The sequence below is a fragment of the Triticum aestivum genome, chromosome 7A (assembly GCF_018294505.1).
Source record: "Triticum aestivum cultivar Chinese Spring chromosome 7A, IWGSC CS RefSeq v2.1, whole genome shotgun sequence".
NCBI lineage: Eukaryota > Viridiplantae > Streptophyta > Magnoliopsida > Poales > Poaceae > Triticum > Triticum aestivum.
In genome coordinates this window covers 678667471-678739559 of record NC_057812.1, presented here as the reverse complement: position 1 = coordinate 678739559, position 72089 = coordinate 678667471, and the positions used below count along the sequence as shown (strand labels likewise).

The window sequence follows — 72089 nt, the reverse complement described above, 5'->3', positions numbered from 1 at the left end:
TTAATAGGTTAGTACCAAAAATAATATAAAAGTGGAAAATAAAGCCCAATATTGCCCAAAACAGTAGATAATATAGCACGGAGCAATCAAAAATTATAGATACGTTGGAGACATATCAAGCACTGGCCCGGGGGGTTTAATAAAGATGACCCTTGGGCTCCGGAAACCCAAGGGAAAAAGAGGCTAGGTGGCAAATGGTAAAACCAATGTTGGGCATTGCTGGAGGAGTTTTATTCAAGGCGAACTGTCAAGGGGTTCCCATTATAACCCAACCATGTAAGGAACGCAAAATCCGGGAACATAACACCGATATGACGGAAACTAGGGCGGCAAGAGTGGAACAAAACACCAGGCATAAGGCCGAGCCTTCCATCCTTTACCAATATATAGATGCATTAAGATAAACAAGATAATATGGTGATATCCCAACAAAGAACACGTTCCAACAAGGAACAACTCCAATCTTCACCTGCAACTAGCAACGCTATAAGAGGGGCTGAGCAAAGCAGTAACATAGCCAAACAACGGTTTGCTAGGACAAGGTGGGTTAGAGGTTTGACATGGCAATATGGGAGGCATGATAAGCAAGTGGTAGGTATCGCAGCATAGGCATAGCAAAAGAGCGAGCATCTAGTAAGTGATTTCGAGGGTATGGTCATCTTGCCTGCAAAGTTCTCAGAGTTGACTTGATCCTCGTAAGCGTACTCAACGGGATCCTTGATCACGTACTCGTCTCCCGACTCTACCCAAGCAAGAACAACAAGCAAATGGAGACACAATCAACCACGTGCAATGCTCAAGCAACATGATGCAAAACATGGTACGATGTGCGGGATGCGGTATGTGATGCATATGCATGATTTGGAAAGGAATGATTGAACCTGGACTCAACTTGGAAAACCAAGAGTGCCACTGGAAAGAGGAGTTGATTTCCGTCGAAATCGATATAAAGATCACCGGAATCGGATGCGCGGTTTGGAAATGACAAGCAAAACAAATATGGCACCGGCCTGCGATTAACAGCACGAGACCATCTAAATGCATCAAGAACAACATGCTATAGCACTCCAACATGGAAATAAAATACATGGCAGGGATCCACTCAATATGCTTGACAAAAGATGAACACTGAGCTACGGCTAATTCACTCAATATCAGACTCAAACAAGCATGGCAAAGGTGCAAAAGATTACAGGTTACAGACTTAGTGAAAATAACATCAAGTCAGGAATTTAACATCAGGAAGAAATGTTTAGATCAAGGTAACAACATGCTACAGGAACATAACATGGCAAAGCAAGGCATGGCATGAACCTACTCAAAGCATACAACAAAAGTCCCTTACTGACCATAAGTTACAGGAACTTACAGGAACATAACACGGCTAATTCGCTCTTTCTGAACCTTCTCTACAACGCCGATGACGACGACCACGAAGTGCCCATGGAGGTCAGGTTCAGTTTCAGCCTTGTCGACCAGGTGGAGAAGCAGATGCCCATGTACATTCGTGCCACCGGTGAAACCCGCAGCTTTTCCAGCACCACTTCAATCTGGGGCAACGACAGGTTTATGAGAAGAGACGCCCTTGAACACTCGGCGGATCTCAAGTGCGATTGTCTCACCATCTGCTGCGACGTCGTGGTCGTCCGCAACAGCAGGGTTGATGATGATGATGCCGGTGGCCGTGGCCATGGAAGCACCAAGGCGCTCCTGCCGGACATACACCAGCATTTCAACAGTCTCCTTCAAAATAAGGTGGGTGCCGATGTGGCATTCCAGGTTGGCGGCGAGACCTTTGCCGCACACCGGTGTGTGCTTGCTGCCCGATCCACGGTGTTCATGGCACAACTCTTTGGCCCCATGAAGGAGGCGTCCAACGGTGTCATACAGATCAAAGACATGGAACCAAAGGTGTTCACGGCTTAGCTTAGCTTTGTCTACACAGACTCGTTCCCTGGCATGTATGAGGACAACATTAAGTTGAGTGAACTATGCAAAGATACGGAACAAGCACAAGAAGATGAAATGTCCGAAGTTGTGGTCCAAGGACAAGATGGGGAAGCGGCAGAGGATGAAATGGGGCTGCTGCAATGGTTGCAAGGCTTGTTTGTAGTGGCAGACCGGTACCATCTCCAGCGGCTCAAGTTCATCTGTGTACAACAGCTGTCTCAGCGCATAGATGTGAGCTCTGTGGCGTCCACTCTTGCTCTAGCCGAGTAGCACCACTGTCGTGGATTGAAGGAGGCGCACTTGAAGTTTACCCAAGTCCAATCTCCCACGTGTTTGAAGACACTAATGGCGAGTAATGGCTGGGGGCATATTGTCACGACCTATCCCTTTGTTTTGAATGAGCTCATTGCCATGCTTGCTTCGAACCAGAGGAAGTAACACTCTGGATATGGTACGCATCTTCCTTAATTAGACCTTAAGTGACATTCTTTTGCATATATAAGTACCTCTACAGAGATTGTAGCATGTATGTCTAGTTTTTAATTGTCTCGTCATGTAGTTTGCATGTATGATGAATCATAAAGATACAACATATGTGTAAATTGTCTCTTCATGCAATGGATGGTCTGTAATTTCAGGTCTGAGAGTCAACATTAATTGATATGTGTTGCAGCAATGAGCAGTTCTCTCAACTAGATTATCATCATATAATTATCTGCGCATTGTGTCGTACATTGTACTTTCATGCCTTCCGTGTCATCTAAAACCCTTTTCTAATGATTATCAAGAAGGCCAATGTAGATATTTTTTGGAAGGCATTTTATGAACCAGGATTTATGGATGAAAATTGGATGACAGGACAGAGGTCACCATGATTTCTGGTAACAGCGGTAGTGATCCAGTACGCAGGAATTAGTCTTCATCTAGGTGCTTGCTGTTCTCCTCGGCTGGCGCCCCGCAACCCCTAGGGAGACGAAGGTCGGAGCTCGAAGATCCTGCAAGTACAATGTTGTAGCTTTGCTTTGTACTTAAAAAAATGACTTCCATTCTGGTGTATTTTGAAGCACATTTGATGAATGATGTCAATTGTTGGAAACATATCAGCATCCTCAAGCTTAATTCCTGCTCGTTCTCGAGAAGGTAATGATAAAAACAGAATATGGAATGCTGCCTATCATGTTCATCACATATTATTTTCTTTGGTAGCATGGACATTTGGACCTTTATATGATTCAAAGCAATAATTTAGTTTTGACATGAAGATTTCAATACTCAAGCATATCAACAAGCAACCATGTCTTTTAAAATATCAACACTAAACTAAGTTATCTCTAGCCTATTATGCTCAATCATTGACCCATTCATGAAATACACTCGTATATTAGCTACTCTTGGGGAACACAATATTTCAAAATTTTATCTACGGTCACGCAATATCTATCTAGTAGCTGCATAGCAACGAGCGGGGAGTGTGTCCATGTACCCTCGTAGACCGAAAGCGGAAGCGTTTAGTAACGCGGTTGATATAGTTGAACTTCTTCGCGATCCAACCGATCCAAGCACCGAACGTACGGCACCTCCGCGATCAGCACACGTTCAGCTCGATGACGTCCCTCGAACTCTTGATCCAGTTGAGACCGGGGGAGAGTTTCGTCAGCACGACGGCGTGGCGGCGGTGATGATGAAGTTACTGGCGCAGGGCTTCGCCTAAGCACTACGACGATATGACCGAGGTGTGTAACTGTGGAGGGGGCACCGCACACGGCTAAGAGAAGACTTGGTGTGCCTTTGGGGTGCCCCCCCTCCCATGTATATAAAGGGGGGAGGAGAGGAGGCCGGCCCTAGAGGGGGCGCGCCAAGGGGGGGAGTCCTACTTGGACTCCCAGTCCAAGTAGGATTCGCCCCCTCACCCTTTCCTTTCCGAAGAAGGGGGAAGGGGGAAAGAGAAGGAGGAGAAGAAGGAAAGCCCCCCAACCCTAGTAAAATTCGGATTGGGCTTGGGGGGCGCGCGCCTCCACCTGGCCGCTGCCTCCTCTCTTCCACTAGGGCCCATGAAGGCCCATTAACCCCCCGGAGGGTTCCGGTAACCCCCAGTACTCCGGAAAATGTCCGAACCTTTCTGAAACCATCCTGGTGTCCAAACATAACCTTCCAATATATCAATATTTATGTCCCGACCATTTCAAGATTCCTTGTCATGTTCGTGATCTCATCCGGGACTCCAAACAAACTTTGGTTCATCAAATCACATAACTCATAATACAAATTGTCATCAAACGTTAAGCGTGCGGACCCTACGGGTTCGAGAACTATGTAGACATGACCGAGACACATCTCCGGTCAATAACCAATAGCGGAACCTGGATGCTCATATTGGTTCCTACATATTCTATGCAGATCTTTATCAGTCAAACCGCATAACAACATATGTTGTTCCCTTTATCATCGGTATGTTACTTGTCCGAGATTTGATCGTCGGTATCTCCATACCTAGTTCAATCACGTTACCGAGAGGTCTCTTTACTCGTTTCGTAATGCATCATCCCACAACTAACTCATTAGTCACATTGCTTGCAAGGCTTATTATAATGTGCATTACCGAGAAGGCCCAGAGATTCCTCTCTGATACTCGGAATGACAAATCCTAATCTCGATCTATGCCAACCCAACAAACACCTTCGGAGACACCTGTAGAGCATCTTTATAATCACCTAGTTACGTTGTGACGTTTCATATAGCACAAGGTATTCCTCCGATATTCGGGAGTTGCATAATCTCATAGTCAAAGGAATATGTATAAGTCATGAAGAAAGTAATAGCAATAAAACTTAACTATCAATATGTAACGCCCCAAGACCGTTGTGCCAGGTGTCTTCCAGTTATTCGCTGTTGTTGCCTTGCCATTGCTTGCGTGTCATGCTTTCCGTATCATGTCATCATGTGCATTTCATTTGCATACATGTTCATCTCATGCATCCGAGCATTTTCCCCGTTGTCCGTTTTGCAATCCGGCGCTCCTATGTCCTCCGGTGTCCTTTTCTACCTCTTTTCATGTGCGGGTGTTAAACGTTTTCGGATTGGACCGATATTTGTCATGCGGCCTTGGTTTACTACCGGTAGACCGCCTGTCAAGTTTCGTGCCATTTGGGCTTCGTTTGATACTCCAACGGTTAACCGAGGGACCGAAAAGGCCTCGTGTGTGTTGCAGCCCAACACCCCTCCGAAGTGTCCCAAAACCCACCTAAACCTCCTCCATCACCTAGGCCGTTCGATCACGATCGCGTGGCCGAAAACCGCACCTCATTTGGACTCTCCTAGCTCCCTCTACCTATAAATATGTGTGCCTCCCCGCATTTTTCGCGGTTGAAACCCTAGCCATCTTCTCCACCGCGCCGCCGGACATGTCCGTCTCGCCGGCGGACGCGTCTATCCCGCCGCCACGTCGCTCCGGCCAATCCGAAGGCGACACGTCATCTCCGCCGCCGCTCCAGGCCAACCGCCGCGTGCCACTTGTCCTTCCCGCGCCTCCCAGCCGTGCGGCCCGCCCAGGCCCGGGGCGAGCTCGCGAAGCCCATCTCCGCCGCCGCCAGATCCCGCGCGTGCGCCGCCACCTCATGCCTCGGATCGCTCTGCGCCGCTGCCTCTTCGCGCCGCACCGCCGCCGCCGCGCCATTGCGCTCCGCCGCCGCCAAGCTCGCCTTGCTCCACTGCCCCGCCTTCCGTACCGGTCCCCGCCGCAGCCAGGCGCTTCCCCGACCTCCACCGCGGTCGCCCCCGGCACCTCACGGCCGGATCTGCCATTCCGGTGATCGCCGGAGTTCGAGCTCGCCTCGCCGGAGTTCGGTCCGGCTGGATCCGTCCGAGGTGGATCAGATCCACCCGGTCCGCCCACCAAACGCGTCGTCCGCAACCGTACCGCGCTGTCCCGCTTCATCCGGTCCCACGTTGACTTCCTCCGAAGGTTGAAATATCTCCAAGTCCCCAGATCCCAGTATTTTCATGCCACTTTCATCGCATCATAACTTCATCACCGTTGCTCCGGTTCGTACGTGTAGCATATCAAAATGTTCGTCTCGTCGAGTACTTCATTTCATCTCATTGCATCATTTTCATTTGAGCTCATCTTGATGCCCGAAATGATCTTCTACTTCACTCTGAAATTACTTGAACCATTCAATAATTCAGACTTGTGTTTCATCAAGTAAATATTCTTAACATCTACTCGAATCATCTGTGAAGTAAGAACATAACGATATTCACTGCATGCCTCAGCACTTATTGGACTGCACACATCAAAATGTGTTACTTCCAACAAGTTGCTATCTTGTTCCATCTTACTGAAACTGAGGCTTTTCAGTCATCTTGCCCATGTGGTATGATTTGCATATCTCAAGTAATTCAAAATCAAGTGAGTTCAAACGGTCCATTTGCATGGAGTTTCTTCATGCATATATACCAATAGACATGGTTCGCATGTCTCAAACTTTTCAAAAACGAGTGAGTCCAAAGATCCATCAACATGGAGCTTCTTCATGCGTTTTATACCATTATGACTTATATGGCAGTGCCACAAGTAAGTGGTACTATCATTACTATCTTATATCTTTTGGCCTGAAAATGTGTATCACTACGATCGAGATTCAATAAACCATTCAGGTTTAATACTAATCTTGATGGTAGAGGGAGCGTGCGATGTTTGATTATACCAAACTTGGAAACACTTCCAACACATACCATCAGCTCTCCTTTAGCTAGTCTCCGTTTATTCCGTAGCTTTTATTTCGAGTTACTAACACTTAGCAACCGAACCGGTATCTAATACCCTGGTGCTACTAGGAGTACTAGTAAAGTACACATTAACATAATGTATATCCAATATACTTCTATCGACCTTGCCAGCCTTCTCATCTACCAAGTATCTAGGGTAATCCTGCTCCAGTGGTTGTTCCCCTTATTACAGAAGCACTTAGTCTCGGGTTTGGGTTCAACCTCGGGTTTCTTCATTGGTGCAGCAGCTGATTTGCCGTTTTCATGAAGTATCCCTTCTTGCCCTTGCCCTTCTTGAAACCAGTGGTTTCACCAACCATCAACAATTGATGCTCCTTCTTGATTTCTACTTTCGCGGTGTCAAACAACGCGAATATTTCAAGGATCATCATATCTATCCCTGATATGTTATAGTTCATCACGAAGCTCTAGCAGCTTGGTGGCAATGACTTTGGGGAAACATCACTATCTCATCTGGAAGATCAACTCCCACTCGATTCAAGTGATTGTTGCACTCAGACAATCTGAGCACAAGCTCAACGATTGAGCTTTTCTCCCTTAGTTTGCAGGCTAAGAAAATTGTCGGAGGTCTTATACCTCTTGACGTGGGCACGAGCCTGAAATCCCAATTTCAGCCCTCGAAACATCTCATATGTTCCGCGATGTTTCGAAAACGTCTTTGGTGCCTCTACTTAAACCATTTAACTGAACTATCACGTAGTTATCAAAACGTGTATGTTCGATGTTCGAAACATCCACAAACGACGTTTGGGGTTCAGCACACTGAGCAGTGCATTAAGGACATAAGCTTTCTACTGTCCGCATAATCTCTACTATCAACTTTCAACTATATTTTCTCTAGGAACATATCTAAAACAGTAGAACTAAAGCGCGAGCTACGACATAATTTGCAAAAGGTCTTTTGACTATGTTCAAGATAATTAAGTTCATCTTATGAACTCCCACTCAGATAGACATCCCTCTGGTCATCTAAGTGATCACATGATCCGAGTCAAACTAGGCCGTGTCCGATCATCACGTGAGACGGACTAGTCAACGTCGGTGAACATCTTCATGTTGATCGTATCTACTATACGACTCATGCTCGACCTTTCGGTCTCCGTGTTCCGAGGCCATGTCTGTACATGCTAGGCTCGTTAAGTTAACCCTAAGTGTTTTCGCTGTGTAAAACTGTCTTACACCCGTTGTATGTGAACGTAAGAATCCATCACACCCGATCATCACGTGGTGCTTAGAAGCGACGAACTGTAGCAACGGTGCACAATTAGGGGAGAACACTTCTTGAAATTTTGTAAGGGATCATCTTATTTACTACCGTCGTCCTAAGCAAACAAGATGCATAAACATGATAAACATCACATGCAATCAAATAGTGACATGATATGGCCAATATCATTTTGCTCCTTTTGATCTTCATCTTCGGGGCTCCATGATCATCATCGTCACCGGCACGACACCATGATCTCCATCATCATGATCTCCATCATCGTGTCTTCATGAAGTTGTCACGCCAACGACTACTTCTACTTCTATGACTAACGCGTTTAGCAATAAAGTAAAGTAGTTTACATGGCGTTCTTCAATGACACGCAGGTCATACAAAAAATAAAGACAACTCCTATGGCTCCTGCCGGTTGTCATACTCATCGACATGCAAGTCGTGAATCCTATTACAAGAACATGATCAATCTCATACATCACATATCATTCATCACATTCTTCTGGCCATATCACATCACATAGCATACCCTGCAAAAACAAGTTAGACGTCCTCTAATTGTTGTTTGCATGTTTTACGTGGCTGCTATGGGTTTCTAGCAAGAACGTTTCTTACCTACGCAAAGACCACAACGTGATATGCCAATTGCTATTTACCCTTCATAAGGACCCTTTTCATCGAATCCGATCCGACTAAAGTAGGAGAGACAGACACCCGCTAGCCACCTTATGCATCTAGTGCATGTCAGTCGGTGGAACCAGTCTCACGTAAGAGTACGTGTAAGGTCGGTCCGGGCCGCTTCATCCCACAATACCGTCGAAACAAGATTGGACTAGTAACGGTAAGCATATTGAACAACATCAACGCCCACAACTACTTTGTGTTCTACTCGTGCAAAGAATCTACGCAATAGACCTAGCTCATGATGCCACTGTTGGGGAACGTAGCAGAAATTCAAAAAATTTCCTACGTAACACCAAGATCTATCTATGGAGAGACCAGCAACGAGTAGAAAGGGGAGTGCATCTACATACCCTTGTAGATCGCTAAGCGGAAGCGTTCAAGTGAACGGGGTTGATGGAGTCGTACTCGTCGTGATTCAAATCACCGATGATCAAGTGCCGAACGGACGGCACCTCCGCGTTCAACACACGTACAACCCGGTGACGTCTCCCACGCCTTGATCCAGCAAGGAGAGAGGGAGAGGTTGAGGAAGACTCCATCCAGCAGCAGCACAACGGCGTGGTGGTGATGGAGGAGCGTGGCAATCCTGCAGGGCTTCGCCAAGCACCTACGGGAGAGGAGGAGGAGGGAGAGGGGCAGGGCTGCACCAACGAGAGATCAAATCGCGTGTTATGGGCAGCCCCTAGGCCTCATATATATAGGGGAAGGGGAGGGCTGCGCCCCCTTTAGGGTTTCCCACCCCCTAGGGGCGGCGGCCAGCCTCCAGATGGCATCTGGTGCGGCGGCCAAGAGGGGGGGAGGAGTCCATCCTCCCCAAGGCACCTCGGAGGTGCCTTCCCCCTTGAGGACTCTTCCCTCTAGGGTTCCCTAGGCGCATGGGCCTCTTGGGGCTGGTGCCCTTGGCCCATGTAGGCCAAGGCGCACCCCCCACAGCCCATGTGGCCCCCGGGGCAGGTGGCCCCACCCGGTGGGCCCCCGGGACCCTTCCGGTGGTCCCGGTACAATACCGATGACCCCGAAACTTGTCCCGATGGCCGAAACAGGACTTCCTATATATAAATCTTTACCTCCGGACCATTCCGGAACTCCTCGTGACGTCCGGGATCTCATCCGGGACTCCGAACAACATTCGGTAACCACATACAAGCTTCCTTTATAACCCTAGCGTCATCGAACCTTAAGTGTGTAGACCCTACGGGTTCGGGAGACATGCAGACATGACCGAGACGTTCTCCGGTCAATAACCAACAGCGGGATCTGGATACCCATGTTGGCTCCCACATGTTCCACGATGATCTCATCGGATGAACCATGATGTCAAGGACTCAATCGATCCCGTATTCAATTCCCTTTGTCTATCGGTATGTTACTTGCCCGAGATTCGATCGTCGGTATACCGATACCTTGTTCAATCTCGTTACCGGCAAGTCACTTTACTCGTTCCGTAACACATCATCCCGTGATCAACTCCTTGGTCACATTGCGCATATGATGATGTCCTACCGAGTGGGCCCAGAGATACCTCTCCGTTTACACGGAGTGACAAATCCCAGTCTCGATCCGCATAAAACAATAGATACTTTCGGAGATACCCGTAGTGCACCTTTATAGTCACCCAGTTACGTTGTGACGTTTGATACACCCAAAGCACTCCTACGGTATCCAGGAGTTATACGATCTCATGGTCAAAGGAAGAGATACTTGACATTCGCAAAGCTCTAGCAAATGAACTACTCGATCTTTTGTGCTAGTCTTAGGATTGGGTCTTGTCCATCACATCATTCTCCCAATGATGTGATCCCGTTATCAACGACATCCAATGTCCATAGCCAGGAAACCATGACTATCTGTTGATCACAACGAGCTAGTCAACTAGAGGCTCACTAGGGACATATTGTGGTCTATATATTCACACGTGTATTACGATTTCCGGATAATACAGTTATAGCATGAATAAAAGAAAATTATCATGAACAAGGAAATATAATAATAATACTTTTATTATTGCCTCTAGGGCATATTTCCAACAGTCTCCCACTTGCACTAGAGTCAATAATCTAGTTCACATCGCCATGTGATTAACACTCACAGGTCACATCGCCATGTGACTAATACCCAAGAGTTTACTAGAGTCAGTAGTCTAGTTCACATCACTATGTGATTAACACTCAATGAGTTTTATGTTTGATCATGTTGCTTGTGAGAGAGGTTTTAGTCAACGGGTCTGAACCTTTCAGATCCGTGTGTGCTTTACAAATCTCTATGTCATCTCCTAGATGCAGCTACCCCGCTCTATTTGGAGCTATTCCAAATAACTGTTCCACTTGGAGCTATTCTAAATTGTTGCCCCATAATACGTATCCGGTATCTCTACTTAGAGCTATCCGGATAGGTGTTAAGCTTGCATCGACGTAACCTTTACGACGAACTCTTTTACCACCTCCATAATCGAGAAAATTCCTTAGTCCACTAGTTACTAAGGATAACTTTGGCCGCTGTCCTGTGAGCCATTCTTGGATCACTCTTGTACCCCTTGACTGACTCATGGCAAGGCACATTTCAGGTGCGGTACACAGCATAGCATACTGAAGAGCCTACGTTTTAAGCATAGGGGACGACCTTCGTCCTTTCTCTCTATTCTGCCGTGGTCGAGCTTTAAGTCTTAACTTCGTACCTTACAACTCAGGCAAGAACTCCTTCTTTGACTGGTCCATCTTGAACACCTTCAAGATCATGTCAAGGTTTGTGCTCATTTGAAAGTATTATTAAGCTTTTGATCTATCCTTATAGATCTTGATGCTCAATGTTCAAGTAGCTTAATCCAGGTTTTCTATTGAAAAACACCTTTCAAATAACCCTATATGCTTTCTAGAAATTCTACATCATTTCTGATCAACAATATGTCAATAACATATACTCATCAGAAATTCTATAGTGCTCCCACTCACTTCTTTGGAAATACAAGTTTCTCATAAACTTTGTACAAACCCAAAATCTTTGATCGTCATCAAAGCATACATTCCAACTCCGAGATGCTCACTCCAGTGCTTAGAAGGATTGCTGGAGCTTTGCATACTTATTAGCATCCTTCGGGATTGACAAAACCTTCCGGTTGTATCACATACAACCTTTCCTCAAGAAAATCGTCGAGGAAACAATGTTTTGATATCCTATCTGCAAGATTTCATAAATAATGCAGTAATCGCTAATATAATTCCAACAGACTCTTAGCATCGCTACGAGTGAGAAAATCTCATCGTAGTCAACTCCTTGAACTTGTCGCAAAACATCTTAACGACAAGTCGAGCTTTCTTAATGGTGACATTTACCATCATTGTCCGTCTTCCTTTTGAAATCCATCTGTACTCATTAGCCTTACGACCATCGAGCCGTTCTGCCAAAGTCTACACTTTGTTTTCATACATGGATCCTCTCTCGGATTTTATGGCCTCAAGCCATTTATCGGAATCCGGGCCCACCATCGCTTCTCCATAGCTCGTAGGTTCATTGTTGTCTAGCAACATGACTTCCAAGACAGAATTACCGTACCACTCTGAAGTAGTACGTATCCTTGTCACCCTACGAGGTACGGCAGTGATTTGATCCGAAACTTCATGATCAATATCATAAGCTTCCACTTCAATTGGTGTAGGTGCCATGGGAACAACTTCCTGTGCCCTGCTACACACTAGTTGAAGTGATGGTTCAATAACCATATCAAGTCTCCACCATCCTCCCACTCAACTCTTTCGAGAGAAACTTTTCCTCGAGAAAGGACCCGATTTAAGAAACAATCCATATTGCTTTCGGATCTGAATTAGGAGGTATACCCAACTATTTTGGGTCTCCTATGAAGATGCATTTTATCCGCTTTGGGTTCGAGCTTATCAACCTGAAACTTTTTCATATAAGCGTCGCAGCCCCAAACTTTTAAGAAACGACAACTTAGGTTTCTCTAAACCATAATTCATATGGTGTCATCTCATCGGAATTACGTGGTGCCCTATTTCAAGTGAATGTGGTTGTCTCTAATGCCTAACCCATGAACTATAGTGGTAATTCGATAAGAGACATCATGGTACGCACCATATCCAATAGGGTGCAACTATGATGTTCGGATACACCATCACACTATGGTGTTCCAGGCGGTATTAATTGTGAAACAATTTCCACAATGTCTTAATTGTGTGCCAAAACTCGTAACTCAGACATTCATCTCTATGATCATATCATAGACATTTTATCCTCTTGTCACAATGATCTTCTACTTCACTCTGAAATTACTTGAACCATTCAATAATTCAGACTTGTGTTTCATCAAGTAAATATTATTAACATCTACTCGAATCATCTGTGAAGTAAGAACATAACGATATTCACTGCATGCCTCAGCACTTATTGGACTGCACACATCAAAATGTGTTACTTCCAACAAGTTGCTATCTTGTTCCATCTTACTGAAACTGAGGCTTTTCAGTCATCTTGCCCATGTGGTATGATTTGCATATCTCAAGTAATTCAAAATCAAGTGAGTTCAAACGGTCCATTTGCATGGAGTTTCTTCATGCATATATACCAATAGACATGGTTCGCATGTCTCAAACTTTTCAAAAACGAGTGAGTCCAAAGATCCATCAACATGGAGCTTCTTCATGCGTTTTATACCATTATGACTTATATGGCAGTGCCACAAGTAAGTGGTACTATCATTACTATCTTATATCTTTTGGCCTGAAAATGTGTATCACTACGATCGAGATTCAATAAACCATTCAGGTTTAATACTAATCTTGATGGTAGAGGGAGCGTGCGATGTTTGATTATATCAAACTTGGAAACACTTCCAACACATACCATCAGCTCTCCTTTAGCTAGTCTCCGTTTATTCCGTAGCTTTTATTTCGAGTTACTAACACTTAGCAACCAAACTGGTATCTAATACCCTGGTGCTACTAGGAGTACTAGTAAAGTACACATTAACATAATGTATATCCAATATACTTCTATCGACCTTGCCAGCCTTCTCATCTACCAAGTATCTAGGGTAATCCTGCTCCAGTGGTTGTTCCCCTTATTACAGAAGCACTTAGTCTCGGGTTTGGGTTCAACCTCGGGTTTCTTCATTGGTGCAGCAGCTGATTTGCCGTTTTCATGAAGTATCCCTTCTTGCCCTTGCCCTTCTTGAAACCAGTGGTTTCACCAACCATCAACAATTGATGCTCCTTCTTGATTTCTACTTTCGCGGTGTCAAACAACGCGAATATTTCAAGGATCATCATATCTATCCCTGATATGTTATAGTTCATCACGAAGCTCTAGCAGCTTGGTGGCAATGACTTTGGGGAAACATCACTATCTCATCTGGAAGATCAACTCCCACTCGATTCAAGTGATTGTTGCACTCAGACAATCTGAGCACAAGCTCAACGATTGAGCTTTTCTCCCTTAGTTTGCAGGCTAAGAAAATTGTCGGAGGTCTTATACCTCTTGACGTGGGCACGAGCCTGAAATCCCAATTTCAGCCCTCGAAACATCTCATATGTTCCGCGATGTTTCGAAAACGTCTTTGGTGCCTCTACTTAAACCATTTAACTGAACTATCACGTAGTTATCAAAACGTGTATGTTCGATGTTCGAAACATCCACAAACGACGTTTGGGGTTCAGCACACTGAGCAGTGCATTAAGGACATAAGCTTTCTACTGTTCGCATAATCTCTACTATCAACTTTCAACTATATTTTCTCTAGGAACATATCTAAAACAGTAGAACTAAAGCGCGAGCTACGACATAATTTGCAAAAGGTCTTTTGACTATGTTCAAGATAATTAAGTTCATCTTATGAACTCCCACTCAGATAGACATCCCTCTGGTCATCTAAGTGATCACATGATCCGAGTCAAACTAGGCCGTGTCCGATCATCACGTGAGACGGACTAGTCAACGTCGGTGAACATCTTCATGTTGATCGTATCTACTATACGACTCATGCTTGACCTTTCGGTCTCCGTGTTCCGAGGCCATGTCTGTACATGCTAGGCTCGTCAAGTTAACCCTAAGTGTTTTCGCTGTGTAAAACTGTCTTACACCCGTTGTATGTGAACGTAAGAATCCATCACACCCGATCATCACATGGTGCTTAGAAGCGACGAACTGTAGCAACGGTGCACAGTTAGGGGAGAACACTTCTTGAAATTTTGTAAGGGATCATCTTATTTACTACCGTCGTCCTAAGCAAACAAGATGCATAAACATGATAAACATCACATGCAATCAAATAGTGACATGATATGGCCAATATCATTTTGCTCCTTTTGATCTTCATCTTCGGGGCTCCATGATCATCATCGTCACCGGCACGACACCATGATCTCCATCATCATGATCTCCATCATCGTGTCTTCATGAAGTTGTCACGCCAACGACTACTTCTACTTCTATGACTAACGCGTTTAGCAATAAAGTAAAGTAGTTTACATGGCGTTCTTCAATGACACGCAGGTCATACAAAAAATAAAGACAACTCCTATGGCTCCTGCCGGTTGTCATACTCATCGACATGCAAGTCGTGAATCCTATTACAAGAACATGATCAATCTCATACATCACATATCATTCATCACATTCTTCTGGCCATATCACATCACATAGCATACCCTGCAAAAACAAGTTAGACGTCCTCTAATTGTTGTTTGCATGTTTTACGTGGCTGCTATGGGTTTCTAGCAAGAACGTTTCTTACCTACGCAAAGACCACAACGTGATATGCCAATTGCTATTTACCCTTCATAAGGACCCTTTTCATCGAATCCGATCCGACTAAAGTAGGAGAGACAGACACCCGCTAGCCACCTTATGCATCTAGTGCATGTCAGTCGGTGGAACCAGTCTCACGTAAGAGTACGTGTAAGGTCGGTCCGGGCCGCTTCATCCCACAATACCGTCGAAACAAGATTGGATTAGTAACGGTAAGCATATTGAACAACATCAACGCCCACAACTACTTTGTGTTCTACTCGTGCAAAGAATCTACGCAATAGACCTAGCTCATGATGCCACTGTTGGGGAACGTAGCAGAAATTCAAAAATTTTCCTACGTAACACCAAGATCTATCTATGGAGAGACCAGCAACGAGTAGAAAGGGGAGTGCATCTACATACCCTTGTAGATCGCTAAGCGGAAGCGTTCAAGTGAACGGGGTTGATGGAGTCGTACTCGTCGTGATTCAAATCACCGATGATCAAGTGCCGAACGGACGGCACCTCCGCGTTCAACACACGTACAGCCCGGTGACGTCTCCCACGCCTTGATCCAGCAAGGAGAGAGGGAGAGGTTGAGGAAGACTCCATCCAGCAGCAGCACAACGGCGTGGTGGTGATGGAGGAGCGTGGCAATCCTGCAGGGCTTCGCCAAGCACCTACGGGAGAGGAGGAGGAGGGAGAGGGGCAGGGCTGCACCAACGAGAGATCAAATCGCGTGTTATGGGCAGCCCCTAGGCCTCATATATATAGGGGAAGGGGAGGGCTGCGCCCCCTTTAGGGTTTCCCACCCCCTAGGGGCGGCGGCCAGCCTCCAGATGGCATCTGGTGCGGCGGCCAAGAGGGGGGGAGGAGTCCATCCTCCCCAAGGCACCTCGGAGGTGCCTTCCCCCTTGAGGACTCTTCCCTCTAGGGTTCCCTAGGCGCATGGGCCTCTTGGGGCTGGTGCCCTTGGCCCATGTAGGCCAAGGCGCACCCCCCACAGCCCATGTGGCCCCCGGGGCAGGTGGCCCCACCCGGTGGGCCCCCGGGACCCTTCCGGTGGTCCCGGTACAATACCGATGACCCGAAACTTGTCCCGATGGCCGAAACCGGACTTCCTATATATAAATCTTTACCTCCGGACCATTCCGGAACTCCTCGTGACGTCCGGGATCTCATCCGGGACTCCGAACAACATTCGGTAACCACATACAAGCTTCCTTTATAACCCTAGCGTCATCGAACCTTAAGTGTGTAGACCCTACGGGTTCGGGAGACATGCAGACATGACCGAGACGTTCTCCGGTCAATAACCAACAGCGGGATCTGGATACCCATGTTGGCTCCCACATGTTCCACGATGATCTCATCGGATGAACCATGATGTCAAGGACTCAATCGATCCCGTATTCAATTCCCTTTGTCTATCGGTATGTTACTTGCCCGAGATTCGATCGTCGGTATACCGATACCTTGTTCAATCTCGTTACCGGCAAGTCACTTTACTCGTTCCGTAACACATCATCCCGTGATCAACTCCTTGGTCACATTGCGCATATGATGATGTCCTACCGAGTGGGCCCAGAGATACCTCTCCGTTTACACGGAGTGACAAATCCCAGTCTCGATCCGCATAAAACAATAGATACTTTCGGAGATACCCGTAGTGCACCTTTATAGTCACCCATTTACGTTGTGACGTTTGATACACCCAAAGCACTCCTACGGTATCCAGGAGTTATACGATCTCATGGTCAAAGGAAGAGATACTTGACATTCGCAAAGCTCTAGCAAATGAACTACTCGATCTTTTGTGCTAGTCTTAGGATTGGGTCTTGTCCATCACATCATTCTCCCAATGATGTGATCCCGTTATCAACGACATCCAATGTCCATAGCCAGGAAACCATGACTATCTGTTGATCACAATGAGCTAGTCAACTAGAGGCTCACTAGGGACATATTGTGGTCTATATATTCACACGTGTATTACGATTTCCGGATAATACAGTTATAGCATGAATAAAAGACAATTATCATGAACAAGGAAATATAATAATAATACTTTTATTATTGCCTCTAGGGCATATTTCCAACAAGATCTACTTGATGCGCTTAAGAAATTCTCTCACAATATCAGGCAAGTTGTCTTTAGCTTCATTCGCATGATGTTTGAGCAAGCATAATAAAAATTGCTTTCTCAATTCATACCTATTCTGCACAAGTAATATACGTAGTTAGCATGAATACTTCACGTGCAAGGTTTAAAAACATGTGTAATGCACAGTACTCATCGCACAAACCGGCTTCGCCAGGTTTTTACCGTCCCACAAAAGCATAAAATAAAAGACAAAATAGCCTAACAAATCCTTGCAATTTCCTAAATTGTTATTGTATTAAATATGATGATAAAAAATAAATATTTATATTCTAAATTTATTACACGTCTACGCTCGTTGGAATACCATCAGGAGATAAACGTTGCCATTTTGATATATCGGAATGCCATCCTGGTTGCTTTATTTCCAGTGCTTCTTTGAATTTCCGCGCAAAACTTTTTAATTTCACTAAGTGCCTCAGAATTTTCATCTCCAACAATTGTGTTGTATGAATAGGGTCCAGAATAGATACACGATGTGCCTCTTTGTCGATGACATACAAGATGTATCGGCCGATGGATTCATATGGAAGATAAATCTACAAGTCATAGCTATTACAGACAATAATAAACCATGACAAACAATGGATAAAAGACCTTACTTACCATGTTGCACGATGAGATGTTGTCTATCCCAGGCCAGCTATCAAACAAATTTGCCAACTTCTGAATAGTTTCCTTATCGCAGAACTTTTGACCTCGTGTTGAATCCCGCATCATGGACTGAGTAAAAAAACATCGTCATATACATGGATAATGAGGCGATACCAACCATATCTTGTTATAGATAAGTATTAACATGTTGTACAATGTGATGATATTTTGATGGGTCAATGTCCGTGTCTCCGTCTTCTTTCATCTGGCCAGAAATAACTAATAATATAGACCTTTTCACCCACCCTGTCTTGTAGATGGTCGTGACCCATCATGCAATATATGTAAGTATTTATCACTTGTAACTCCACGTTTAGATTATATCTATGTCTTACGATATTATATGTTCTTTATATTATTAATTACAAAGTTTATGCAAATTGGTCTTGCATCATTGTGTAAGAATATATCATCCTTCATAAGGCACTCCAAATTGTCGTTTGATAAGAAGGCATCTTCAATGTCCACGAACATGATTTTCTTAGGGGAAGACATGATTGATTCAATGACTGTAATATATCTAGGAATACAAATATAGTCTATGGACATGATATAAAAACGAGCCAAATTAGTATAAAAAATTAGACAAATTGGTTGAATACATAAAACAATATGTCGAAGGAAAGATCGATAATAACACTGAAAATAATACCTTGTGCAATAACATTTACATTGGCATTTTTTTTGGTTTTTTATGAGATATCACCGCCCCCACATCATTTTGTTTTGAAAAACTCGGTGAGTTTTCGGCCCCTTTCAGCGTCGCCGCTTCAGAACCCTTGTCGATGCATTCTTTTTGTGCATCTCCAAAATCCATATCTATGTCTCCTATATTCTGAAAAATAATAATATGTAAAATATAAACATTTTGTATTATCATATATAAGACACAAACAAAGAAGAATTAGCTATATACCTCTTCTCGTGGTGTTTCAGTCTAGTCTGTCATCGTTGCATCCAGCCTGGTTACATCAGTGTGTATGTCGGAACCCATCACTCTTTATCTGCGATGAAATATAAATGATATTTTCTACTGCATCATATAAACATATACAATATATAATAAAAGTAAGAGTGAAACAAACACAACTGCTTTATTTTGTAAAAACGAAAAACTGTTTTTCATATTATTAGTCAAAGATGTTGCATTTATTTCGGAGGAAACAACCAACTATAATGTGCATATATAAATAATATATCATCTGAAATTTCTTAAATCATTTTAAACTATTTATATTTTTTAGTAGAAGAGTTTATTTTTTATGCATGCTAAGGAAAATTGTCCGACAAAAGATAAAAACATGCAAGCAATCCAACATAAACCAAGTATATTCGGTTTTTTCCGCTACAATTTTACTTTTTTGTGTTACTTTGAATATATGTAATAAGTATAAAAACATTTATTCATTTTTTTTGAGAAAACAACATTTATTCGTATTTGTTTTTGAAGGTTAAAACATTTATTCATATGATCCATGTATATACTTTAGTGTATTTTTTTCTTCGGAGAGAAAACATTGCCGATCAAAGGCCCAAATTGGCTATATAGCACGGCCCAACAAGCACCCAACCCAGCAGTATTACAGAAAAAATTTACTCAAAAAAAGAAAAGCACCCAACCCAGCCGGCGACCTCATCCACTCCACTCACTGGATCTCACCCAGTCCCCTCCCTCCCCTCTCCCCCACAGCCGGCGACCTCATCAACCACGGCCGCCGCCCCTTCTCATCCCTTCCCTTCCACACACTCGACGGCAATCAGGTGCGAGCTTGTTGAGGCTCCGTCGTCTCCCACCGCCGCTCCATCCCATCCCCTTCCCTCCCACTCACGAGACCCGGGGCTTCCACATCACCATCGTCGTGCGTCATGGACGAGGTCTAGTGCTCGGCCGGCATGGCCGCCCCGAGGGTGACCGCCGCGGCCCGGCACCTGTCGTCCTCATCGCGCAGCTTGGGCGGGTCGCGGCTGGCGCCTGTCGTCCTCGACCGTGGCCAACTGGTTCAGCAGGAGCGACAGGGGGAGCGGGTGGTCGGAGCAGCAGGGGGTGGTGGAGCGCGTAGGCAACGAGATGATGAGAAGGACAGGGACCCCGCGGCGGAGCAGCAGCGGCTGGGGGAGCAGCGCAGCTTACCACTTCGCTGCCGTCGCTATCGTGCAAGCCAGGCCAGGTGAGTTTGGATATTTCACCGTGGGGGAATTTTGTCAGGGGCAAATCATTAAGTTTCTAGCAAACTTGTGGCAAATATTTAGTTTCGCAAGTATTTATCTAATATGTGCGCTGCATCATTTTAGTTTTCCAGTGAATTCTGATTGTCAGTGTCAAAACTCTTGTTGCCGTCCAATATTCAAGTTGAATATTCCTAAAGATTATACCTAAAAACTTAAAAGTGCACGCGCACTATCTGAAACGAGCAGCCGGTTCCTGGCCGCAGGATCACGCCACATCGCCCCGCCGTGCGTTACGTGCCACCTTGTCGGAGCCATCATATCCTCGTTGTCTCCTCCACTCCCGACCCCACCCGTTGCGATTTCACCTCTCCGCCGCCGCTCCCACCCCCGCGTCGTCCTCCTGCTGCTCGTCCCCCCACCCCAATCCAGGAGGCGATGTGGGTCCGCCTCGGCCTCCCGGGATCGGCCGCCGACCGCGACTGCTCCGTGGACACAGCCCCGGCGCTCACCGTCGGCCCCGTCTCCCATAAGGCCGCCTCCAAGCGCGCCTTACCTGACGCCTCCCTCGCCGCGGTTGTTTCGCTGCCGCAGCTATCGCCACAGTTGAAGGAGAGCATGGACCTCACCCGCATGCCCCGCTTCCTGCAGTCCGCGAGAGCCCACGTCTTTCCCGAAGCGTGCGTCGCGCTAAGGCCGCCTCATCCAGAATCAACACGCTTATGCGATCCTTTCGTCCAGCAGTGCACGACATGGATGGATTTTGTTTACTGTGGCCTGTGAGCTTCACCGCTTCAGTTCTGAAGAAACTGTGTGCCGTCGTGCCGGCAGGCATCAGCAGCGGCATCTAGCAACGGCAGCAGGTAGCGGCGGCATCTAGCAACGGAAGCAGCAGCAAGACATGGTTCAGTTGAGTTTCAATTTCAGCGGCGGCAGCAGCAGGTCATGGCTCATTTTACTATAGAAAAGCAAACATAAGCTAGCAACGGCAGCAGGAGCAGGCCATGGTTCAGTTTACTGTAGAAAAGCAAATACTACTATAAGCTAGCAGCGACAGAAGCACTCCTTAGTATCAAAAACGCTCTTATAAGTTGACTAAATGTCCCTTTTTAAGTTGATCTATTGTTTACTATTTTCTCTATACCAAAATTCTTGTCTTAAATTTATCTAGAACGGATGTACCTAATATTAAAACGTGACTTGATACATCCATATTTAGACGAATCTAACACAAGAATTTTGAGACGGAGGGAGTATTTTTTATTGGCATCCATAGTAGTTGCAGTTGCACACATAGTAGTCTTAGTTGGCACATGCATGGCCACAGAGTTGCACAATCTTGTCCGCATAGTCTCATATGAATTATTGTGGGAGGTTCTCACACCCTGCCGTGAAGTTGCACACTTTTGTCGGCCGTAGTCGCACGTGCATGGCAACAGAGTTGCACAATCCGGTCCGCATAGTCGCACATGAATTACCGTGGGAGATTCTCACACCCGGCCGCAGAGTTGCACAATCTCACCGGCATAGTCGTACATGCATGGACACAGAGTTGCACAATCTCGTCCGCATGGTCGCACATGAATTGTCGTGAGGGTGCTCACGCATGGCCGCGGAGTTGCACACTTCGCACATGCATGGCCACGGAGTTGCACGATCTCGTCCGCATAGTCGCACATGAATTGTCGTGGGAGGTGTTCACGTCCGGCCGTGGAATTGCACACTCTCATCGGTATAGTCGCACATGCATAGCCACAGAGTTGCACAATCTCGTGCGCATAATCGCACATAAATTGTCGTGGGAGGTGCTCACACGTGGCCGCGGGGTTGCACACTCTCATCGGCACAGTCGCACATGCATGGACACAAAGTTGAACAATCTTGTCTGCATAGTCGCACATGAATTATCATGGGAGGTGCTCATGCATGGCCGCGGAGTTAAAACTAAAACGTTAGTTTTTATATGAAATCTATAGTTGGATATGATCATTGGGAACTTGCACACATAATGATCATTTTTATTGGCATCTATAGTAATTTTAATTGCACATATAGTTGTTTTTAATTGGATCCGATCATTGGGAACTTGCACACATGGTTGTCATTTTTGTTGGCATCTATAGTAGTTCCAATTGCACACATAATCATTCTCAGATGGGTACAATCATTGGGAAGTTGGACACACGGCGATCATTTTTATTGGCATCTATAATAGTTCTAGTCATTACACACATAATTGTTCTCAGTTGGATATGGTCATTCGGAAGTTACACACACGGCGATCACTTTTTGTTGGCATCTATAGTAGTTGTTGTTGCACACATAGTTGTTCTCAACGATACGATCATTGGGAAGTTACACATACAGCGATCATTTTTTTTGTGGGCTTCTATATTAGCTCTAGTTGCACATATAGTCATTCTCACACTACTATAATCTGGTTTTGTCCCGAGTTCCGATACTTCGCCAAGTTCATTTTATAGGAAACTCGGCAAACTTCTCTCTGTCAAGTTTAATTCAAAATTGGACTCGATGGTGATAAGCAACTCGGCAGAGCTATGCCTTTCCCAGGTTCCAACGAAAAACAACTAGACAAACTTAATAAACTAGGCAGAATTACATGTTCACTGAGTTTCTGCGAAAATACACTTGGCAAAGCCTGACAAGTGGACCCTGTTGTACAGTAGTCTATGGAGCAGCCGGCCAAAAAGGAAGTATTTTGTCCCTAGTCTATAAAAGGAACTAAATTGTCTCCCTAATTCATATAAAAAAATTCTAATTCATATTAAAGAGAAAAAGTAGCAGGTGAACGGAAAAAATGAAACGAAATTACAAAAGCATGTGTGAACACATTTAATTGGGATCTTTGAATTTTTTTCAAAAAGTCATAACTTATAAACCATGCATCGAAATTAAGATCCGTTTTCATCGTTAAAACCCTTCCGGCGTGCTCTTCGAAACATGGTCCCGCATGGATATGCTTCGATGAATTTTTTTTGTGTGCAATTTACTCCCTGTTTCGGTGCAACTGTTTAAGAGTCGATGTGCAACTACTTGAGCGTCGACATGCAACTTTTGCACTACCGTGGATGTGCAGTTTTCACTGACGGAGATCTCCACCCCAAACTATCCCTAACACTTTGATGTGCAACTTCGTTTGCTGCCCAAGCCAACTGCCTAGTAGTTGATGTGCTACTTCCCCCCTGCCCGTTGATGTACAATTTTCACTATTTTGCTATCTCGACCAACTGCCTAGCAGTGGATGTGCAACTTCGGATGCTGCCTCGGCCAACTTTCTAAGAGTGATGTGCAACTTTTCCCGTACCCCTATGGGCGTATAGTTTTGACTGCTAGCACCCCGTCCAAACCACATGTGCTAGTGAGATGTGCAACTTTAGCTCCATGTATATATGCAACTTTATACTGCCCTCATGGATGTAGTTTTCACCAACCAACTATCCCTGCCTGAGATGTGCAACTTCGCTTGTTGCCCCGGCCAACTGCCTAGCAGACTATATGCAACCTCATCTCTTGCCTCCGCCAACTGAAACTACATATCCACAAGTAGATAGGGGAAAGAGTTGCACATCGACTACTAGGCAGTTGGTTGAAACAACAGACTAACTTGCACATATTGCTGATAGGGTAGATTGGGCAGGGTGTGCAAGCAGTGAAAAACTACACATACACGAGTAGTGCAACTTCGTTTGCTGCCTGCCTATAAGTTGTTGGTGTCCTTGTCAGAACTATCCTTCCTATGAGACGTGCAACTTCATTTGCTACCCCTACCAACTGCCTAACAGTTGATGTGCAACTTTATCTGTTACCCCAACCAACTATGCCAATGATAGCATGCAACTCTGTGGTTGTGTGTGTGACTATGATGCCGCGCGTGTGCAACTCCCACATCCGATTGTGTGACTATGCCACTGCGTGTGTGCAACCGCCGCAGTTGTGCGTGAGCTACTATGCAGACGAGAGTGTGCACCTCTGTGGCCGTGCATGTGCGACTATACTGATGGGAGTGTGCAACTCCATGGCTGTCATGTGCGACTATGCGGTGAGAGTGCGGCTATGCTAACAAGAGTGTGCAACTTCGCGACCGTGGGTGAGCTACTACACCGACAAGAGTGTGCAACTCTGGGTCCTATGTGTGCGACTATGCCACCAAGCGTGTGCAATCCCGCAGTCGTGTGTGAGCTACTATGCATGCGGACGAGAGTGTGCACCTCCGTGGTCGTACGTGTGCGACTATGCCGACATAAGTGTGCAACTATGTGGCCGTCATGTGCGACTATGCGACGAGGGTGTGCAACCCGGCAGCCGCGCGTGTGCGACTACGTTGTCGCGCATGTGCACCTCTTGGAGCCGTGCGTGAGCTAGTATGTCGACGGGAGTGTGCAACTCCGTCATCGCGCATGCACACTTTCTGCAGTCGTGCATGTGCGACTATGCGAATTAGAGCATTCAACTCCACAATTGTTCGTGTGCAAAATTCTTGTTTAATTCAGTAGTATATTCAGTAGCTCAAAGCACACCATAGCACTATATTCAGTAGGAGAAAAATCAGCAAACCATCAACACACAGAGGCACCGCGACCAAAGCAGCTACTGGCCTGCAGCACACCGGCCTGTGCTCGTCTTGCAAAATTCAGCATAAATGAACTGGGCAAACACGAACAGCGGCCACGCAAGAACTCTGTTCCTTAGCAATCTTCGTCTCCGTCCTGCTCCAGACCAAGGACGATCTCAACCCCCTCCTCTGCCCAAGCTTTCTCCTCTGGCCGTTCCGTCTATAGCAAGCTCGTGTTTCCTCCTCTCTCTCAACCGCAGTAGCCATGCCTAGAGATCCCTGCTACAGACCCGCCCAGATTAGAGAGAGAGAGAGGAGAAGATGGGGCCTTCCTTGGGGGCACTAGGCATGGCGTCGGGGCAGGAATCGAAGCAGTAGCAGAAGCCCATGGAGGGACGCCCAGGTGAAGAATCCCTTGTCGGTGGCGGCGGGTTCTGGATCTGCCGGCCGCCTGACCTGGTCTAGTCGCTCGATCTCCCTCATCTCCTCTCTACGATTCTCTCGTACAAGGGGAGGGGGGCGGGGAGAGAGTAGGGGCGGAGGCCGGCGGCGAGGTGTGACTCTGCAGACGAGGCTCGAGTCAGCGACCGAGGGTAAGGAAGGGAAGGTCTCCCGTTGTTTTTCTTATTAATCGAGTAGACAAAAATATTTCTATTTTAGGCCGGCCACTAGCGAAGCCCAGCGAGCAGCCGGCCGCTACCTAGACTTGTCCAAGATTATATGTCACACAGACAGAGCCCAACTTCTAGGCATGTGCACTTGTTGAGAACTTACACAAGTTAGGAAACATGCAAGTTAGGCCATCCTATCAATTGACCTGTCCCTAGAATTTTTCCGAGTTAAGCTTCACTTGATGCCATCTAGTCAGGGACCAGTCTGTACCATCTGAAACTCACAACGAAACCTCGTGTTTTCATTCAGTACCTACTCCCATGATAAAAAAAATTATGAGGATTGTGCAAGTTAGGTTCTGTGTCAGCATGTGACATGTCTTAACTATTGTAGGAGTACAAGTGTGCCAGTGTGCGCCAATGATGTATCTTTTTCATATCAAGTTCATATCATTGAGACTATGAACTACATAAAGTCTGAAGTGTCTTTATTACTCTCAGAATTGCTTGGGCAGGAGCTTAAGTTTGTTTTGTCGACATCAACTAACGAGTATATTATGGTCTCTCTTTATTTCAGCTACATGAATCTAGTGTTGATCGTGCAGCTTTTGTGGAGTTTGTGCTTGGCTTGTCAGGATATATTTTCTCTGAGGAATAACAGGGATCTTCATGCCCCGGATATTCTATTGTTCTTTGTTATAATTGATTGGGTAAGTCGTGCACTTTGTCACTGCTATTGTCCATGCAGCTGCGCCTGAATTATCTAAAGGCATGCACTGAAACAACTGAAACCAATATTTTTTATCAACATTAATTAGTTCTTAGGAAAAAATGAAATTCAGGAAAACTGCAAGTCATGCTTCTCTATTGGCCAAGCTTTTGTTTTGCCTACCTGTATGAGAATAAGGCAGCCTTAAATAGACTTGCTGTTATGGGTGCTTTGCATTACTTCTTGGTTGACCAACGGTATGTGGGTGATCACATCACTTGTGAACGTATTGTAGGTCATGGAGATTCTCATGTTCTCTGGATTCTGTGCCTCTGCCAGCGTGACGATTTTCTTCATGAAGGATATGAACTTCTGCGCGGAATACCGGCGTCTGGACTGCAGTCAGTTCACACTTTCAGTCACTCTGGTGTTCTTTACATGGTTGTTGCAAGCTGCGTCTTCTTTCTCTGGGTTCTAGCTACTAATTTCATTCTTCTAGTGATCTCTCTCATGCGCTCATAAGCACCGTCAGTGTCGTGCTAATTGTCGGTCAGGAGGGTAAATCAGTTGCAATGTGCTCGGGCACCCATTATACATCACTTGTTACATATATTGTCTGTTTGATTCATAGCTCATCTTCAGTTTAGGTGTTGGTTATGAGCGCCTTGAGGTGGAACAGTTACATGTGGTTCGCAAGTTTGTGATTTGATGGTTGGCTCGATCATTTAGTTATATCCAGAGCTTGCCACTGAAGTTCCTTCCAGCCAACACTAATTGGTTTCTTTCTGAATAGCTTTGGCATCTCTTGATTATGGTAGTTATTAGATTATGTACTTTAGTTGTAGGTTGTACTGAATGTAAAGGAATAATTGAAAAGAACCTGGTTAGTATAACTTTATAGGATTTCTTGTTGCTTGTCTGGGTGAACAATAAATTGATCACGATTTGTCTGGGTGAACAATATATTCAGAACTGCAAATACTCCTACTGCAAACAAAATTCAGTAAATTTCAGTGCATCTACTGCAAACTAAATTCACCCAGACAAGAGTTGTGATGGCAATTTATGAGTAAAACTGCTTGAACTAAACTGCTTGTCTACTACTTGCTCTAAAAACTGCTTGTCTACCGCTTGCTCTAAAAACTGCTTGTCTACTGCTTGCTCTAAAAACTGCTTGTCTACCGCTTGCTCTAAAAACTGCTTGTCTACTGCTTTGACATGTTTTAGATTTCAGTACATATGTACATGTGTGTGGTGAGCTTCATGACTGAATTTTGCATTGTGCTTACAAGTCATTAGAGTCATCTAATGCCAAATAATCTTTGTAGCTAACAGATGTCGATCATGTGACTATATCTTCATGACTTAGAGACACTACAAGTCCTTAGAGTCATCTAAGCCAATATTTATTTTGTTAATCTTTGCCCAAGGATGAGTTTTTGTGGTGGAAGTTGGATGGGGGGTCCATCAGGTGCACCTATGCTGACAGAGGTTCATCATGTTGTGGTGGAAGTTTGCTTGGCTATGAAAATAGTTTGCTTGGCTATGCAGCCTAAAATGTGTGATGAATCTATGTTTCTTCAGTTGCAGCCCACCTAATAGGACTGCTTGATTAAATCTACAATCAATTGTAGTATACCTGAAGAAAACATGATCATAATCTAATAACTATTATACTTTTAGAGAAGAGACAGAACCTAGAGGAACTCGCCTTCTTGATGCTCCTAGCTTACACAAGGTACTCCTCGGGAATTTTTCCTTCAGGTCTGGCTAATTTGATCCTGTGCTATTAGTGATGGGCGAAGGGAGATCAAGGAGGGGGAGGAGGGATGGCGGAGGTTAAGGCCTCTTTTGGTTCATAGGATAGGATTATCATAGGAATAAGAATTTTGTAGGAAATGAGATGGCATGTATCTCAAATCCTATGAGTAGGAATAGGAAACGAGATGTCATTTGGTTGACACCAAAGGAATTTTTCCATTGAGTCTAGACTCATTTTTATTTTCCTATGAAATGTGGAGAATAGGAAGCAATCCTATGTAGGAATAGGAATCTATTCCTATGAACCAAAGGGCTCTAAAGGAAAAAATCCTATAAGAATCCTATCCTCTAAAATTCCTATGAAATTCCTCCAAACCAAAGGAGACCTAACATATATAGGTAGGCCACATCACACATGTGCCATGGATAGTTGGCCACATGTGCCATGTGGTACGTCTAGATCACTTGTTGGGCGTATTTAGGACTGCTCTCGCCGTACAGGTAGCCACTCCTATATGTACAAGTACCTCATTGTACCGCTCTCATCGTACAGGTAGCCCCCTCACTGCATAGCAGCCGCTCACACAAGTCGCTTCTCCCCACCATGGCGCTGCTTTTCCGACCTCCTCTCCCGCCAGCCTCCACAGCGTCACGCCCATGTCCTCACCCCACCACGGCCTCGCGCCGCCCCGCCATGGTCTTGTCCCACAACCAACGCCGTCGGTATCACATAGATTGACGTGCCGCCCCGTCATGGTCTCGCCCCGCAACCAACTCCGTCGGTATCACAAAGATCGATGTTGTTGCCGGCATCCATCCTCGACGACGACGACCTGGCATGGCTCCAGGCCAAGGCGGTTGCCAAGGCGAAGAATCTCTGCCTGGCCACCTGGAAGGGCGTGCAGCTGGCGGCCAAGTTGCTATCCAAGCACACTCCACCTGTGGTCTGCCTGCAGGTCGTATTGTGGCTGAAGATACTAAAGATACCTCGTTTTGATTTTGAAGAAGTTAAAGCCACTTCTTTCCTAGATGTTCGGAAGATACTGTCATACTCGAATCGGATGCCTATATGGTGGTCTCCGCAGTCCTAGACACGGGCTCAAACTTGTCCATACTCCATGCTATCTACAAGGAAATTAAAGTAAATGGTTGCACTTTGATCCCCTGGTCAGTAGCCAAGACAAGGAGAGAACAAAATCATGCTGCTCACATTGTAGATGTTGGTCTTATTACAAATACGGGAGCAGTGGATGTTGGTTTTCAAAACTCCCATGAGTTGCATCGCAATCATGTACTATTATATCCAGTAGAGTGTAAAAAAATTAATTCTACACCTGGACTTACTGTAACAAGCAGGAACACATCGACGTTATATCTTTCCCGTTAAGTTTTGCATGCTAAGCATTTAGAAAGTTGGCATATGCCAAAAAAAAGCTTCTCGTTTCCCCTGGTATATTCTTCATCCCTACTAAAATGGATAAAATAAAGGACTGATACTACAGATGTAGGCATTCTTCATCTCTACTAAAATATATTCTTCATCATGTGGTTATCCACCTGCAATAAATCACCCCTGCATACCTACCTGATTTTCTTCTGTCACAAGTCACAAATCATAAGCAGTCTTACTTCTTAGGTGAGCTCTGTATTTTACTATTCTCTTTATCTTCATTTTTTCTTGACTCAGCACATTTACTTTTTCCGGTTATACCTTTGTACTACACTGAATGTAGGAAATATAAAGTAGATGAATGATGTGTTTATTCCTGTGTATACTATGTGACCTTCAATTATGTTTGCTTTCAGGAGTAAGAAGTCAGTTGGAGTGGAAGTGAGAATAGTACCATGAGCTCAAGTGACTCATTCACGAAGCTGGTAAACGCATAAACTTTAAAAAGATCATCTCAACAAGGTATGCAAGTAATTTCTTTTGGGTGTTTGAATTGCCACATCTTGGGTTTTGTTTTCAGTCCATTATATATTCTAGGGACAAGCTTCATCTCATTTGTTAGACCAAATAATATTTAACTACAGGATCAGATTCACGTAAAGTAATTTGCAATGTTTATTCGATTTTGTGCATGACAAGGGGCAAGTAGAATTTTTTCTGTATGCACTTAGCAAGATTAAAGTAACAGGCACAAAGTGAATCAAGTGTCTTCAACAAGCAATTCAAAAGTGAAAGTAGATAAGAAAACTTACTGATCCACATAGAAGAGTGTTGAGTATTGAAATTTGATTTGCCGCATTGCAATGGTCCGCTATGGTCCTGCAGTAATATGTGTATGACAGCAAAAGGATCTTCAAATCAGTATGTACACTAACTTATCCATTATAATTCGATATAGTATATGAGATAACTTGAACATCTCTAGAAACCAGTGTGAAAAAAATATAACAGCCAAATCACATTACAATACTATTACGTGTGGATTTTCATGTGCACATTCCCAGACGCTACAAACTTGATAAGAGTCGAAAGCAAGGAAATGCATATCACAGTTGCAATGACCACTAGGAGAAGTCTCTCCACATCCGCGTGTTGAGAGACTTGAGCTATTAATTTTGCAGGCACTCCACACAAGCACATGCATGTTAAGTGAGGGTATACGTTATCATTTTGGGTATGATCGAATGGAAATACCTGTTCATGTCATCCTCTGATCCACTCATCCAAATCATCCTGCAAAGCTCATGCATAATGGTTTAAGAAATAAAGTATAGATGCTCAAAGGACAAGATTGATAGCTAACAAATAGTTGATGCTTACAATTAGCCTATGGTCTCCTCCTCCAACATGTGTTTCCTGTTTGAGCGTTGTGAAAGGTCAGGAGGTCCAGGCAGGTCAAGGCGATGGCCACCTTTGACTTCGGAAATGCAAACCCCCTCTCGTGGCCATCTCCACAACATCATCCAACATATTGACGTTTAGCTGAGGAACTATACATATTTAGCTAGGAAATCTAGGAACAACAAAATAGACCGGTCGACATGTATGATTAAGGATAAAGAATGCACTAACTTTCAAACTTTTTTGATGCTATCTTGCCTGACCACATATATTGTCAACATGGAAATTCTGGTTTCTGAAATCAGTTTCCTTGCTCAGTAGAACACCTATTATGAAATCTGTTTGTTCCCCATACACACATATGGAATGGCAGCTCCCTGACACGAAATGAACATTGTCCGATGGCAAGAAAGTTTGAAATAGCGCGTGTGGGGGTAGCAAGATTGATTAGAACGCACCATTTACAACCACAACAGCAGTGCTTCAAAAAGTGGGATGCGGCAAGCTAGCCCCCTGGGCATTCATTGTGGCCCCAAAACAATCTGTTATGTTGTATTCCATATACCCTATTTTACAGTTGTCTATTTTCTCATCATCGTCAAGCAAAATTAATTAGAATGTACCCATTCCAGCCAGCGTGGCAATACTTCAACAAGCCAGATGGACCATGTGACCCTGGTTATGCATCGTTCTCCCCTGTACATGGTCGTCACCAGGCACTGTGGCAGCAGCCACCACCATCAAAACAGCAGTTGACTTATAACAGTGAGGTTGGACCTCATGAGGTAAAAACATTGATGAAGCTTATGATATTCTGCTATCTCCTCTATTGACCTGTAGCTTTGTAGCCCTGGAACGGACCATCTTCACTTGTTAAAAATTACTCGCAAGATACATATTCTTAGTAGTAATTCTCTCACATGTGCTGTCATGGTTGATGGATCCAACTTGACAAGTTCTGTGCAATTTTGCATTATGTGTTTTGAAAGTAAAAGATGAAAAAAAAACTACGGGCACCAAGTTTAAAAATATGTAATCAGTAAGCCTAAAAGCAACTAAACTGTTATATTAAATTCATTATTTGAGTTCATTGAAATAAACTCCATCTGTCCCATAATGTAAGATGTTATAGTATATTGGATGTAATAACGTCTTACATTATGGGATGGAGGGAGTAATAAGCAACAAAGATGAAATTATGTATTTCTGCTATGCTGTGATGGGCTACTTTTGATGTGTTGACTAGGTGTCTATTTTTCCATCATCTTACCATCAGTTGTTGCCTATGATTTCAGGCACCCCTGCCATCCTTCAACAACTGCAGTGGAGCCGGCTACCATTGGTATTCACAGCAATTTTCTGCCCCTAACTCATTTGATTATGGCGCACACACAAACTATGGCAACCACCAACACCAGTGGGAGCAGCTTCCCAGTACTTTGGAGCTGCCTATTGCATCTTGGCAGCATCCACCTCCTCCGTTGCATTGTCGTCCAACACCTAGCAAGGTAAAAACAGCATTGAAAACCTGTGTTTGCTGACATGGTCCTCTTTTAGACAATATAGACATGGAGTGAACCTTTCATTAAGATTACTTTTTCAAGATAGTTTGTTGCATATGCAAAACCCTTGTGTGTTTCAAACTCAAATTAAAGAGGGTTATACAATGTCAGACTATGTAAGGTAATATCCTCTCATAGTTTGACACTATTGCTTATCTAGAGGATCATTGCTTATGGTCTGAACTATGAGAAATGTTTATTTCCTAGAAATTCTTTGACACCAGGTACCAAAATAACTTCTACCTGGCACAACATTTAGGATCTTACTACTGGAACTGAGCACGGGAACATTAAGATTTTACACACGCTCATGTCTAGAGTGACCTACAGGCAAGTTAATGGATCAGCACTCTTGTCCTTTTTGGTCTTTTTCACCTGTGCTACTCTTCAACAGGATCAATTATGTCCTACAATGTGATGTTTCCTTAGCATAGACTTTCCCACTAAAAGAGTGATTTTAATGTGACAGAAAGTAAAGATCATGTGTTTATAAACTTTCTATTGCCTGTATGAGCATGCGTTGGCTGTATGATAAACTGTGTACTGTGTAATACCTTGATCGCTATCGGTGGCGGATCCTCGACGCGATCGGCGATGGGTCCTGGAACGATCGGCGGCGGGTCGTGGAAGCGATCGGCGGCGGGTCGTGGAAGCGTTCGGCGGCGGGTCCTGGAAGCAATCGGCGGCGGATCCTGAATCCTGAACGACAACAGCGCCGGATCAGGGGATCCGCGTGCGACTCCAGAAGGGGATCGACGTGAAAGTGATCCGCCGCGGATCCTCAACGGGATCGGCTGCAGATCTGACCTTGCTTTGCACTGGGAGGGCGGCGGCGGACGTAGGGACGAATGAAGGCGGCGAACGACTCGTGCGGGCGAGTGCTTCGAGGGCACGAGGAATCGCTCATGGGTGCTGGCGTCTGGTTAATTTTCGTAGATTTTATTTCGTAGATTTTTTTTTACTCCGTTCTTTCCTCCATCGACCGGAGGTTTTCCGCTGGAAATCGTCGATGCATAACATTTTTTTTGGTTTGCGGGTCCTGGGGGAATCGCTGGGACGTGGGAGGTGGGATTGAGGACGAAAAAAATCGGCTTTGATGGGACGAAAAAAAACTGAAAGCGAGACTAGAGATTGAGCCGGTGGGTCGGTCGTGACTCGTGCCTACCGCACCACACCGCACGGCTGCTGGCTCCAGCTCACACAAACAAAAAGAAAAAGGAAATAGTTAGTCAGCCGTCCGTATAGGCATAGCTAGCCCCAGCAGAGCAGACTCCCTTCCCCTCGCCGCGCCGTGCCGCCGCCCGTCCGTCTGTTCGTCGCCGCCGTCTCTCCGCCATGAACAACCTACTAACCGTAAGTCCCCCCCCCCCCCCCCTCTCTCTCTCTCTCAACCCTTCCCTTCCCTTCCTCCTTCCATCCAGATCTGGCCTTCTAATTCCCAACTCTTCTCGCAGCTCCCTCCCTCCTAGCCATAGCCAAAGCCAAGCAACCCTTGTTCTCATTTAATTTGTCCCTCCCAGCTGCTCCCTCCATTCCAAAATAGATGACCCAAGTTTGTACTAACTTTGTTACTAGGTTCAAAACACATGATGATGATCATCACATTAGTTTGTTTGTTATTTCAACACTCCAATTAGCTTAGCTGCAGCTTGGGATTGGGAATTTCTCTTCTCTTCTGTGCTGCAACACTTGACAAAAATTTATCTTCTTTCTTTCTTTTGCCATCACATTATTACATTACATGCCCTGCCTCATGATAGCTAGCTATAATACTCTGTTTTGCCAACACACATAAGCTGCTTAATAATGCTCTTTATTGGGCAATTATCCTCCTATTACTTTACTTTTGGCTGTAATGTAAGCTGTACGGATCCATAACATTCCAAGTCTCAAAGTTTTCACATATATGTACATACATAAATACATACAGACATGACACTAGTTACAAACGACCCGCCGTCATAATTTATCTACATTCATAATTTTGAATCCATAACTTCAGACTCGGTCTTATTTTGGCCTTACATACCCTGCCTGATGGTCGCTGTCATGTTTGCTTTCTTCTTCTTCTTCTTCTCTTTTTTTTTTGCTCTCATGTTTGCTTTCACATGCACTGCGTTACAAACCATCCGCAACTGAGACGCAGGTGCTTTCATTTTGATAGTGACTGGAGTCTCAAATACTCTCTTTTTCCGCACTAAATCCATATCTTTCAGCTAGCAACATATAAGCTTAATTAATGCTCTTTTGGTTGGGACTAGTAGTTATAATATCAATGATTTATTTCGGGAACAATCCAATCATATTGGTTTGGTTTGGTTTCAGCTGATGATGAAAGTAGCTAGCACAATTGGCTATAATGTCAGATCGAACAAGAATTCACACCAATAAAGCCTAGCCATCGTGCAGGTTACATGTTGGTCTAAACATGTTGATTTTGCAGGATTCGTTTGAGCTTCCCCGGCGGGATTCCTCGAGAGATGGGGGGGATCTTGAGATGGGGATCCATCAGCCCGATGCTTCTGATAATTTACAAGCCTTCTTGAAGAAGGTGCTCTTCTTCTGTTTACCTAGGAAACTTTCTGCTAATCTCTCCTGTTATTTCTCCATTAGTTTTTCCACTTCAGATTAATGATAGACATGATGCTTTCATGCACACAACAGGTTGATGCAATCGACAGCCTGATAGCTAAGCTCACAAGCCTCTTCACCAAGCTCCAGGTCTGTCAATTCATCATCTCCCATTCTAGCTAGTTTCCTTATTTCTGCTTCTTGTATATGTTGATTCTCATAGTAATGATGGAAGTTTGTGTGCCTTTGCTTGCAGTCTGCCAACGAGGAATCTAAAGCAGTCACAAAAGCAAGCGCCATGAAAGGTGACAACTCGTGTGCTTTACTTAGCACACCCAAACCTCCTCATCTTAAACAGAGTTGAAAATTCCGCTCTACTTGTAATCACGCACAACAATGCATTTTTGTAGCAATCAAGCAGCGAATGGAGAAAGACATTGACGAAGTGGGCAAAATTGCTCGTATGGCGAAAACAAAACTTGATGAACTGGACAAAGATGTATGTTTTCACCTGACCTTGCTCGTGTCTGTCTGTTATTCTTCTTTGATTCCTAGCTGTATCTGCATCTGCACAAATTAAAAGATGGACATGCTGCTTATGGCTTGCTGTTACAGAACTTATCTAACAGGAAGAAACCTGGATGCGAGGAGGACTCTGCGGTTGATCGATCAAGGGAACAGACTACTGGGTAAATTCAATTTACTGTCAATTTGTCTCTCTTGCCTGCATGAATTAGTTCGTGTTCACTGTGCTCACTGATTTCTCTCCACAGAGCAGTGAAAAAGAAACTGAAGAAACGGATGGACGATTTTCAGGTATTGTTTTCATCTAACTTGATTGTCCAAATTGACTACATGTATGTGATGATCTTCCTCTTCTGTCTGTGAATGAATAAATGTTCCCTCTAATGCCTAATACGTAGTAATCTTTATACACAAAAAAAAGAGTTAAAACCAGTCCATAGTTCTATTTACTACTTGGGCTATTTGATTTGATGTGCCCTCATAGAGCAGCAGCAGGGAGAAACTACTCTGCTTTCTCATGTCTATGACCCATCCAAGCATCCAGCCATATGAATTCTCAACATCTAGCTCTTCATAAGCGGTGGAAGTGGCTTCGTTGATGCTTATATGTTCTAAAAAGTAAAAGAAATATACTACTGAACTATGTTTTTGCAAATTGTCCTCCTTTCAACCTTGCATACATACTACTGAACTTCGTTGATGCTTATAAGAATGTTTCTTAGCCATTATCGTAGATTGGTAGTATGCTATCAGCCTGATGTCTCTGAAGATGGAATAATATAATGTAATCTTGCAACTATGTGAGTGATATGGTGTTGTTACCCTCTGATGCAGGTACTAAGAGAATCAATCCGGCAGGAGTACCGGGAAGTTGTTGAAAGAAGGGTATTTACCGTAACTGGCAATCGCCCTGATGAAGAGGTATAATTGCAACATTTTTTTTCTATGGTTAAATTTGTGCACTGATTTGCGATCTTCCTATTATTGTTTAAATCTTACAATGGGCCTCCTTTGTTAATTTGGAACCTGCAGACAATTGACGATTTAATCGACACAGGGAGAAGTGAGCAGATTTTCAAAGATGCGGTTCAGCAGCAGGGGAGAGGCCAGGTATATATGAGTTATAACTTGGTCATTATTTGGACACCTGTGGGAAAATGCATTGAAACCTAATGAGGATACTTTTCCATCCATCTTGCAGATATTGGACACTGTCGCTGAGATACAGGAGCGACATGATGCTGTAAGAGATCTAGAGAGGAAGCTTCTGGAGTTGCAGCAGGTTATACTATTTTCATTTGCACAAGCTCTTATACAATTTATTTTATAGTTGGCACCCACCATGCAAATGCCTATGTGAATAGAAGGGATTTCCTTTCCTGGGTTTTGGCTTGTAGATATTCCTGGATATGGCAGTGTTGGTTGAGGCTCAAGGAGACATGATCAACCACATAGAGACACATGTAAGACGAAGAATTGTGAAATCAGCTTATATTTTCTAAATAGACCTAAACCGATTTCATAAATAAAGCAAGCTAACGGATTTTGTTTTTGCAAGGTTGCAAATGCTACCAACCACATACAGCAAGGTGTGGGCGCTCTCCAGAAGGCAAAGACGCTGCAGAAGAACTCGAGAAAGTGGATGTGCTACGCCATCCTCCTCCTCCTGGTGGTAGTGGCTATCGTCGTGCTCGGGGTGATCCAGCCATGGAAGAAGAAGTAACCCTTGAGCCACGACCTGGGTTTTACCCAACATCTCGGCGCGGTGGAATATATATATACATATATACTGTTTTTTCTGTTTGTGCATTCTGTGTAGTCATGTGATTGATTCACACTCTTCTATCTATCGCTGTACGGCTGGCTATGTTGAACCAGACAAGCCATACTGTATGCACATATATATACTGGTGGCTGCCGCTATTCTTTCTTTTCTTTTTTTTAGTTGAGGCTGCTGCTATTCGTTTGTTTGCTCCGAGTATTTTTAGTGGTGAAATGACCGAAATGTGCATTCATCCTAGCTTGTTCCTGAATCCATTTATTGCAGTTTGTTTGTGCACCATGTAAGATCTTTTTTTTTTTGCTGCTTGTTGCCGGATCAGATCTAAAGCCCACTCATCATGCCCCTCAAACATCATCCTTCAATTGTCAGCTTGTTCTGTTCTTGTACTGCACTATATATTATAATCTCATCCAGCGATCGATATCTGTACAGCAGAGAAAGCAGTAACAGGGGAAAGAAGAAAAACTGGAACTTCACTTAGCCCAGATAAGAGTGCCAAATATGCCCAAATATTTGTTAAGAGTTCATTCTGAATGCTAGAATTTGATTGAAATGTGAGGTAAAGATACAAACATCACAAAGGCCTTATCTATCACTGAATTATCTATTTGAAGCTGCACAGGCACGCTATATGTTGTAAAATCATCTGCTCAAATTTTACATGGAGTTAACAAGATAGACAAGGCACCCCAAAATCATCTAAACCGAGGCTTTCGAACCTCTTGGTCTCAGCTTTCACTGTCTGAATATCTGCATGCATGGTGTAAGCACAACATTCAGTAACTGCTGCAGCACCAAGAGACCTATTAACAATTTTACATGGCAAACAAGGATCCCTCCCTCTGCTGCAAATCTTTCAGGATCTCAAATACGTTAATTTTCAGTGCTGCAACTTGAGATAGATAATTTTGAGTACATGGTACGTCTATACAAGTTATCAGTCTACTGAATTTAACTAAATCACACACCGACGATAAGAAAGGGAAACTTTTTTTAATCAACTTCTCACTCAGGAATTTTCGCAAAAAAAAAAAACCTTGTCACTCAGGAATGTTGGATTATATACATGGGCACAAATGTGGAATGGTGACAGGCTAGATTTCTGCAACACTTGACTGATGCTTCAACAGGTTTGATTACTTTATCAAGGAAGGAACAAGGCATTTTCATGTCGTTAATTTCCCGCCCCATAAGAATACTTTGAGTGTTAATATTAATAGCGCACTTTTGTACTTTATGTTGCTATATATGTAATATATTTTCTTGATAAAATTTATAGTAACATAATAGTTATATTGGTTTAAAAGTAGAGTTAAGATTCAATGAAAATGTGTTGGAATTAAGTAAAAAATATTTAGTATAAATACATGAAGATCATTTATAAACAATAAAATTAGGTTTAAATATATGTCCATCTCTATGATTGATTAAAATATTGATCAAATAATCAGAAAATGTAATGACAATATAAGAGTAGGTAGAGATGTATAAATTATTTATTTTTCTTAACCAGAAATTAGTTACAACACACGAAGTTAATGATATGTTATCATAAACATAATTTTGTGCATGTGGCATCACATAACGAAAATTCGTTGCCAATACGTCACCACAATTATTACCTGTTAATGAGCTTACGTTAGTTTTCCTCTAAATATCAAAATAATCTCGTTCCAAAAAAATATGTTTTATTCCGCATGACCGCACTTGACCATTGAGTTCACGACCATGGTCCGGTTCTTGTAAAACTAAATTTGCTGGAAATACGGTTCAAATAAGATTGATGTGAGATTGATGTGTTGGCATTCTCTTTTGACAACGATAATTTTGTAAAATTTAAACATTAGGTTAAAGTATTCTGAGAAAAGTACATGTATTTTATCATTTGTACGATTATGCTTTTAATAAAATTAAAATTATGTCATCATTTTTTAAATAGACTAAATTGCTGTTGTTTGAGACGGATCAAATGGTAAAGACATGGTATTCCGTCCGATCAGGTGTATGTTATGTTTATAAGTCTCAGATGCATTTCAACAGTTTTTTGATCATTTCATTTAACAAAATACAAGATATATGTCACAAAAGTTATATTATTGAAAACTTCACTTGAATATAAACCCAATGAAATGTTTTTGTAAAATATAACTTTTTTGCGGGGATTTGTGAAATATAAATATAGTTTTATCGATCAAATTAATGGTCAGAGTTTTTATTGAAATGCATGTGAGACTAGTAACATGGCTGGAGGGGGTAACATATTATAGAAATTGCGTGCATTATTTAAACAGAAATCTAATACTTCTATTTTTTGTAACAAAAAAGTTGAATAATCTAGAGAAAATGTTCATGTAAACGTGACATTCCAGGGTGTCCAACCAATCAAAATAAAAACGATGCATTTATATCAATACATTATGCAGAATACATGTGTTATCGATTAATTCTGTTGCATGGTAGTCTTGGAACACAATAATGTTATACCTACAAAGAATTACAAACGTTTTACTAAACTTTCCAAACTATAATTTTTTCCCTGAATTAAACTGGGGTGGGCCCTTCATTCCCCTATTACAAATCATAATCCCTCACAACAACTTCTTTTTTAAAAGAAGATTAAGTATCTTTTTGTAGATGTAGCATTACCCGTCTTGGAAATCATATGCACTTCTTGGAGGAGCTCCGTTCCACTCACATGTACACGTATTGGCACTCATCATAACCTGCAAAAAAATGAAAATATAATATTAATAAAAATATACAATAAAAGCATGTCAAAATTTCAAAAGCACAACCCAATTCAAAGGCGAGACCGATAATTCTATCTCCTATTCTCAGGCATTTAAGTTTGAAAAGTAGTCCTGGCCCAATAAGTTTCAAGGGCTGATATCACTCACAGGCCTTAGCCTGAAGTAACAACCTTGCAGATCAGGAATTACTGGAGGCATTTCCTATTCGGCGTATTAAGCGCCCATTAACATGCATTTTGTTCACGGGCGCTAAAGGCGCTCTGACCTATGCAGCCTTTGTCTTTTTTTCGACTTTGGGTTTTTCCTAGACTAGTCTTGTTTGGTTTTTTCATTATTTTAGATTTACTTTTTTAATTTTCATTTTTCTTTATTCTTTTTATTTCAAGATTTTTTTTCAAATATGCAAAATATTTATGCAAATTCAATAAAATGTGTTCCAAATCCAGGGAATATTTTAAACTCATGATTTTCTTTCTTCAATATTAACGTATTTTTCAAAACCAATATAGTTTTTCAAAATTTTCATTATTTTTCTACGTCAATGAACTTTTTTCAAAATTGATATACATTTTCTAAATTTGTGAACTTGTTTTTCTTACAATTGATGAGCTTTTGTTTTTAGAAGTTGATGATTTTTTTTCAAATTTGTGAACATCTTTTCAAAATTGAGGTTTTATTATATTTGATGATTTTATTAAAATTGATAGTGTTTTTCAAATTCATGTACTTTTTTACGTTTGTGAATTTTTTAAAATGAATTAACATTTTTTTAATCACGTTTTTTTGTTTTCCCATTTTTTAGAAAGTCCATATTTTCAAAAGTCAATGGTTGACCGGTCAACTGTTGACCGAGGAACCATATGCAAATGGGCCTGCTCATTTCTGTAGTCTAGTGTGGCGCTTGATTTCCTAGCCGGCGCATAAGGCCTTAAATTTCTCTAAAAAAGGAAGCTCCCCTTACTGGGCTCTTTGGTGAGTAATTGTTCAAAATTTATATAACAATTCACATTTTCAAACAATGTTCATTATTTCAAAACAACTTCGCAAGTTTCAAAAAATATTCAAGTTTTTGTTTAAAAAAATTCTCATTTCCAAAAGTGTTCATGTTACCAAAAAAATCTTCGCAATTTTGGGAAAAAGTCTGTTTTAAAAGTATTCACTTTTTGTTAGTAAATGTTTGCAAATTTGCAAAACAATGGCCACAAACTTGAAAATTATTCTCATTTTTCATGAAAAAAATTCAAACTTTTAAAAAGTGTAATTTAAAAAAATGTTACGGTATTCAAAACATATTCACATTCACAAAATGTTTAAGTTTTTTGGAAAAAAATATAATATCACTTTTAAAAACTATTTACAGATTTTAAAGAATATATTTTTGAACGCCATAGAGTCGCCTCCAGTCTCTACTAGAGTTGCCTCGCTACTCAGAGCATCTCCAGCGGCGCCGCCAACAGGCCGCCCCAAGGCCCTTTTTTATCGCCGGCGTGAAAAAAGGTCCAATCGTGTCCCTAGAAGCCCATTTTTCGCCGGTTCGGGCCGAATTTGACGCCGGCGGTTCCAGGCCGAACCCGACGCACTGGGGGGCGCCCGGGGGTGCCAGGGGAAATGTTTTTGGCGCGATAGCTTTGTGGACCCGTCGAGTCAGCGACTAGGTCCGGGCCGTCCAACCCCGTCTGCCACGGTGACCCAGGGCAGGGGCACAACAGGGACGGCGGCGGCGACGACGGCGATGACTACACCAACTTCTACAGGCTCCTCGGCATGTAGTGGGCTCAAGGTGGCGCGGCGGGCGGCGACGGTGGCGTAGTAGTAGTCGTCGTAGTTTTAGTTTGTTTTTTTAATTATGTTTTCAGTTTGCACAAATTTCAATGAAACTGCCCGAGTTTCTTCTAAATTTGTGTCTTTTGTACAATTTTTGGCTGAATTTGGTTTTCAAAAAGCAGCGTCTGGGGCGACCTTGGGTCGGCGACTGGAAAGCATAGCCCCTCCCCCTCCGCACACGTCGATTTTTTCGCCGGCTCACCATCAGGCAGCTTTATTTCAAGCCCCTGAGGGGCCAAGCGAGTGGAGATGATCTCACTACAGTGCGCTGATGGGCTGGTCTAGTTGGGCGCCCCACTGTGCAGGATAGTGACAATTCAACGCCAATTTGCGTCATGTCGCCAGGGAGCCTATCAAATTCGCATATTCCACACGCCAATGCTACTAGGTTGACACAATAAAGGAGGACGCCAATAAGTTCCCAACATTCGGGATTTGCCGATGGAAAATCAAGCTTTTTCCATGGCAATTTATATATACACTACTAGGAAAAAGGCTAAAGATGGAATTGACACTAATGGCGCATCAGAGAAGTGGTGCGCCACTACTATATACTAATGGCACATCATGTGGGGATGCGCCATTAGTGTGGAAGACACTAATGGCACACCAGGCACACGGTGCGTCACTAGTAACAAAATGTTTTTTTTATTTTGTATTTTCTAAGTAAAAAACCCCACATATGCACTAGGATGTGATCTGTCAGAACCAAAGTAGACCTAGCTCTGCATTAGTTGTTTTGTGCTTCAAGTGTCCCAGTCAAGGACAAACTGAGTGGTTGCAAAATAATATTATGTGGTCAATGTGGATTTACTATTTTCTGGTGATAGTTCTGAACTGGTAAATAAGTTAATATGCGTAAGTGAGACTTGGCATTTTAAAGTTTAGGGTCTTCAACTTCAACCATGAATTGGGATGATAATATTATTTTGCCTTCTTAATAGAATGGTGTCATAATCAGAACAAAGCTGCTGCAAATGCATACCTTTTTTTTACAAGTGCATCTGCACCTTCTGATTCATTTAGAGTTATCATAAATATATTTCCAAGGTTTTTTTCATTTCACTGTAGAGTCTTTGCTTCTGGACTCAATGCACATTCATCAGTCATAAGAGATAAATACTAGTAAGTCAAGGGCACCAGAATTTGATCATGCCTCTTTTGAGAAGTATGTCTATTGATTCAAAATTGATGATCATCTTGGTCTATGTCGATGAGCTTGTGTTATGCACTTCTGCGTTTGACAAGTAATGACTTGCAAAGATGATGATCATCTTGCTAGTTTGCTGGGTTTTGTCTCCGACCATTGTGTCGTGATGAATTTGCAGGTACCCTGAGAGGCCTTTGAGTTTGCCGGAATGTCGATTAACTTCCGTTCCGGCAAATTTGGGTACTCCATATGTCCTATTTTCAGCAAAGGTCATGCTGAAATTTTCCGTGAATTTTAGCATGACTTTGCTAAAAATAGGACATATGGGGTACTTGCGACTAATGCATGGGCTGGGGTATCTTAGTACTTAATTAAGTAGGATCAACTGCCCCTTTATTCTTGCTGCATTAAACCATAGGTTTTAGGGTGCCTCGGTCTCGATAAGAACTTAAATGATGAAAGCTTAGGCTTTTAGGGTGCCTCGGCGTCGACAAACCCTAAATGATAAAACCTTGGCTTTTAGGGTGCCTCGGTGTCGATAAGAACCTAAATGATGAAAGCTTAGGCTTTTAGGGTGCCTCGGCGTCGGCAAACCCTAAATGATAAAAGCTTAGCTTTTAGGATGCCTCGGTGTTGACAAACCCTAAATGATGTAGTTTTGAATTATGAACGTAGAATATGTCGTCATCGAACGACGAAAGTCTCCCGGGGGAGTGCGACTGGTGCCACGACGATCGAGGTCTGTGCGACATGCCTCACCTGGATGATGATCGGCGCTTCAGCATTAAGCTCGAGGAGACCTTCGAAGTTGAAACGGTACACAACGACAACAAGTGTTATTTTCATAATTAAGCACGACTTCAACTATTTCAACGTGTAATTTTCATCTTTTACAATTCGAGTATAGCTTATCCCATGCCATGCAAGACGCTATGTCTTGGAGAGGATGGATTTTGAAGACCATGAAATTTCTTAAACAAAGAAAATTCACCTAAGGACTCATTACGATGTGGACTTTGAAGTAAATCTATATAATTCTGAGAGCGTAACCCATTTTGGTTGCAAAAATTGGGAAGCATTTTGCAAGATGTATGGTTTTGATGAGGGTATGCTTATCACCATGGATCTTGGTAATCCTGACATCAACCAAGACAATATGGACATTTGGGTCCTTGTTGATACGCCTCCAGTTCTACCGCTATGTGAGTTTCTCAAACATAGTTATTAGCTAATTTATATCGTTTATTTCAAAATAGTTGACAGCTTATTTCCATTGACAGCTTATTTTTATTGTTCAAAGAATGTGCGGGAGATGGTAGACAAAATCGACTACATCGATGGCTCTGAATTAACAACTTACAAGGAAAAAAATCATCTGGTCGGATTTTGTACTGACATTGAGAATTACAATATCCACAATCAAACTCCTCAACATTATGGTAAATATGTGCCACTAGTGCATGTGTTCAACTACGGTAACTACTATGAAGATACCCTGGTAAGATTTTTACTATTACGACATCCGTGCATCTTTTGCATACTTCTAAAACTAGTACATCATTGCTAACTATGAAGTTATTACTATGTTTTTCAACAGATAATCCCAGAGAATTGTGTGCCTCATTTGATGTATCAGAAAGGTAGTCTTAATGTTTTGAACATATAGCCAAGTCATCCTACGAATCTCAACTGTCTATACGAGATTTCTAAAAGAAGTGGAGACATGAAAATCAAAGGATGGAAAAAAGATATGGACAGTCGTAAGGAGCTTCTTGGAAGCAAAAGGAAGCGAAGCGCAAGAATTGGAGACAAGATGTTCTCCATTCTCCATAATGGAGAGTCAGGGTCTATATTGTTTTATGCTATTTTAGTTTAAATAGGGTATTTAGGTCCTGCCTAATACTGATGATCATGTGCTAAGAACAATTAAGTAGGGTTGGTTCGATGACTATCAAAATGATGATCGTATGACTTGTTATTAATAACGAGTAGAAGTTGTATGATGATGATTAGTAGGACTTGTTAGGATTAGTATTACTTCCGACAAACTCGCTACTCGCGGTCTCGAGACTTGTAATGTTCTATTTTTGTTCGGTCTTTTGAATTCGGAGACTAATATGATGAATTGTATTCGGAGACTAATCTTCTATTGTATTCGATGAATCTGCTGTTGTTGTGTGCTACTGTCTATATTCTGTCAAATAATATATTTTGTAACTGTGCAAACATTAGAAAAGTAAAAAAAACCTAATATTCATACTAATGGCGCATCACTACAGAGTGCGCCATTAGTATGCCAAAGTATACTAATGGCGCATCATCAAACAGTGCGTCATTAGTATGCCAAGTATACTAATGGCGCATCCACCCGCAGTGCGCCATTAGTGTGCCAAAGCACATGGTTAAATATGGCCCCTGGGAGGCATACTAATGGCGCATGGTGTTATATACTAATGGCGCACTGGATGGTGCGCCATCAGTATACCAGATACTAATGGCGCACCAGTAGTGCGCCATTAGTAATAAATACTAGTGGCATGATACTAATGGCGCACCAGTGATGCGCCATTAGTAGGCAAAACTGATGCGTCATTAGTAGACCTTTTCCTAGTAGTGATATGAGGGATGGCAAATTTAGTTAGCAAGCATGGCAGTTTCGTCCTCAGTTTTAGGAAATTGTCGTGCTTGTTACTTAAACTTGCCATCCTCGTGTCAACTAAAATTGCCATAAAAACATTCAATTTGGCATGGGCAAATTCCAAACGTTTGGGATTTTATCATTTCTGATAAAGGATGCAAGGATACTGTAAAAGTGTTCTCTGCCTAATTAATTGTTTGGTTTATTTCAATGATTTTTTGTTTTAGGTTGTGCTCCTAATAAATTAATTTTAATATATTTGAAGAAATGTTATGGAATGGAAAATTTTCATGGATGACGAAATAATGTTCACCATTTTGTCGCGGACTCCTTATTTTCTTCATGAATTTTGACTCTTCACAAATATATAAAATATTCATGAATTTAAAAAATATTCCCTGAACTTAAAAAATACAATAATTTAATAATGTTCATTTGGTAAAAAAACTTAAATTCAAAAAAGGTCACAAATTTAAAATATCATGAATTTAAAAATGCACCTAAAGTTTAACAATTATTGAAATCAAAATGCATTCACGAATTTAAAAAATGTTTCAGAATTCCAAAAAAATCATGGAATTTTTAGAAAAAAAATTAGATTTCAAAGAAGTTCATGAATTTGAAAAGCAAAAAGAAAAAAGAAAAAAATGAACATAGAAAAAACCAATACAGTAACTGTTCTAGAACATTCGTTGCCAAAACTGGTGGGGGGAGGCACATAACTGCTTAGTGGGCGGGGCCATTGCACCATTGCTACCCAGGGATTCCAAAAACCCTAGGCTTGAGTGCGGACTAAGATCCGCTGTCGACAAAGTCGTAGGTGCCACCGTTGGCCTTTTTGCATTGAGAGGATGAAGGCGACGGATGTGTGCATGATAAGTATGCCGATATGTAGCACGGCTCGCCGGGTGCCTCCATGCTGCAGTTGATGGCCGACCCGCACGTGTACTCCATCGCCACTTGCACGCCCACCCTCTCCATTCTCCATTTCGGGTTCACCATGCACAACAACCCCGGTGGCATTGGCTGGTGGGACGGTGAAGATTGAATGTCGTTTGGCGGAGCTGGAGGCCCACCTCCTCCTACCATGCATATCTTTCATATGGTACCAACGTGGGCGTGTTAATTTCAAAAAAAAAAAACGTGGGCGTGTTGACAAAGTCACGCTAGTATCTATTGAAAAAAAAAATTATGACTTTGTCCATACAAAAAGAATCAAATGGTGGACAATGCATATATACATGTATCAAGTACATTCCAGTGTGCCCGGAAAAAGGAAATACATTCCAGTGCTTTTAAAAAAGTGCGTTCCAATGAATTACTTTCAGATACGTTTTCATCTACAAATGGTCTAGCTTCTTCAATGACCTTCCACGGTCCTTATATTCTCCTTGTCCCTACGATTTTGGGCAAAAGTTTAGTGGGGGAAATTGGATAGCTATTTATGCAACTTGAATTGTCAATGTGTTGATCAGGGGCAAAAATTGAGATAGCTATTTGTGGTAATTGAACTGTCAATTGTTGATTAGAGGTAACCTCGTGAAGAGACAAACCAGAGAGATGAGTTGGGAGAGGGGAGGGGGAGGGGGGTCTGCAATAGAAGAAGAGTGTGCATTAGTTGACACTAACCATCACACCGTCGTTACCTGCTACTCCCCCCGTCCCATAATATAAGAGCGTTTTTGACACTGTTGTAGTGTCAAAAACACTCTTATATTATGGGACAGAGGGAGTAGTTTTTTATGCCACACTATAGTTACTCTCTCGTTCTCTTTCTCGTACAGAACTCCTTCACCTACCGTGCCATCCATTGCGTGATTACTGTTGGAAAATATTGACCGCCTCTCTCCATCAGTTCGGGCTTTTGAAATAACTGGCTGGTGCATGAATTCAATATGGTATATTTGAGCCAAGATGTCTCAAGTTAAAGACCCTACCAACATAGTGTTAAAAAAAGATTATGTGACCTACACCGATCCCACGTCTAAGAACTAAATAAGGCTAGACGTGAGGGGGGTGTTCAAATATATTGTCCATCTCTCTTCATTATTTCAGTTCAAATAAGATTGGTGCGCCTAGATTCTCTCTTAATTGAGATAAATTTTCAGAATTTTTGTATCATTAGTCTATTTCCAAAAAGAAGTATGAGCAGTTGTAATATTGGCACACCATATTTCAAATAAAAATAAACATTTTATCGTTTGCAAAACAAGGCTAGACCAAGTTGCTTGAGAAGGATCCAAGGTAACACACAGTAACATATTATAGGACTAGACGTGCTACACCGACGGTATGCAAATTTAACCAGGTAAAATTATGAAGTATTGACAAACAATGACAAATAGAGATGTTCCTGCAAGATGAAAAAAATGACAACTAGATATGGCGACCGGAGGAAATCCAAGGACAACTACATGTTGACACCTCATACATTCGAGATTTTTCTATTAGTTAGAACTAAGCTGAAAATCATGTTGTAAGAACCACTATTGTAAGATTTTTAAAGTTTTGCATTGAACCACCTATCAAGATTTTCATAGATATTAACACAGATAGACAAGTATAAACATCTAACTCACAAAAATATATTAATAATAGTGTGTGCCTTTTTAGATCTAGATGAAATTCAGTTTGCCAAAATGATCGAAACAAAATATTGGACATAACTAAACCCCATGACAAAATTGAGTTATGCTTTGACATATATACTTAATGATAGAGATTTGTGTTGTATAAAATAACTTTGAAATTTAATATTACTAGGTCATGTGTGTGCTTTATGTTGTTATACATATACTCGATTTTCTTGATAAGATTAATTATAATATAATAGTTATATTGGTTTAAATATAGAGTTAAGATTCGATGACAATGAGTTTGAAGTAAAAAATATTTAGTATAAATATGTGAGGGTCATTTATAAATGATAATTTTACGTCTAAAAATATGCTCATCCGTATTGTAGCCTATTGATTTGATTCTAGTCAAATAATTAATAAAACACGAAGACTATATGAGATAAGATTAGCCGGAGAATTATAAATTATTGAATTCATTAAAAAAATATTAAAACCATTTTTAATGGTAATTAATCTTGCAAATATATTTTATGTATGTGGCATCACATAACCAAAACTTGTTGTTAATATGGCAACACCATTATTCCTCGTTAGTGAAACTATGTTAACCCCATTAATATATTTTTAATTTATCTAAACGTCAAAAAAGAGGTTTTTTCAAAAAAATTGTGTTTCATTCCGTATGACCACCCGACTATGACAACGCTTTTGCCGGATGAATTAAGAATATATTTGTTGTAGACATAGTTAAAATAAGATTGTTGTCTTCATATTAACGTTTGTGCGTGATAATTGTACAAAATTACAATATTAAGTCAATCTATTTTGAAAGCAACATTTATTTTACCGTTGGAATGTCTTGTTTAAAATAGAATGAAAACCATGTTGTCATTTTGAAAAAGTAACCGAGGCTAAAACCGTAAAGACATGGTATTTCTTCTGGGTGGGTTTATAAGTATTGCATACATTTCAATAAAGTTTTTTACCATTTTGGTCAACAAAGTTATATGTCACAAAAATTATATCATAAGAAAATACTCTTGAACGGGAATCTAATGATATGTTTTGTAAAATATAACTATTTGTTTTATTGATAAAAGTGATGGTCAAAGTTTTTATTGAAATGCATGTGAGACTTGTAAACATGGTTGAAGGGGGTAACATATAATCAAAACTGCATACATTATTTAAGCACAACATGATACTATTAATTTTTGGAACAAAATAACTGAATAATCCAGAGCAAATGTCCACGTGCTCGTGACATTCCAGGGCGTCCAACCACTAAAAGAACAATGTATTTGCATCAACACACATCCAGAAGACGTGTGATTATCAACTAATTCCATTGCACGGTCATGGAAATCATTTCCATTTCTCTCACGAGCTCCGTTCCGATCACATGTACACATACCGGCACTCATCATAACCTGCAAATAAAATAATATAAAATCCATGTTAATAAAGTATCCAATAAAAACATGTCCGAATTTCAAAAGCACGACCCAAATTCAAAGGCGAGACAGATAATCCTTCTTCCTATTTGAATGGGCCATAGTGTAAAGCCTCGCATTTTTTCGAGAATCTAAAGCCTTGCATTTAAGTTTGATAAATAGTCCTGGCCCAGTAAGTATTATACCCGTCAAAAAGAAAAATCGCAGGTCACGGTAGCCTGAAGCAACGTTTGCAGATCGTGACTTACTGGGGTCTTTGGTGATGAGCATGGCGGAGCCGGCGAAGTCGCAGGTGCCGCCGGCGGCCTTGTTGCGCTGCCAGTAGCTGTTGAAGGCGAAGGAAGCAAGCGCCATCAGCGTGTCTGGCAGGTAGCACGGCCCGCCGGGCGCCGCCATGCCGCAGTCGGTGCCCGACCCGCACGCGTAGTCCATCGCCGCCTGCACGTCCACGCTCTCCACCGTCGGGTTCGCCACACACCACAGCCCCTGCGGCGCACCGATGGCTGCCGGGCCTCCCGCCCGGGGAGCACCAGCCGGTGGGGCCACGCGGGGGCTCGCCGGTGCGTTGGCTGGTGGGGTGGGGTTGCCGACCGGTGCCGTGGACGGTGGCAGCACACCGGCTGGAGGGGGCATCGACGGCGCCGCCGGCGAGGTGGGGTTGGCAGGGGGAGGGTACGCGCAATACGGCGGCGATGGCTGGATGTCGTGTGCGGGGGTTGGAGGCCCGGCTCCTCCTACCAAGTCTTGGTATGGTGGCAATGCCGGCGAGTTGACAAGGTTGCGCCATTCTCTTGTTCTTGAGGCGCCATTCGCCCAATCTGTTTCGCGTCCATGCAAACAAAAGTCAAACGGCAGACAATATACAAGATCACAAGGGTAGGAACTTCAAGATGACAAAGTAAATAATGTATGTGCACGTGTAGTGAAAGTCTTTTACGTAGGGATGCTCCCAGCAATTACCATGTTGAATGGACACGAGGAGAGCTACGAGGACCAGGTGGTCCTTCTTGATCATCATTAGCTCCACGGTTTGTGATCAAGACATGAGGCAAATTGCATTTATACATGATGCGTGGGAATGAGATTGTTGTAGTGCTAGAAAGGAATATGGGGAGTACGTAGTGCCCAAGTCTCAAGTGGGCAGATAAAGGGGAGGCAGCAGCAAGAATTCACCAGATGGATGCTAGCTAGTCTCTTTTCATAAAGTTGCATGGACTGATATGTTAATTAAACCTAAGAGCCTTCCCAGTTAAGTTTCAGTAAACATAAAAATAAAATAGAAGTTTAGAGATGTCTTGACTTCCTGAATCCAGAAACTAAAGCATTTGAATTTGTAGTCATGGGAACATAGCAATTTGTAGCCATGACTAATTATGGATTCTTTGGATATTTGACGGAAATTTGCTGAAATTCGAAGAGACGGAAGTTTCATGCAATGCCATGCATGAAGGAGTTTTGATTCATTTTCTTTGACCCCAGGTATCCATAAAATGATATAATGGATTAAAATGCTACAAATATTCTATGAAAACATTTCAACTCAAGGGTCATGCATGTTTGCTTCTTTTCTCTAGCTGCAGTTTGGGCATCATGTGCTTGCTTGGCCAGAGAGAAATGCAGGGAACAAAATGGAAAGAAAATAAAGGGCAGAACAGCAGGTGTATTTTTTTTAGTGTTTTTCTTCCGTTGCTTTGGTTCCACTCAAGGCCTCAAGCCTGCTACTCCATTTTGTTTGATTTGTCATGTATGAATGCATCCATATTATACTACTAGTAGGTAGCTAGGGCTAGAGAAAAGCCGTGTCTTGTCAATCATAGCGAGCTGACAACACCACGAGATGGGAAATTTAGCTCAGACATTACTCCCTCCATTCCACAATGTAGTGCTTCCTCTATCCCCGTGCTTCAACTTTAATCGTAAATTTAACTATCAAGACCGATTGCGGCGGGAGCAAAAGTTATATTGGTGAATTCATATTCGAAAGAAGTTTTTAATTATGTAACTTTTTCTCCCGCCGCAGTCGGTCTCGTTCGTTAAATTTATGGTCAAAGTTCGACCCCGGGAAGCGCGAGCGCACTGTATGTATGTGTCATGTTTGCATCATGTAATACTTTGTGGAGATCTTTTACAGTACATTACTTTTGCAAAAGAGCTTGACTGGATTAATTAGTTACCGTGTGCGATATATACTGCTCTGCATCATACTTGTGTATGACACTCTGATAAGTTTTCGAAGTTGCGTAAGTTTTCGAAATTGCTTTACGAGTGCGGTGTTTGCGCCCTACCTGTGCACGACACCCTGATCCTTTGTTGGTTGTTGAACTGGCGGTTTGATCCCAGGGTGTTCAAGTAGCGTCGGATTGTACAAAGATCGTTGGACATGAACCACTGGTTATAAGTTTATATGTAACTAAAAAACATACTATTGTAGTACACAACTATACTATTGTAGTCCACCGTCGAGTCGGTTTTCAGTAAAATTATTGCAAAGGATGACAGTAGTGGACACATGCCCTTTTTTTTAAAAAAAATGGAGGGGGGGGGGGGGGGGGTTGCAGAGAAATAATCTGCCATAATTTTATATTATTCCAGTCATTAGTATGAAAAGAGTCAAAAATAAAACCCTCAAATCAGTTGGCAATTCTAACCGCCCATGATAATACTCTTATTGTAGTATGTTTCTTTACGACAACCGACTGTAGCCTATCATTGGGCGGTTTTTAGACTCCAACCTAACTAGATGATGCCCCCAGCGTTGCTGCGGGAATCTGGGTAAAACATACCCATAAATAGATACTAGCTAGAAAACTAAAACTATTGCCAAAGCAAATTTAAGAATGCTCTTGGAATATATTTTGAAAATAATAAAATATATGAAGCATGTGATAAAATGTTGTATAAAAAAGAGATCTATTGGATTAAAGTCAAACGGGGTGCTATTTTTCACAAAAACATGTAACATGTGTAGGTACTATATTAGTATTAGTACAAGTGTACTAAAGAATTTCTAGAATCCCTTAGATGGAGTTTGGGGTGGTAAAGTATGTCTTTGTCGATGATGTCGATGTGCTTGAGGACTTGTCTGTTTTTTCGTCATATTTCACACCTAAGTGCATGCACCTATAGACCACTAAATTTGTACTTGTTTACTACAACCTTGGAGGGATTTCTGAGAAGCCGTATTAATCAGCAAAATGTACCATGAACAACGTAACAATGCAATGGAATGGAATACAAAGTAATTTAATATCGACTGATGCAATGTGCGTTCTGATGGAATGGAATGCAATCTATGTTGGTGCTACCTGTGCTCTTTCTTCATGCAAATGCAATTTTTAAAATATTTGAACATACAGCTAATATTTAAATTAACAACCAGTTTTGTACCCGAGTCTGATATGGACCACAATATTGTAGTCAGTTTCATTAGTACAATCTACTGAGGCAATATGATATTCTAGTCGGTTTTTGATTTTGAACCAGCTCATGACTTATAATAATCTTGTTGGTTTCTCCGTTGTGACGGTATGAGATTAGTGTTTCTCAAGCCGGTTTCATAATCATCTAGGGGCAAATGAGTATTAGGCCCAGTTCTTTTGGCCGATTCTTTCATAATCTTGAGAATCGACCCTCCACCCAGCTTCTATAATCTTGAACCCATATTGTTTTTACAATCCTAGCTAGTTAGGATGTGAACAACTAGGATTGTAAAAAAAAATATGGATACAAGATTCTGGGAGAAGCTGGGTGAAAGGTCGATTCTCAAGATTCTGGGAGAATCTACCAAAAGAACTGGGCCTTAGAGCAATTCTAGCCGAGTTATCATATGAGCAACATCCATACCGCACATGAAGGACCCTTCATATGGATATGAATACTGCCGAGGCAAAGCACAAACACAAAATCGCCATAAAAGTGCTCCTTGATTTCCTTACATGGGGGACCCGTTTACAAGTGGCAGCAACAAGGAAGAGCGAAGAGCAGGGACTGAGTGGCGGCCAGCTTAGGGCGATGAGTGTGGTGGCGAGAGCAATGAGGCGATGGGGTTTTTATATACCCGCGAAGGGGCGCACTCCGACGGGAAATGGGGGCTAATTTGCCGTGTGCGGGTGAGAAACGAGTGCGAAACAAGGCAGTAGCAATTAATTGCCCCTCTTGGCGGTGAAAATGCGGTTACTGCATGCTAGGTGAGGAAGCGGCAGCCATACAAATAATTGCACCATCGACCAGGTTGCGCACGTAACGAAGAGGGCTAAACTTCCCTCCCGCGCTAGCCGTTATCGATGAAGGCCTCTTCACATCAACAGCCCCTGCCAATCAAAATATGGAGGCTCGCGCGCTCGGTAGGGACAACGCTTCATGACTCATGGCGATTTGATAGCATATGACGACTTTGCTAGCCTAGAATGTCATTTTGGGACAAAATCATCATATCAATAGTTATTATGACAATCAATGAAAATATGAAATACCACAACTCTATTGAGATACTTGACGATACAAAACGGATCGCCCAAGTCGCTCTCGCGGACGGCAGGGCGAAACCCTTGTCGTCGTCGCCCGCACCTCCTCCCTGCCCCCCCTCCCCTAGCCTCCCTCGGAGGTGCCGCCGGGCGCAGCCCAGCCGGCGTCGGTGACCGCGGGGCCCCCTCTCCCTCCTCCCTTGGTGGCTACGACGTGGGACGTGGCGAGCGGGCGGGGAGCGCGGCGCTCCTGCCGGGGGTTGCCGCGGTGTCTCAGATGGTCGGGATTGGACGCGGCGGTACATGGACGCGGCGGCGGTGTCTGCATGGCAAAGGTGGCGGGGCGTGCCGACGGGGCGTGATGGGCGGCTGGTGCCGGTTCCGTCAGCTTTGGCGCCTGGAGTCGCAGGCTGTAGGCAGCGAGGGCCGGTGTCCTCTGCTGCGGCGGCGACGACGTCGGTGTGGTGGAGGCAGCGGTGTGGTGGCGGTCCTTGTGCTCTTGTCGCATCACGGCAACGATCTGCATGATCTGGCCGTCGACATGTTCCGGAACTACTGCTGGAGATCTTGCCCAAGGATATCTAGATCGGATAGTATCCGGTCGTGCGCGTCCATATCAGCTTGCGTGGCTCCATGAGGGCGCGATGCGAAGCTCTGTTGTTTGCTGGCACGATCAGACATGTCGGCATCTCGTTTTCCATGGCACAGACGGCGGTAGAGAAAGTCTTGATGCATAAGATCGGAGGATCAGTAAGGCTAGGGGGCCTTGAAGGCGATGGAGTTAGCCAGGTGTTTGATAACTTTTCATAGCAGCAGTGTAAGTGGGGGCGGCAACACAGGAAGATTTCATTTTCGGTGTTGCTCCTCGGGTGTCGAGTCATAAATTTCAGGGTGAAAACCTAAGGTCTGGCCTTCATTGATTTTCCATGAAAATTGCCTTGTTGAAGGTACTATTTGGAGAACTCGGTCTTCCTCCAGGGTGAAAACCTATGATCCTGGATCGGGCGACAATGGCGCTTGTACATTGTTTCTTTTTTGAAGGCGTCGCTTTCGGAAACATTTTATGTTTTTTGGGTGCTGTCTTTGGTGGCGGTTTGTGTGCTACTGCTGAGAGGAGTTGATCACCGTGACGAGGCCATTTTATTCCCTTCCCTTTTTCTTTTTTTTTCGGGTTGTGTGCATTCTGGAGATCTTTGTGACTTCTTATTGGTGTAGAGACTGGGTGTAATTAGTATCTTTGTGATATTAATATATTTCTTTTTTTAAAGAAAAATATAACAGCTTTGTTAGAGGTCCTTTTAGCTTCAATTCATTCGATGTCAGAAGCCAGGATTTGCCACAAAACCATCTATAAAACCATGTTCCATATTTTCTCTGTTTCATAATGTAGTGCGCTCACGCATCCCGGGGTTTAAATTTAACCGTAAATATAATCAACGAGACCGAATGCGGCGGAAGTAAAAATTATATCACTAAACTCATATCAAAAATACGAATTCAATGGTATAACTTTTACTCCACCGCAGTCGGTCCCGTTGGTTAAATTTACGTTCAAAATTAAATCTCAGAAAACGCGAACGCGCTACATCGTAGAATGGAGAGAGTACCAGTGGAAGGAGGTAAATTAAAGTCCCATTTCTTTATATACTTGTTATATTTTTGCTATCCGACACATGAGCGTGTAGTCAACCATCCAATCTGCTCTTAAGTCCTATCGCCATGCATTGCAGTATTAGCAGAGAATATATGCCCGAGTGACCAAAGTTCATCACTTTGCGCACACGCAGCTATCTGTTGTCCATCCACACATATTTTCTCCTTAGAAAAATAGCAAGTCTAGCTAGGGCTGGGGTTTTTTGTCTTGGTGTGGCAGGTGAGGCTGTACTAGCGCATTGATTTTCTTGGCCAAGGCAGAGAGAAAGATGAGGTGAGAATCCGGCAGCACCCAACCACGAGAGCTTTCTCCGTGGGCGTTGCAGGCCGATCCGGTACCTTGGTGTACTGCACTGAACTCATGTGCATTCCCCATATAAGATTCCTCCGTTCTACTGTAGGTTGCAAATATAGTTCCACTGTACATGCGCATCCTCCTCCAACCACTTGTAATTTTTTGCAGAGATACATATATGATTAATTAAAAGGGGTTAGGAAGAAAAATCGTAATAGAAAAACATTTTCTAGTTACAAATAAACTGAAAAATCACATACCGTTATTTTTTGTAAAAAAATATGCTCATTTGTGTGGTACTCATAAGGAGTGCAGATTTATAGACCCACATATTATTTGTTTGTGTAGCCCATAAATTGACATATTCTTCATAAAAATTTACAGGCACCTATTGAAATAATATATGTGTTTGTCCAAGGGGCCTAGGTTTGTTTTCTGATGTTAATTTATCATAGATGGACCCAAATGTATATAGTTGATGTCCTAGGTTTTTTATTAGTAGAAAATTTGTTGCGTTACAACATATAGATTTCTGGATGTTCCTTGTCAATTTAGACGCCCTTTGTCCTTTTTTTTCTTCTACACATTTTTTTGAAGAATAATTCATTGCACATTACAAGAGAGAGGGGAATAACTCAAAACCATGAGTTCTTTTTCTTATTATGAACTAACTCAAATGTTTTCCTAGAATATAAGAAATATGAGACCATAAATAGAGAGAAATTAGAGTTCTAACATTGGTAGCGCTTGCAAGCTTATTGCCAGTCACTCTCTATAATTATACTTTTTAATAGTACATTTTATTGCTTGAAGGAAAATACACAAGAATGGGATTTCATGTCCATTGGAAGTTTACATTGAACAATTTTTGGGAAGATATTTTACATGAAATTGGAGAACAGGATTATACAGAAGTGTTATTTCGATGCAGCAGATGGATATTGGTTAGCTAGGAGATCGAGAAAACTGTTTCCTAAATCAACTAAAACATGAGATCTGAAAAAATATGAAGGATTCTCCTAAAATATGTAGTCAATGGACGAATTATGTAGGAAATTTAAACACCAGTCCTACATTTATTAAAAGAATCCAGTATAAAATTTCCACATAGTACTTCAATACCATTGGTCTCCTAGTAAAATCATATATCTTCCAAACAGATAATGTAATCCAGGATTAGACAGAGGTGTTATTTCGATGCTGCAGCTGGATTTTGGTTAGCTAGGAGATCGAGAAAAATGTTTTCTAAATCAACTAAAACATGATATCTGAGCAAATTAATATGAAGTCAATGGACGAATTATGTAGGAAATTTAAAACCAAACTTACACTTTAAAAAGAATCCAGCATAAAATTTCCACATAGTACTTCAATATCACTGATCTCCTAGTAAAATCGTATATCTTCCAAATAGATCATGTAATCTTTTATATATACATTTTTGCTTTATTAGTATTCGGTGGAGGTTTGCATTTCCAACAATTGGTGGTATAAGGTTGCCACATGTTTGCTAGAGATTGGTTGCATACCAATTTTTGTTGCCAATCTCACAAAAGGTTTCCAAATGTTGGCAATTTTTGATTTTGCCAAATGTTGGCTTGCCAAATATCTGAAGTAGATTCAACAATAAAGCAAAGCTAGAAAAATCTGCTTGTCATGAGCAATCACACACTTTTTTATATGCCTCCATGGCTCCATGTGATCATGAAACGACGTAAGTTACTTCACTTCAGAACACATGTTTCACTTTCATCAGAACCGATGCTAAGAACAGAACAACAAAGATACTACCGATTCAAAACCTGTCTAGTAAATTAAACAATATGCATACATACTTGCATAGCAATTCTCAACAACAAATTATTAAATACCACACTTACTACTAAATTCAAGCCTGAAATGTCTCATGAGTACTACTAGTACTAAAGATATCAAATTTGATGCATCAGAAATTAAGAGCAGGGTGTAGCAACTAGTGCAATTAAGCAGTCACACAATCTAACCATGCATCCCATGCAAAGCCACCGGCGTCGTGGCGTCCAGAAGGCCGATGGCCGGCGTCGCCAGGCGTGGCTCGTACGCGAGGACCCGGAACCCCGCGCCTCCGCCGTTGACCACTGCGGCCATGCCGTGCCCGACGTATGGGCATGGTGGCGCCCACCGCCACTCGTCGCGGCGCGAGTCGAACACGAGCACGGTCGTCGGCACCGGCACGGCTGCCGGCCCGCCGCGGGGCGCTAGCGCGACGAAGTCGCCGTGCGCTGCGCACTCGAACCCGCGGCCGCCCTCCGCCGCCGCGAACTGCGCGTGCACGTCCTGCGGCATCCGCGCCACCTCGCTCCACGCGCCGCCGCCGCCGCCGGAGCCTCCTCTGCCGCGCAGTGTCCAGACGCGCACGCTCCGCGGCACGCTGAGACGGCTCTTCTCCACGGACGCGACGAGCCCCACCCTTGCGGTGCCCGAGCCCTCCCTGCCGCCGCCGAGCTCGACCAGCGCCGGCGACTGCAGGAACCGCCTCATCGGCGGCTGCACCTTGCTCCAGACGTTCGCCGCCACGTCGAACACGAGAACCGCGAACGGCGACGAGCTCATGCAGTAGAACCTTCAAAGGACGCAGATCAACCGCCCATAATCAGAAATTTGCACGTCCATTCTTGGATCGTATGGGGAAAAAAATTATGTACATGAACCCCTTTCCATTTATGCGTATGTGTGAGGGACAGAGAGTGAGAGTACCTTCCGGAGGCGAAGGCCATGCCGGCGCGAGGATCGAGGGAGGACAGGCGTGGCAGGAGGGAGCTGGGGGCCCAGAAGCCGGAGGACGGGACGGAGGCGGCGTCGGCGACGAAGGTGTCGACGGAGATGTTCTTGACGGCGAAAGGGGACACGAGGTCGTCGCCAGCCACGACGGCGATGATGGACGTCGACCCCGCGGCCAGGCCGACGGTGGGGGAGAGGCGCTGCGTGGGGCCGAGCGGCAGCGCGGCGAGGAGGCGCGTGATGGGGTTGGCGAGGAGCAGCGTCTTGTGGCCGGACGCGTCGGAGAGGAACGCCAGCAGGCCAGCGGACGCGGGAGCCGGCGAGAACCCCGCGGCGGGACCTGGGATCGGGAGCGGGAGGAGGAACCAGGAGGGTCCCTGCGGCTGGGAGGTGGGATCGAGGAGGAGGAGGTGGCCGGCGGAGGGGACGGCGAAGGCGAAGAAGGGGAGGTGCGGGGAGTGGAGGAGGTGAGAGTGGAGGAACGGGGAGGAGAAGAGGAGGTGGTAGAAGCGGCGGCAGACGGCGCGGGCGCGGAGGAAGGACGGCGTCGGGAGGAACGCCAGCACGCGGTCCAGCAGCGGCTGCGGCAGGCGGCGCCACACGCGCGGGTCCATCTCCACCGCCTCCGCCGCAGAGGAGGGGCGGCGGCCAGGCCCAGACGGCAGCGACAGGTGGTGGTGAGGCAGTAGGTTCATCGTGAGCGGAGAGCTGGAGAGTGGCAGGGAGCTGGCCCGGAAGTGCGTGGAGTGAGAGTGAGTGAGCTGAGCTGCAGGAGTGAAGTGGGGGAACCGGGGAGGAGAAGAGGGCACAAGAAATACTCCACTTGCAATGAGGAGCCTAGCTAGCTGATAGGTTGAGTTAATGAACCATGTACACTGGTCTCCCCTAATTTTTTTTTGAACAATGGTCTCTCCTATTGTCCTAAAAACATTGATCTCCTCTGCATTTGATCTTGATGAAGAAAAACTTATAAATGTTCGTTTTGGCAGTTCTAAGTTTGCCTTAGGGTTTTCCTTTCCGCGTTTGCTATTTATCAGTTGCCTAAGCTCAGAGGCCAAAGAGGGGTCGAGGCGGCTGGGTATGATGTGGTTAGTTGCGGCATCGTGTCCGGAGGCGAGGACGAGTGTTGACCGGCGTAGGTGGGTGGGTGGTGGTGGCCTTCGTTTCCGCTGCCCCTCGAATTAGATAGCCGCCGAGCATGAGACAGGGTTGCGACGTCGGCGACTAGGGCTTGGAATGACCTAGCCGGAGGCGAGGTAGGGGCACGATGTTGGGATGCAACTAGAGTAAATTGTTTATGAGCAGGAAGAGGAACCGTGCACATCGGGTGGTTGAAGAAGAAGGTCAATCGTCATATTTCAATCAAGAACTGAGGAAAGAATCGACTAGAACAAGTATTTCACACAATTGAGGCGGAGATGGTCTTTTCTTTTCACGCTTGCCGGGATCGAACAATTTCCAATGAGAATGTTTCTTTTCAAATTGTATGATGTCTTAATTCGAACAATTCCCTAGGCATTATATCTTAAACTATATGATGTGCATTAAATATTTATTTAGATATATATAGCTCCTCTAATGGATTGCATTGTTGTATCTAAAAGGAACTTTCATTCAATATGTTTGTGATAGAAAATTTATGAATTGTTCTGATTTTGATGCTAAGAGCTATATCTGGATTAAGATACGGTAACTCTATCTTTCCTCATTAAAAAGGATGCCTTTTGTAGAAAAAAAAGAGGATGCCAAACCAGGTTTTTGCTTATGTGTCCTTATTAAGATATAGTCCAAGGTGAAACACCAGAACAACCCTTATGGATGCTGCACATAATTTTTATATGGTCCATAGAAGTCTAATATTTTGTATCCAAGTGGCTACATAGAAAAAGTTTGATATGGCTCCAATGCTTCAAAATTCATCAGAAACTCTCTTGTTACTCCCAAATACTCTGAATCCGAGGAACTATATTTATTTTGTTCCAAATACTCCCAAGTGGCTACATAGTAGTTTTTTTGGAGGTTGGATTTTGGATCTGTGGATCTTCCGCAACATTTGCTTTGATAGTTTCTCTCCAGGACGCTTGTCTGGCAAAACTGTGGAATTGATGACTTCCCTTTCATAATCAATAATGACAGGCTGGCTCCGCGATGGAGAGGCAACAACAGCGGCACACCATCAGCCCGTTCAGGACGAGGAAGATGATCACCCCCAAGGACTTTGATGTATCTTCTTTGTTTCCTCAGGCCCAAGGGATAACCTTATTTTGCATCATTGCTCTTTTCACGGATTAAGAGAGAGCACATACGGTTTCTTGCATCTTCTTAGAGCATCTCCAATAGATTTGATGTTTACACGAGATCTTGCTGGGGAGAGGTGTACCCGAAGGTTGATGCAACCAATCAAACACCATATGTAATCGGACAACTTAATTCGAGGTAAATGCACTTAATCAAACATATCCACAGAACACATGAATGGTTCACGTAGCACTTTCCTCAAATCTCTTTATTTTCTTAAAAAGAAATGGACCACTTATCCCTTAGTCGTCCGAAAATAAAAAATTACTTCAGTCAATAAAAATTAAAATCCAACATTCCACGTTGCATCTTCTTCGTCCGTTTGTTACTGTTCACCCTCCTCCTCTATATGCGTTCACGTCTCTCGTTCCCTCGCTACATACCACCGGCCGATCTGCCTGCCTCCGCCACTCGCAGCCGGCGGCGCTCGCCCCCATCTTCAGCCTTGGTGGAATTGACTGACGCAAGCAAAATTTTCAGGTATTAATAATCAAACACGTAAAATAGAGTTTGTGGAGTTAAACTCCACCTAGCCCTTCACAAAACCTTGAATGCCTCAAATATTTGAGAAGTTGTCCCCGCCGACTCAAATTTGAGAAGCTTGACAAGATTGACACCTCAAAATGTGAGCAGCCGCGCCGCCCCCGCTCCCACGTCCCTGCCCATTAATGGCCACGCCATTGCCTATCGTCACCTCCCAGGCTCCTGCAACAATCGTCACCTTTGGCTGCCGACGCACACGCCACATGGTGTTCGACAAAATGACCAATTTTTTTCAGTACGATGTTTATACAATGGTGTGAAATATATATTAAATTGATTTTGTATGCAAAAGAATGTGTAAGTTATCCAAAAATAAAGAATTACGGAGTTAAATTTTAGGAAATGACCCACACGTTGTACTCCTCAAATTTGAGGAGTTAGGTTTTGAAAGGTCGTTTGAGCCTTTGAGGAGTTAAATTTAAGACCTACAAATGCTCTTTATTTACAAAGAGGTGCAGGAGAAAATTTCCCTAGGATCCGGCCATTCGCTCCAACCTAGAGCCATGCATCTCGTTGCTTGGTGAGAGGAATTTTGTTGCTTCCGTGGAGGACAACCACACTAGTACTTTGGACAGTACAGTGCAGTGCAGGAGTAGTGGCTACGGCTGTGGCTAAACCTAGCCAGCTAGCTAGGGCACTTCCTAGCTGCCGAACTCTAGCTCCAACGAATTGACATGCATGAAGCAGCCAACTCGAAGCCTATCACAGGGCCATCAGGCTTTCTATTCCAAAAGGCTGTCACTGTGAGATACTGAGATGGAGAGAGAGAGAGAGAGACCTGCATGCCTGCCTGCCCATACATCGTCACCCCCATCGCCGAGCACCAACCGGTTTGCCTGTTACCATTTGCGCTCTATTGTCGCTGTCCCTCCCGTCTTCTCCCGGCATTTTCGTGTTACTCCATTTCCATTTTTGCACAGTGATTCTCCCTTTCTAAAATGCCCCCAAGTCCTAACAGCACACGTCTCTGTCTGCCCACGGTTCAATCTGCTTGCAAGGATGACACGATAGCAAGCTAATCGATAGGTACTTGTCAAGCTGTCGTGTAAGAGTAAAAGATGAGTAACAAGGACGCAATGCTCAAGCTAATGCCAGTAACCAACCTGCAGCACCATCCATGCATGTATAGTTGATTTTCTCCTACACCTCACATTCAAAGTATGTTTGATTTGTGATTGCCTTGGACTGCCGCATCTAATCTTAGACAAATTTAACCACCTTAAGAGAATATTTGATTTAAAGCCTTATCTTAGGCGAGATATGTTTTTCCGCACTAGAGCCTCAGGTCGCATACGCTTAGAAAGTGTGCCAAAATTCGCTTAGGCCTGTCAAGTTGTGGCTTTCATTTTATTGAACTAATCTTAGACAAGTTTAACCCAAAAATGTGATAAGATATGACATAGCAAGCCTTAGAACCAAACGGCTTTGTAGGTATTTTTAGAAACACCTAACACTACTGTTTACAAGCTAAAAAAATGTTGAGTTCAACATTTTAGTCGTGTGAGAGGAAGGCCAAACGAGAACAAATTAGCCCGCTCGCCCTCTCAATCATAACAATAACTTGAGTCAATTATTCAATTAAAACATAATTTAACAGAGGGGGCTCACATTTCACCGAGGCTGCTCATGGAGTCATAGTACAGTAGCATCATGTATATAATACTAATGTGATCTTCATAGTGCATCGTATCATAGGTTAGTATTTTAGATTGACCTTGTTTATTGTTATACAAGACACGTATACTAGTAAAACATTTATTACGATGCGGATATGATACTAACATATTATTTTTTCTTAATTAATATTATGCCACATCATTAATATGCTTAGTTGGTATTGCATAAGACCGTATGATGCTACCTATGATACCTTAACTATGAGGTCTGACTACAACAATGACTTGCTCGTAGTAACAAAAATCACATCACCGAGTCGATTAATTAATCAACTAAAGCAAAATATGACAATAGGGCCCACATGTCGTTGACTAAATTTCTAAATCACTGCGTGGCTCATTTTCAGCTCGAACTGATAGGTGAGCTTGAGCATAGCCAGGTCATGAAGTTCTGAAATAAATGATTGTTATCTTAATTATTATTTTTGCCAAAATTGAACAAAGTTTCAAGACAAATGGGCAAAAAATCTATCGGTACAATCTATATTTCATAAGTTTTGAAAATTTCAAGCACAACTTTTCCCGTCGGTTTCATGCAAATTAAAAACTTTCCAGTCATTTGAAAGTCTGGAGATTTTATGTAATTTTCAATCAAATTTGAAGTCAAAGTCCATTTAAAAAAAAATTGAACGGTTCTGGTAATTCAACATACCTAAGTTGAATATTTTGGGTAAGTTTGAGCACATTGTTGTCTAGCAATTTGAAGTTTAAAAAACTTCAAATTTGGCCAAAAAGTAGATAAAAATCCCCCAAAAAATCAAATCGTACATCAAAATATGCTCATACTTTTTGAGAGTACTCAGGAGGGTATATTACATTACTAAAAGAAAATCTGATTTTTTTACAGGTAATTAATATATTTTCGGAAGTTTGCATTTTGATTTATTAAATTTCAAATAGTAGAGGAAAACATCAAGAACTTACTGTGTTAAGCTCAGCTATCGGTTGAGGCCAAAAAATGAGCTGACCACTGTTGTAGCCAATGACATGTGTGATTCGTCTTTGTGATTTTGTATTACTCCCTCCGTTTCTAAATATAAGCCTTTTAGAGATTTCAATACAAACTACATACGAATGTATATAGACATATTTTAGAGTGTAAATTCACTCATTTTGCTTTGTATGTAGTCCCTATTGAAATATTTAAAAGGCTTATATTTAGAGACGAAGGGAGTAGTTGACTAATGGACTCGATTATGAGTTCTCTCAGAAATAAAAGACTCGACTAAGAGCATCTCTGGTAGATTCCCTATACTATGTTGCCCAAACGTATCCCTTATACCAAGGCAATTTTTTACAGAATTAATTTTTTTTCTTCATCTAGTAGATGTCCTAAACATAATGGTTTGACCCCCACATCCAAGGCGCTCTTCATCTTCTTTCTTCGTCGTCTTTTCACGCGGTTCAGTGATGACTTCATGACACTAGATGATGTCTATGAGCTAGCTAGAGCCTAGGATATATGATTTGTAAAAGTAAAAATTTGAAGGCTCACCGAGCGCATGCGAAGAAGAAGTCGAGAAAGTAGGCAAAATTCGTCCTCCGTGAGCCACGGGTTGGACTCTTCTTCTGAATGGCTCGTCTTCCTTCTCCTGATGGCATGATGGTGTTGCATGAAACGCAATGAATCATTGAAATCGGAGCCGGAAGCCGACTGCCATGTTTCTATGTAACTAAAAATTTTACATGATGTTTCTCCTCAGTAGGAGTTTATCTGCTCGTCCTGCTATTCTCCTTGTGGCGGGTAGAGGAGCGCCGTTGGGCCAGGGACGCCGGGGAGAAGCCCCGCCATGGACGAAGATGGTGGGGTAGACAAAAAATGAAGAAAAAAATTGTTAGTATCTTTCTGGAATGCCACCAGAGACGATGGGGGGAAGGAGGCAGGGCTGAGGGGAGGCGCCATGGTTAGCGGGGTAGGCCGGAGGCAAGATGAACGGCGGCGGCACACACTGCCATCTCCCTACTTTTACTTGAGAGTTGACCTCCTTGAAGTAAATATAGGCTAAGGTGGTATTTTAAGGGGTGCAAACTTATAATTGTAAAGAGTTACCCTCCATCCCAAAATGCAAGGCCATTTTTTTACACTATCAATAGATGTTTAGGGTTTATGCTAGCTAGAGGTTAGTTTTCTATGTAGGAAAATTTGCCCTGAAATACAGCTTTGGGGAATCTGCTAAATAGGTTCTCCAAGAGTTTTCTTTATTACTACATAACCTTAGAATATATGATATCACTTGAAAACTGCTATTAGGGCATCTCTAATGCTATGCCCTAAAACGAACATTGTATTGGTCTGCGGGCTGGTTCGGAGCAGCCCACGGACACGGGTGCGGAAGCTGGCCATCCAATGGCATTTCCTAAACCTCCCTTCAGGTCCACCCATTTTCATTTCAAATGCATAGCAATATTAGAGCAAGTTAAAGTCTGGCTTTCATAGCGTCCATCACAGCCAAAAAGAGGCAGATGTCATAGTTTTTACATGCGCCTGATCATAGAAGTATCAGTCCAATAGTCCATGTAGAAAAATGGATTTTTTTTTGCCCTGCCGGATTGGCTACCTCAGCCTCCGCACTCACTATGCTGCCTCCTCTTCATCACCATCCGTCTCCTTCTTAGTCGCCGCCAATCATGATGCTAAATCTCCTGGCATTCTTTTCCTCCTTCACATCACGGTAGAGCTCAAAATTCTTGTGCTCATGGAACCAACAACCAAGGTGCAGACCGGTTCAAATGTTCGGGGTCCGCCTTGGTTTTGGGAGGGCCGGGGGTGTCGGAGTGCTTCATGGCGGGTGTCCGGACTCTCGCATATCCACCCTTGCTTTGCTTTCGATTTACGGGAAAATGAACTCCCAAACTGGTCCGCGAACAAATGCAGGACAAAGTTGGATGGCTTGCGGCGTTTGGACAGCTCAGTAGATTAATAGCGGTTTGTTGGTTCGCATTGGAGATGCCCTCATAGTTTTGCACTAACACAGACCCAAAAACATATGATGTCACAGGGCAAACTACACATGTTCGATGTCACCACCAGTAGTTCTCCGTCAGGCTATATTATAGGAGCAGTATAGTATAGTGCTAGGCTAATACGGAGTAGCTTTTACGACGACGCAATGGCATCGGTTTAGCACCAGAGCTCACGTATTGCCTACCGGCTCTCTACGGAGTACGTAGGGGTCTCGTGCGTGGCTCAGCGGAGGTAGGGAGAAGGATGCTTGCACGTACTTCCCTCCCAGGTGGATCATGATATCTTTTGCTTTGTTCCCTTGCGCCCTAGCAGACGTTTTAATACTATCCCGTTGCTGCACTGCAAGCTAGTGGCCACTTGCATGCATGGGCGCATGGATGCAGGGAGACAGGAAGGAGCTAACCTTTCCTTTGGTTTACATGCAAAAGAGGGAGAATCCTGGCACTTGTTTTTGGTCACACATCCCTATGATTCGGGCCTGTGCTTGAAAGGCTACGCTGCGCGTGCCATCCTTGCGTCTCTTGACCATACCGTCCCTGCAGGCTACACCAGTACAGCTCACTATGTACTTCACTGGCTTCGTAGCTGTGGGATCGGACGGGGCTTCGCCGTGGGGGGTCGGGGGTGGGGGCACGCATGATCGCCGCATGCAAAACGGCAGAACCTTCCGCGTGCCTCGCTACGGGAGAGCTATTCGCCAATGCACCGTCCATGGCAAGCCGCGGCCTTTTTTTTAACATCAGTACACAAGCGCTCATACACACGTGTATACACTCACCTTTATGAATGCACACACGCACACCTTATCCCTATGAACACCTTCGAAAGACTGAACCGGCATATCATCTTGAGATTTACGAAGTCACCGTAGGCGCCTCGTCGTCGACAGAAACGTCTCCTTCCACTAAATGCGCATCGCCGGAAATCCTGAAATAAATCCAGAAATAAATGCGAGCACCAGAATTTGAACCCTGGTGGGCTAGGGATATCACAGTCCCTCTCACTGGCGGAGGAGTCCAGTGGGCAAGGCGTGGCAGCCGCCACACCTTGATTTGGCACCAACTTTTTATATATATAAGCATATACTTTTCTTCATGGAAATGTAAACATATACTGCTCGTTAGTTTTAGACCACACTAGATTGATTCATCCAAACAAAGCTAGATGAAGCACATAAGTTAGATCGAAAGCACACAAACTGGCAGCTTGATTGATGTGTTGCCCAGCACATGCCCATCTCACTACATAGACGTACGCGAACCAGCTCGCTTCCACTGCACATGCCCATCTCACTACGTAGACGTATGCAAAATAACTATCTTTTGCATCTCTGAGGCCAAAAATACCTCCCAACAGATGGTGTAGATGCAAAAAAAATTTATTACATTTTCGCCTCCCAGTGATACAAACTACAACACCTTGCGGTGCAAATTTGCATCTACATCTCTAGGAGATGTAAAACAGACGGCAGCGCGTCAACTGCCCAACTGTCTTCGTTGCACTTCCGCCAGCCCGCCCGCCGGTGATTTTTGCCCTGAAATGCGTCGCCGTCGCCCGTCGGCCCATCCCCAACCCTGCCGCCGGCAGCAGAGTCGTAGCCGTGGCCGACCCGCCGATTTGAGTCTGCTACGCTGATGACTGCCCGCCTCCGTTGCCGGCGAATTGTGCCCGAAAACGCCGCCGCTGCCGCCTGTCCATCCATCCCTAACTCCGTCGCGACTCCATGGTCTATCCCCGCCACTGCATGCGTCTTCTAGACGTCATTAAAAGATTCTGTGCAGTGCAGTGTGAATTGGCTATTATGTTTTTGCATCAAAATTTTTTTTGAGGGGGCATCAATTTTGTCTAGTTGACAGTTTGCCACACCTTAATTTTTTTTCGTCCTCCGCCTCTGGTCCCTCTAACCATCCAAGCTGCGGCCTGTGGGTGGTGTCGCGAGAGAGCTCCACCGAATTAGTGCGAGCCTGCGAGGATTTAATCTAGGATCACCCGCGTCTATAATCGTCATGAATTATATTTTTCTTGGAAAACTTCAGATGTAGAAGTAACAAAAATTATATATATGTCCGTAGACCACCTAGCGGCGACTACAAACGCTGGAACGAGCCGAAGGCGTGCAGCTTTCATGCCTCTCCTTCACCGGAACCGGGCAAAACTTTTTATAATAGACAGCCGAAAAGTCATCAGGCTAAGAGCCCAAAGGACCAACGCACCAGAAAATCAACTATCACCAGCTGAAGGCGTGCAGCTTTCATGCCTCTCCTTCACCGGAGCCGGGCAAAACTTTTTATAATAGACAGCCGAAAAGTCATCAGGCTAAGAGCCCAAAGGACCAACGCACCAGAAAATCAACTATCACCGATGAAGAAAAGAGTAGATTGGAAGGATCCAACCTGTAGACACATGAACATAGAAGAACAAAGACTGAATCCATGCGGATCCGTCGAAGACAAACATCGATCAAATCGCATGACATCCTTCGGAGACACACCACCACATGCCCTCTGACAACGTTAGACGCACCGCCGGGACGGAGAGAAACTTATTCCATCTTTAGAGAGTTGCCGCTGCCTCGTCTTACTGAGTAGGACACAAACACTAAACAGACTCGCAAAAAACACCTAAAAACAAAGCAGGAGCCTTCCCACCAGCAAGGGCCGTCATCCACCTCGCCTCCATGGTCCTAAGGCCACAAAAGACGAAGCAGATGGGCGCCGACGTCGGCGGGAGACAAGAAAACCCTAAACTCCTCGGAGCATTTCTTTCTTTTTTGGACGAGTACCCTTTTGGGAATTATATATTTTTAGATGTTTACAACATCGTTGCATCATTTCCCTGCATGGTAGAATGTTAAAATCATGTAAATCAAATATTGTAACATTTCAATTGATGAAACAATTTTTTTTCATCTGTATAGAACGAACTAGAGGTTAATGCGTGCTTTGCCGCGCCGTTCTTCACTCTGGGATTAACTCTTTTATATCCAGTAGATTATTGTGATTAGTTGTTTTCTTTGAATTTTATCTGTGTTTACTTGTGTTTTAATTATGTTTTGACAGTGTTTATTCGTTCATATATCATGTCAGATTGTTGTTGGAGACTGTATTTGTTCCCAGAGGAGATGGAATTGTTTGGTACGTGGTTGTGGTCTATTCCATGCTAAAACCGTGAAATTATTGCTATAACACTCATCGTATGCTAGCCCATGAAGCTCTCACCTGCTCATCTTGGCTCCCTGCTCCTCTTGCTCACTTAGTTTTTATCGCTCGCATAATACTAGCTAAGAAAAAAATGATCATTTTCTATTTGAAAAAGTTAGTTTAATTAAAGATGTTCAAGGATTTTAAAATATATTACGAATTTTAAAAACCATGAATTTTATAAAACATTCACGAGTTTGAAATACAGTCATGGATTTCAAAAAACATTCACAAACTAAGCAAGTTTACAAATTTTAAAAATGTTCACAAACTTTAAAATTGGTCATGAACTTAAAAAAATATCCATGAATGTAATAAATATTAATGAACCTAAAAATGTATTGTTTTTAAATGTTCACAAATCTTATTAAGCGGTCATGAATTAAAATATGGAAAATAAAATATAAAAGGAAAGGACAAATAAAACCAAACATCACAGAATCTTACAAGTGGGGCCCTCACTGACCCCACAACCCCTGAAGCACCACAACGCTATCATGGGAGCTTACTATCTCTATATATGAATTTTAAAAACCATGAATTTTAGAAAACATTCACGAGTTCAAAATATATTCATGGATTTCAAAAAATATTCAAAAATTAAACAAGTCTATGAATTTTAAAAGTGTTCACAAACTTTAAAAATGAGCGTGAACTTCGAAAATATCCGTGAGTGTAATAAATATTAATGAATCTAAAAACTATTTCTTTATGTTCACAAATTTGATTAAACACTCGTGAATTAAAATGTGGAAAATAAAATATAAAAGGAAAGAACAAATAAAACCAAACAACACACTATCTTACAAGTGGGGCCCCCGTCAACCCCACAACCCCTAAAGCACCACAATGCTTCAAATCATGGGAGCTTAGTATCTCTATAGATATCCAATGGTCGCAACAAATTCATAATAAAAAATCATCGCACATGTCACACAAAATTCACAAGAAAAATGATCGCACATGTCACACAGAAGCCAACAATGCAACAACATAAAAAAACACTTGCAATAATGAAGCAACAAGGGACAACAATAATCATCTCAACAAGTTATCGGTGTGCTTGCAGCAAATTCAAAACAAGATTGTAACATGTCAAACGAAAGTATGCAACATAAAAAATGTTGAAATAATCACCTTCGTTTTGGATCACAAACTTTGTCGTCCCGAGCTCACTAGAGACGTGTCCACGGAGGATAGGCGATGACCCTGGACTCATCCACTCATTGTTGTCGTCTTCCTCAAGCCAGTAACAACGGTAACCCTATTTCTGGCTCGTAATTGATCAGGTGTCCTCAACCGAGACGGGTGAGGAAAAGCAGTAGCGGTAGAGGAGTAGGAGATGCAGGTGGAGGAAGGCGGTAACAACTAACAACGATAGAGGCAGAGCATGATGGGACTAGGGTGACACACTATCGGAAGCTTCATAGCAGGGAGGACACGTTGCATGAGTGACCGATCAAACCGTTCAATCATCGGGTGGACAACATTTATCTTCTTAATTTCCATCCTTTAGGGTGAATAAACATAGTTGAAGAGAGTGTTTGTTTGTGACCACATGTCATTTCACATTAAAGCATCTCCTCCGTCATTGAAGCTGTGACATCCCCATCTTCGACCAGGACCTAGCGATGCCTCGTTGTGGTGCCTCGTCGCTCCCGTCTCGGCCTGGGAGCTCCCCACCGCATCACCTTCTCTATTAGGAAATCTATTGATTCAAAATCCTTTTTCAGTTGCCTGGTGTTTAGCAAGCAAGCGGGATTAAAAAAAAGGGACCAGACAGATATAAGTAGCATGAAAAGAATATTTGGGCCAGTCGATTCATGTGAGTCATAGGATGCAAGATGGATGACCAGATCAGCTTCTTGCTCCTCTCGATGGTTATTGTTCATCGTCTTCTACCTCGAACCACCTACTGTCGCCGCCCTGCCCCCTCGCAACCGCCGCCCCACCGCCCTGCTGCCCCCCTCCCCGGCCATTCCTCTAACCCCGGCCACGATTCATTTTTCCCGCGAACTGCACCTTCACCTCCCAACACTCTTAAGATAGATAGTGTGACTGCTTCTTCAATGGACCTGCACCCGCCACTCTAAGATAGATAGTGGGGTTGCTTCTTCCCCGACGCCGGCGGCCTCACCGCCTCCTTCCTCTCCTTCGGGGCTTCCTTTTTCATTCTCAAAACGAAATCGCCTGACCCAAAAACAAAATTCAGTGCACTGACCTTCAGCTATTGTGATAAATAAATAGTCCTGGCTGTATTCATGCGATCTCTCCTCTCCTCTAGGTCCAGCTAGATTGTGTGTTCGTTGGGATGTGCTGCGCCATCGGAAGAGTGTGTGCGAGCCGTAGCTTCTTCTTCTTTTCTTTTTCTTTTTAGGATGTGTGCGAGCCGTAGCTTGAGAAGATAAAAACGAGGGAGAAAGATACAATCGGTACGGAGGTAGGTAGGCATGTGAGCGGTGATAGACAGCTACAACCAACGTCGCTCAATCAGCCGGGCGACCGACAGAGCAGAGGAGTTTGGCTTCCGACCCGGTCACCCCTGACCGCACGCCAACCTCTCCGTATCTCCGCGCGGCAGCCCGGCGGCCAGGC

The 72089-nt window shown here is 43.3% G+C and overlaps 3 protein-coding genes and 1 pseudogene across 3 annotated transcripts; 2 read left to right on the top strand and 2 right to left on the bottom strand.

Moving 5' to 3' along the window:
* Nucleotides 1-1248: 1248 nt before the first annotated feature.
* On the top strand, nt 1249-2388 carry LOC123153718 (BTB/POZ and MATH domain-containing protein 3-like; annotated as a pseudogene).
* A 31163-nt stretch (nt 2389-33551) lies between these two features.
* Nucleotides 33552-37543, top strand: LOC123154668 (syntaxin-132). The gene is made up of 12 exons (XM_044573334.1): nt 33552-33720; nt 34811-34918; nt 35032-35088; nt 35195-35243; nt 35349-35437; nt 35554-35627; nt 35712-35754; nt 36298-36384; nt 36496-36573; nt 36665-36745; nt 36861-36926; nt 37022-37543. Exons 1-12 carry the CDS (start codon nt 33703-33705, stop codon nt 37184-37186), a joined length of 915 nt encoding a protein of 304 aa, XP_044429269.1. The 5' UTR covers nt 33552-33702; the 3' UTR covers nt 37187-37543.
* Nucleotides 37544-49335: 11792 nt separating this feature from the next.
* LOC123154666 (glucan endo-1,3-beta-glucosidase 12) lies at nt 49336-50687 on the bottom strand. Its single transcript, XM_044573333.1, has 3 exons — nt 50602-50687; nt 49890-50459; nt 49336-49617 (listed from the first exon to the last, which is right to left on the bottom strand). Exons 1-3 carry the CDS (start codon nt 50657-50659, stop codon nt 49586-49588), a joined length of 660 nt encoding a protein of 219 aa, XP_044429268.1. The 5' UTR covers nt 50660-50687; the 3' UTR covers nt 49336-49585.
* Nucleotides 50688-57715: 7028 nt separating this feature from the next.
* LOC123154664 (protein ABERRANT PANICLE ORGANIZATION 1) lies at nt 57716-59603 on the bottom strand. Its single transcript, XM_044573332.1, has 2 exons — nt 58789-59603; nt 57716-58654 (listed from the first exon to the last, which is right to left on the bottom strand). The coding sequence occupies exons 1-2, from the start codon at nt 59505-59507 to the stop codon at nt 58051-58053; spliced, it is 1323 nt and encodes a 440-aa protein (XP_044429267.1). The 5' UTR covers nt 59508-59603; the 3' UTR covers nt 57716-58050.
* Between the last annotated feature and the right edge of the window lie 12486 nt (nt 59604-72089).

Coding starts and splice junctions, on each gene's coding strand:
- LOC123154664 (XM_044573332.1), bottom strand. CDS start 59,507: ATGAACCTACTGCCTCACCACCACCTGTCGCTGCCGTCTGGGCCTGGC. Junction 58,655..58,788: donor ATGGCCTTCGCCTCCGGAAG/GTACTCTCACTC, acceptor CGTCCTTTGAAG/GTTCTACTGCATGAGCTCGT.
- LOC123154668 (XM_044573334.1), top strand. Junction 34,919..35,031: donor TACAAGCCTTCTTGAAGAAG/GTGCTCTTCTTC, acceptor TGCACACAACAG/GTTGATGCAATCGACAGCCT. Junction 35,089..35,194: donor GCCTCTTCACCAAGCTCCAG/GTCTGTCAATTC, acceptor CTTTGCTTGCAG/TCTGCCAACGAGGAATCTAA.
- LOC123154666 (XM_044573333.1), bottom strand. CDS start 50,659: ATGATGATCAAGAAGGACCACCTGGTCCTCGTAGCTCTCCTCGTGTCC. Junction 50,460..50,601: donor CCTCGTGTCCATTCAACATG/GTAATTGCTGGG, acceptor GACGCGAAACAG/ATTGGGCGAATGGCGCCTCA. Junction 49,618..49,889: donor GCTCATCACCAAAGACCCCA/GTAAGTCACGAT, acceptor TTTTATTTGCAG/GTTATGATGAGTGCCGGTAT.